Source organism: Crinia signifera, chromosome 6 (assembly GCF_055691185.1).
Source record: "Crinia signifera chromosome 6, ASM5569118v1, whole genome shotgun sequence".
NCBI lineage: Eukaryota > Metazoa > Chordata > Amphibia > Anura > Myobatrachidae > Crinia > Crinia signifera.
In genome coordinates, this window is record NC_139222.1 from 169567451 (window position 1) to 169629397 (window position 61947).

At 45.1% G+C, this 61947-nt stretch overlaps 1 protein-coding gene across 3 annotated transcripts; it reads right to left on the reverse strand.

Moving 5' to 3' along the window:
• Positions 1-962: 962 nt before the first annotated feature.
• Positions 963-52111, reverse strand: RAB37 (RAB37, member RAS oncogene family). 3 transcript variants are annotated; one of them, XM_083148075.1, is made up of 10 exons: positions 51716-52111; positions 45921-46031; positions 17660-17770; positions 16227-16268; positions 8270-8336; positions 8142-8194; positions 6439-6504; positions 4585-4641; positions 4424-4500; positions 963-1638 (listed from the first exon to the last, which is right to left on the reverse strand). In XM_083148075.1, exons 1-10 carry the CDS (start codon positions 51773-51775, stop codon positions 1536-1538), a joined length of 747 nt encoding a protein of 248 aa, XP_083004201.1. In that variant the 5' UTR covers positions 51776-52111; the 3' UTR covers positions 963-1535. The 3 variants fall into 3 exon arrangements, with proteins under 3 accessions (XP_083004201.1, XP_083004204.1, XP_083004202.1); XM_083148078.1 differs by lacking the exon at positions 17660-17770 and having other exon boundaries at positions 51716-52094; XM_083148076.1 differs by lacking the exons at positions 45921-46031; positions 51716-52111 and adding an exon at positions 37147-37343.
• Positions 52112-61947: the final 9836 nt, after the last annotated feature.

Here is a 61947-nt window from a genome sequence, read left to right on the forward strand (position 1 = left end):
CAATTGCTGTGAAGCAGGAATGTTACTCTGAATGTGGAAGGAAATGCTGTAACCTACAACAGCTAATTTTCATGTGAATGTAATAACTGCTGTTAGAGAAATAAAGGTGCCCAGTTAACTGTATTTTGCGAAGACTATCCAACAATTCAGAGAGTGCATGATGCTTCAGCGTTCCTCCATAAGGCTAGCTCTGGAAGGACGAGAATGGCATCAGCCAGTTGCCCGACACTTCAAGACCTTCAAACATACTTCATCATCTCTTCGCTAATAAATTATAGATCAAGAACGCATCAAAATTAGGGGTAGTGATAAAGCCAAAGCTCTCACAAAGAGAAACTAGATGAATCTATCGCTTGCACACAATAGCACTATTGGGTCTAAATGAACACTTAAGCTTCAATGGCTTTTTATAATGAATATAAAACCAGAATCGCGGTTCCTAAATGTCATGAGACATCCCTGGAACCTTTGGTGGATGTTTGGTTTTGGTATAGACCAGGCGACCCTTCCGCATTGAGGTGGTGACAAACATGAGTGTTTTGAAGAAGGAAGCACCATGGACCAGGACCAATTGGTCCTGCTGTCTGCACACCTATTATCCATTGGTTTTTGACCTGTGCAGAGTATGTATAACCGATTGTGTCTAGGTTCCTTCCTCATAGTGGTTTCATACCACAAATCAGGTTGCTGTATCTACTTCTTCTGGAAATTGCTTTGGCTTAATAAGCGGTTTTATTTAAATCATTAAATAAAGGAAAACTCTTTAGTGTGTGTGAGAGATCAGTCACCAACTATATTCACTGGGTTTTAATGCAGTCTTCTTGCTGCCCAGTGTTAGTAGGATCACAGCATCTTTGCGAGACCAGTCTTCATGTTCTGCATGTAGGTCTAATAATATTAGCCTTGTTTGTATTAACTAGCCACGTGTCTTCCTATGTCTAAGTAGCAAATGGACACAAATATAATGTCAAATTATTTTATATTCTTTCAACTTGAATATATTACATTTAAGGTAACAAACAAGTATACGCTGTATCCTCATGTCTACAGAATTCTGTAATTAGTGTCTCACACCAAAGCTACTGTATGTGAGCCGTGTCTCCCTGGGAGTTGATACAAGACATTAATTACAGTAAAACCATTACAATTCGTTATAGCTAAAAATGTAAACAAATCTCCGATTTGCAAAGTACGGTACAATATAAAACAGCAAAAGGATTGCAGAAAAATGGCAGTGTGGAATACCGTATATTAATAGGTATATAAAAGGCTCTTGTGGAGGTTTTGTTCATATAAATGTCTTTTTGGCAGAGTTTACTGATAGTCAGGGCATAACTTTCTATCTACATGAATCTCACTTGAGAGCAGATGAAATAATAAATTAAAAAAAGGCTTCATTGGCCGGGATAAAACCATCTAAGAGGGCTAAGGACATTCTCCAATCCTGAGTTTGGCGGTTTCATGGCTCAGATTGTTTCCACAAATCTACAGTCTTTTCTGGATCCAGAGAACAAGGATTACATCCCACTACATGATCAAAGGAATCCACAGCAGCTGCTTTTCTTCTTCTGGGATGCAATGTACTGATGGATCTGAAATTTAGGTTCATCCTGATGACTGGACCTCTGCTTCAGCTCCCTTTGTAGGAGGATACACATTACACACAACCCAAAATGGTGGCAAAAGAGATTATGCACCTATACAAGTATTCAACAATATAAATCATTTCCTGGTACTATACTTCACAATAAAACAAGTGGGATCTTGCATTTGTAAGGATTACTAGCTTGTGCATTTATACATCTACTAGTTAAAAGGCCTGTACTTTCACTTGGAGCTTTGACAGTTTTTAATACTTTCTGTTATGCCATCTTTTAGCACACAGAGAATTAATTTGGTTCCTCGAGTGGCCTCTAGTGGTCACTGGCAACACAGGGGGAGGGGTGAGAGAGAGAGACTGGAATTCTTGATAAATACTTTGTCAAATCTCATCAGCTCTACAAAATTCATGGATTAATAAATTAAGAAATTAGAGGAATAAGAGACATTTACTGACTGTAAAGTTCAGAATCTATTCATATGTATACTGGTGGTTGTCCATTCACATAACAAAAAGATATAGGTATTGAAAGAAATAGGCGAGAGATACAAACTACAAGCAGATAATTACCAAGCAGTTTCTGTACTAAAATAAAGCAGGGTTGCCGACTTTAAGATTCTCCTCTCCGGGAGAAGCCCGGAGAGGAGAGTTTCAGCAGCCGCTCAGGGGGCGGGGCTTACAAGTGACATCACTAAGCCCCGCCCCCATGCTGGTAAAGCAGCGAATTCATGTATCTCCGTGGAGGGGGCGGGGCTAAAATGACGCGATTTTGCCATTTTAGCTCCGCCCCCTCCTCTGAGACCCGAGGATTGCGGCATTTTAATGCCGCGATCCGGGGGTCAGCGGGGGGTCCCCCCTGAATCCGGGAGGGTTGCCCACCCTTCCGGGGGCCGGGAGGGGGTACCCGATTTTCGGGAGACTCCCGGAAATTCCGGGAGGGTCGGCAACCCTGAAATAAAGTCTACTTTCACTTACTAATTTAAGTGAAAAAGTCATAACAAAATTCTAGATAGGTCATATTGTATTTAATATAAAGGAAAGCTGTATTGAATTGCTTTAGTATATTTAAAAAAAAGGAAAGCTTTCATTCTGCCAGAGAGCTGTGTCTTGGATCGTATTCTGTGAGGAAGCTTGTACATGGGAGGTGTAAAGGGAAAACAGTATCTACATACCCTCCAACATGGCCCATTCCATTAGGAACAAAATGCTCTGTTTCTGGACATCCTTACCAGTGGCAGTAGCAGAGGTGTGGCTGCAGCACAGTCCAATATTCAAAAAGGGGAGCCACACCTAATGCCACTCCAAACATCACTGTCCTGGTCTCAGTGGCAGTTGATGTGACTCCCTCTTTGAATTTTGGACTGTGCTGGAGTCCAACCTCTGCAACTGCCACGGAAGTCCAGGAACAGAGCATTTTGTACCTAATGGAATGGGTCGTGTTGGAGGGTATGTATCTATTGTGCACCTTCTTGAGGTAAACTTGAGGAGGTAAGAGATAAATGAAGCACTCTATAGTACTTTATTCTGGGCCAGATTAAGGGAGAGGTGACAGGCAGTGCCAGGTTTCCCACAGGTTCCTTGAAGCACGTGCCTAGGGGTGGCACGACAGCTTCCTTCCCTGTATGATGCAGGGAGATGCACAGCTGGAGCAGGTCAATGCATGGGATCTAAAGGCAGTGTAGGGTTCCAATTCTCACCAAAGGAGGAAAAAGTTTATTTTATTCTAGAATACGGGGAGAGGAAGGAACATTATACTCTATAGCAGTGGTAGCCAACTCCAGTCCTCAAGAGCTATCAACAGTTCACGATTTCCAGCTCACCTTGCAGGTACACAGGTGCACTCATTACTGACTGACACATTTTAAAAGAGTCACAGGTGGAGCTAAATACTTCACTTGTGATTCTGGCCGGGATCTACTAAAGGGAAAATGCGGTAAAACTGAGGTTTTACCGCATTTTCCCATGTACCATCACCCGTCCGCCCCGTCCCCGCCTGGCAGGGTATCGCCACCTATAGAAGCCTATGGGCTTCTATCGCCGCCCGCGCGACCCCCCCCCCCCCCCCGTCCTCCATCGATCTCCTCCTCCCCCAGCAGGTGTCAGAGCAGGGAGGACATCCGGCTGCAGGGGGGAGGAGGAGACGCAGGGGGACACTGACAGCCGCCGGGATTCGCCTATGGCGACAGCGGCGGTTGTCCCGGGGGGGCCCCCATGCACACACACACCACTTTTTAGCCAGTTTCACAGTATAACGAAGAGAAATACCTGAAAACACTGACTGTGAGCAGTCCACATCTGCTGCTCTAGAGCGGATTTCGTACAGGTAATGTAGAATGTGAGTGTGTACCTTTGTTGCCATTAGCCCCAGCAGCCTTAATCCAGCCCCTATCTCTGGCACAATGAGATCTGTCAAAGTCATGTGAATAATAACAAAAACATGCATATATTGATAGCGAAAACAGACTTTCCTGCTTCATATTAACGGCTATTAGCAGTGAAAAGATTGATACCAGCTGTGAGTGAGCTGCATCACGCTTCCTTCTTTTGAATAATAGCATGGAATAAGGACTGTATTGTTACCATCGATTATTATCAAATTTGGGAGCTATTATAGACTCTTCCATTAGGAGAAGAGTATTTTTAGGAATCTTTTATTTTTATGCCGGCCAGTGAGTGAGTGAGTGAGTGAGTGAATATATATATATATCAATTGGGTATTTATTTAATATTATTAAATATAATTTGTATCAATTCCAGCATCGCTGCTTTCACATTTTCTTGTAATACATTTACACCAGTCACATTATACTCTAATGTACTCACTTCGCTACAGCCATAAATGCCAGTTCCACATTTACACCTGTCTTTGCACTAGTCTCCATGAAGGGGATTCCATACTCCTGGAGAGGATACCAAATATTATTAAAAGCCAATATCCTGGGGAGAGCCGGTTAAGCTATACAGTTTTGTAGTGATTTTCTGACCTTAGCCAATGACTCCCCATCTTCAGTTCTGACAACACGTCCGCTTGTCACGTCACTCTGCAAATCAGAAAGTACATAAGTCTTTAGAATTAAAGATCGGAGAGCAACATAAAGATTGCTGATGCTAGACAATTACACAGCTATTTATAGACACTTGGTGACAATTTGTAATATAAACATTCAACATTGGTCAACAAAACAAAAGCATCCTAACATAATAACAAAATCATACAAACACAACAATTAATATGGGCCGCATAAAGGTTAATGTTTGAACTAAATTACAATGCACACTTCTTTACATCATATTTTATAGTTCTAAAGGGCCCCACACACAGGGCCCTAACAGCACCTTAAATGCGCGGCCCTGCGGTTCTGAATTTGCCTATGATTAAAGAACAGCCCTGTCAGATATTTTCTGTCGCTCAGAAGGTCCTGCACATCTCCCGTATGTGTGGCAGGGTCTTCTGAACGGGCCATGCAATACTGCCATGCCTTCTGAGAACCTCCACCTGTGGCACCACCGACCCCCTCCTCCCCCTCTGCGGCTTCTTATTTTTATTCCCCTGAAGTCGCCTAAACACTTTCTGTGACAGATTTAAAATCTCTTGTGCTGAATCTCCCATTATGAATCTCTGGCACAAATCTCTCCGTGTGTAGAGCCCTTGAGAAGGCACAGTATCCTGCTAATGAAACGATTTTAGTAGTGTATTTTAAAAATTGTATTTGAGTAATGGGGCTACCCATGCTTTATCGGGATACGGTCATTAGGTCTACAACAACTAGGTCGACAAGCATTGGGTCAACACCACCAGGTCGACATGCAGCAAGGTCGACAAAGGTCTAGATCGACATGACATTAGGTCGACATTCAAAATGTCGACAGACAAAAGGTCGACATGGGGTTTTCCCAGTTTTTTGAGCACACAGGCGGTATTTCATGCCCTACCATTCACTAGGGTGGGCGGGAGAATAAAATAGTGTGCCGAGCGTAGCAAGGCACGTACCCAAAGCATTGCGAGCAAAGCGAGCGGATGCGGTGCACTTCCAACTGTCCATATCGACATTCGGGTAAAAAAAAAAAAAAAACAATGAAAAACCCCATGTCGACCATTTGACTGTCGACCTTGCCCATGTCGACCAAGACCCATGTGGACCTAGACCCATGTCGACCAAACGATCCGCACCCACTTTATCTTACCTTTATAATTATCATACATAGCATTCCATAGAGTTTAAGCCGCATTGGCCTCCATATGTCTGAGATGTATTGGGGCAATGTCCCCCCGACAGTCAGGTTGGGGGATCGGGAATACTAAAAAGTTTCACAATTTCAGATTCCCACCATTTTTGGTAGGGATTGGGGAATAAGGCATTTTTAAGATGGTTAATGTACTCGATCCTCCAACGGATCAGCAATCATCGCTGGTCACGGATAGACATTTGCAGAAGGGTCAGATTAATGCTGCATAGAAATATGGAGGCCAGTAGTGCAGTGCACCATGCTAGCGCTTTTATGTTTCTGTAGGAAGCTAAAATGTGGCCACTTTTGGAGGTATGAAGGGTCACTTGTAACTTGTACCCTTACAGAATATATTGCTTGTGACTTTACTTTCTAGTTCTGGTCACTTCTGAAAAGAAAACATACAGGGTGGCAAGAGTTGTACATATATTGTTACCTAGTATGTTCATTATTCAAAATGTTTGGTTGACTCAAATGTGGTTTTACAACAGATAACCACATAACAGCTATACATATGAAGCATTATGCAGCTATAGATATTAAGCATTATGCAGAGAGTAAGTGGTTATGACATTTCAGAGAATTGCAGCATAGCAGGAAGTTGCACGGACCTTGTTACCGAGCAACATGATGACCACATCCTTGTTTGAAAATTCATGAACCTCTGTAAGCCAGGCCTATATAACACAGTGAGAGTCACAAAGAAACAAAAACAAGTCACATAAGGAAGAGCAATAGAAATCACAATAAGTGGGATATAGTACAGTTCTAAAACTTTGTGGAACATTATATATTGGGAAATAGATAGTTAATAGTTAATGTAATGAACATGCAGCAAATACGCTTCACTGTTTTACTTAACTAGACTTATGTCTGTTTAAATACCATGGACTATCATTTCAGCCAATATTTAAAATAAGATCTAAATATAGTAAGACATTCAAGCACAGAGAAATTACATATTTTACAACCTAACTTTAAATGTACACTAAGGGTTTATTGTAAAAACAATTAGTGATCTATAATGTAAATGGCAAATTCAATTAGCCGTGGCAAGTTACCATGTCTAATTGATCCTGGAAAATGTAACGGTCCATGGTAGCCAGCATGATCAGGAATTTTGTTTCACAAACTAGAAGGCAATAGAAACGAAATCCCTGCTAACTGCTCCTTTTGCCAGCAATTAAAGAGATTTTGAGTGACATGCGAGTCGGGTCATGTGGCCTTGCCATGTACAGTAGGTCAGAATCTGATTCTCTAATGAGAAGAGATAGATTCCACATGGTGAATAGGCCATGAGAAATATAGAGAGAAATAATGGAGAAAATAACACAGATGATCAAAAAAACGAATTATGTTTTAAGATTTACTGTTTCAAATGGATGTATTTTTGTTATGATCTTAAAATCGATAAAACGTATCAAATCTAAAAAAGTCTTTCTTGGATGCTCAGTTCTTCTCATCTGTGCAAATGTACACTTGGTAAAAGTGAAGGCTCTACAGATTAGACTGGGTAACAATGAAGCCTCTGAAGATTAAATCTGGTTTCAGGGAAAGCTATTCATTCAAAATGCGACAATGAAAATTTGACATGGTATCAGATAAGGCTGTACACAATAGTCTTGGCACTATGTAAGGCATAATAAAATCAGACTTCAGAAGCTGCACTGCATAATTTTAATGGGCAGCAGATATGGTTCTGAATACTCATCTTTTTACAAAATAAGTCTCTCTACGTACACTTCAAATCTGTTCCTAATCAATTTCAGTATAAATTTACTGTAGGCGGTTATCAACAACCTATTGTTCCCCACTTACAGCTGGAATGCAAGCAAAAGTAAACAAGATAGAATAAACCTAATTGTTTTACAAAAGCCCTGATGCAGATTCTACTCCAGGGAAGTACAGACTGAGGAAGTTGGTAGATAGATAAGACTACCATATATAGCTATCACATGTAAAAATACATTCAAGGCACATATCACTAAACATAAACCTTATCTCAATTGAACACGCATGGGCGGTGTAGTTTCATTATTTTGAGGAGTGTGTTCCTTTAGCTTGTTTTGGATACCAATATGATTTTATAGGCTTGACATTGATGTAATCTAGCCTTCTAAGGTGGAAAACAACAAGAAAGTCTCCTCTGGGTATACCAGCAAATGACACTGCTCTGATTTGGCTGTTTAATATGATGTCATATGAATGATACAAACTTGAAGCATAGGGTGTACAGACTACAGAGTTAAGTAAGAAAGGGAGAGTGTAGAAATAGGTTTAGAGAAACATAATTCAGCAGAATTCTGTTACATACACGGATGTTGTCAAATGAGGTCTTGCTTGTGATGTCATACAACAGGAGCAGAGCTAGGGATAGGAAAGAAAAGTTACCAGCGCCAGTCATTTTCTGTATAATTTTTAAAGATCAAGAAAGTCACTCACCCTGCGCATCCCTGTAATAAGCATGTGTGACACTCCGAAAGCGCTCCTGACCAGCCGTGTCCCAGATCTGCAGAACGTTATAAACGACACATAAGACTGCTACTTATCTTGCATGCTACTTTGTGCATATAAAGCAGTATGATTAGTGTGTCAGACAGGATGCGCTCACTAGGGGCGGTATGTATTGATATACTGTACATCGCCGCCCTTCGCCTGCCAGCCGCCGCAATAGAGGCAATAGAAGCCCGTAAGCTTCTATAGGGTATCGCCACCCAGAGGGAAACGGGGTGGACGGGTAATGGTACATAGGAAAATGCGGTAAAACCCCCGTTTTACCGCATTTTCCCTTTAGTACATCCCGCCCTTTGTTGGCAGTCATAAAGGTCAACCAAATAGGTCGACAGTCAATAGCACATGAAATAGGTTGACACAAGCATTAGGTCAATGTGGAAAAGGGTTTATTATTATTTTTTTAAGGTGTTTTTTTTCATTCTTTACCAAGTGGGCATAGAGGGAGAATATAATAGTGTGCTGAGCGAAGCAAGAATTGCAAGGGGACGCAGTACACTTATACTTGGTGTTCATTCTAGCACCGGCTATCTGAAAACCCATGCAGTTCCTCTTCCCTTGCATGGGGTGTCGCTGTCTGCTGTAGTGCTTCTAGCACAGTGTGGTCTGTATATCAGCACTGATATGCAATCTAGACTTGTGCTAGAAACATCACAGCAGACAGCAACACCCCAGGCAGGGAAGAGGAACTGCATGGGATTTCACAGATAGCGGGTGCTAGAATGAACACCATATACGTGTCCATGTCAACGTAAGTCGACATAGACATGTAAGTCCAACTTCCGACTCAGGACCTATCTGCACAGGACTCGATGGTACATTAAATGCATCTGATTTGGGACGATATCCATCGTGACATTGGCTCAAATCCTGGTAGTGTATTTGCCCCCCCAAATCTTAAGACTCCAAGGATTTTGCATTATTTTGACCTTTTGGGGTGACATATCACCCGAAAAGTGGCAAATCGTATGCGTTTTCCATCTGGTCCGAAGCACTTCCTGAGAGTGTCGGTTCAGAGCCCCTAGATTGCTAGTGATGCACTATTGATTTATCAGAATTGGATTGAAAACGGAAGTGTTTATTGTGCATGCGATATATCCCATGTGCTGCATCGCAAAGTTTGACTGGCATTTTCAGCCCCTCCTGGCCCCCTAATCCAGCCCATCAGATATATCTTATGGGACAATTGTATACCATAAGATATATCCGATGCGATTTTTGGCTAAATATATCTTATCCAAAAATAGCACCAAAGTACAAAATCGTACACTCCTGGGAAGGTCCTGGGGAAGTTCAAGGGAAATCTCATCATACTTCAGGGTCAGACATATTGTTGTAATGTATGGGGCCCTTTACTCTGCACCTTTACATTTGTCCCACCTGCAGTGCAGCACGGTTTTGTCCATTTTTTATAAAAGCTGCTTTGCGATCAGGTCTGAATTAGGCTCAATATCACCCATACTCAACCCTTAGCTCTAGTGACAAACACATACACAGAGTGAATCCTCAGACTTCCAATTAAAAGAGAACATACGCCACAGGCAGGTTTCAAGTCCCAGAATAAATGTTGCCTCAGTGGCCAAAGCACTGCCCATTTTGCCATTAACAGGTGATTAGAATTTGTACAATTATTTAATACTTAATATCTTCTTTGGCAGGGTTAAAGAAATTGGTGAGAAGATATACAGATTCATTATTTATATTTTGTAACAAAAATTGCTTTCACTTTCAAGGAGTAATTTGGTCTGTGACGTGGCCTCTAATGGTCACTGACAGTACTTCAGTAGTCTTTTAAATATATATATAGATGTGTTTTGGTTCTCTCTGTTGGTGTTATGCATGTGGCACTATGGGGCGGGGGGGCATTCTGTGTGCACATGGCACCATGCGTGTAATTATGTGTGTAAATGGCACTGCGCAGGGCATTGTGTGTAAATATCATTACAATGCATAGAGGGGGGGGGGGGGGTGGAGGTGAGTGCAGTACGATTTTGCACAGGAATACCGCTGAGAACCCGGAGTTTGTCAGGGGTTTAACTACGATAAGTGGATTAATGATTAAAATGCTGCTAGAATCACACCCTGTCTGGTTCTTGACACCACGCAGAGCATGTTTATGATAATGGTTATCTTTGCTGCTAAATTGCAAGTGGCACCACTACTAACGTGAAGGGATACACAGCCAAAATAATATGATGTGCTCTCCTTGCAGTGTAGTATGATGGGCACCATAACTGGTATTATATGTAGCCCATCACAGCAGTTGGTATAATATAGCATGTGGTTATTTTATTCTTGTCAGGTGCCAGACTTTGGTGGGTTTTTTTTGTTGTTTTTTGTTAGGAGCATTTTATTTTTTCCAGGACCATGGTGTTTTACTATTTTTTTCTATAAGCAAGACAAGAGGAACTGGTGAAGAAAAAAAGATAATAAAATCATATTCCAGTACATGAATAATAAATATCATGCTCTCGTTAGTGAATTATTACATCATGCTCCATTTCTTAATAATTACCTCAAGCTCTGTTCAACAGCTACTGTAGGTGTTTCCACCATAAGTAGTAGTAATAATCAGTAATCAGTTATAGCCACCAAGCCTCCGTTCGCAGCCTTGCGTGGGGATCTGAAATCATATGATGGTTGCCGACCATCGAATGATTTTGGTAGCGCTCGCTAATCTAAGTCACTCTCTGGTGACTCAGATTAACGGAGCGGGCAGATGACATCCGGTGACCCCAGGAAGGTAGGGGATGTCCAGCGGTTTTGTGGGTACACCCTGGAAACGCAGGGCATTTACATGCGCCCCCTGGCTGATTCCTGCACACCCCCCACCCTGCACCCCTTGGAGCACCTAGGTTACTATACAAGCCTCCGAGGCCACATGCGGTGAAGACCTGCAAATGCGGGGCGAATCATCCCCCAGATTCTTGAATGAGAACGTAGATCATGTCAGGGGATGCATCAATGATTGACACAATTCCTATACCTCTAAACTGGCCACCCATCAGAAAGACCTGTTCACAATCATGATTTGATGATCTGCTATATGGACTACTAAAGGCCCTCCCTAATGCACCCGCAATGTGCCACTGATGGGTCTGATCTGATTTAATATGCAGCCCATCAGCCCTCCATACTCCGATCCGATGCACACGAGAGTGCGCATCGTGTTGGAGGGGATGTCAAACACATCCGATGTGGGCCGAGAAATCCATCTGAATCGGGCAAAATCGGCCCAAATCAGACAAGTGTATGGACTCCTTAAGATCACACACATTATTAACTGCTAGCACATACAATGAGCTCTAATTAAATGTATACTATAGTACTTAATAATCTCCACATAGTTGGTTTAGGATGGGCTGATATCTAATCATCACCATACAAGCAGCCCTAGATGTGCCAAGGAAGAGGCTGATCTGTATGACTGCCTACGGGAGTCCCCGATGGTTTAGGGTTTTTGGAGGCAGATTGCAGGGGATGCTGAGACCCACTTGGTTAATTCTGTGCCTCTCACCACTCCTGAGTGGGCCATACTGCGCAACTTCCCAAGGGGACAGAGGCTCACACCAAGTTGTAGAAAACCATGACTTACAATAAGTGCAGCAGCAAAGAAGACCATTCTACAAGAACGGATACACCCAATAACTTTCAATTATACAAGGAGAAACTCACCTTAATTTTCTGCAAGGATTGGCTCGAGACCATGTTAGATCAGGAGAGAAGGGCTTTGTCCATTTTCGATACATGAGAAAGCCTCATCGCAACTTTGCCAACATCAACACAATCCCGGATTTATAAAAGCATGTGTTTGACCCAGTGGTATGAAACCCATTTCCTGCTCCCTCCCTCTATTGTGTTACCCAACAGATGACTGCCAGACATCTCCCCTCCCTTCTTTTTGTCTTTCATTATATTTTTCCTATACCAATACTGAAATATTATGTATTTGTTTACAATATTCACAAATATTAAATAAATCAGCATTTTATAACGGAGTGCTGTGGAAATGCTGTAATTCATATTTCATAGTATCTCACTTACTATTGCATGTACTATTTACTAGGTTTGATTTACAAGTGATCATTGCACGTATGTGGTCAGAGCTGATTGGTTGGTACTTTATCTTTCCAAACTTTGATACATTTCCTCCTTACTGCTTTCAGTTCTAACTGGCAAGATGAAAAAAACGTTAGCATGAGTTATGATCTATATCATAGGTCACAAACAGGTGTCTCATTTTCTGCACTAATAAGTGCGGTGTCAGTTTGTAGCATCACGGGACACAGTATTACAGGGCTGTTTGGATTTATGAGCTTCGATGTGAAGTTTAACCTTTAGTAAACTGTATGGTGCATATACGGAAACATTTATACATATGCAGAGGTAGGGCCCAATCCAATCACAGGATTTCGAGATCCGCAAATCTGATGTTGGGCATTGCTGAGCACCCGCTCAGACGCTGCCTGGCTGCTCTTAGGCCCTGAGTCACCCTATGCATCCCGTCGCCTAACATCTCCATCCACACCTGGGCTGCCCTTCTTCTCCCGCAACTCGCTGCCCTTTAAGCGCTAGACGCACCTTTCTTGGCAACTGCAGTGCCCCGAACCAGGCAGCAGGAAGTAAAACTGCCGGCGGCCGGTCTGGGGAGGTGGAGGGAGTCAGTCCCGGGTATCCTAGGATTGAGCATTTTTTTCAATCCCGGGATTGAAAGAAATGTCTCGGGATTGGCATCCCTTTGCAGAGGTGTACAAATAATTACACTGTAACAAGGAATCATAGCTTTTATATCTAGTTTACAAACTTAGACTGTAAAATAGGTTTGCATGCGTTATCCAAGATTCCAGGGCCTGTAAAATTTGGTAGTGAAATTTTGTTTTTTCAAGGTGGCAACGTTGTTCTTTTGGCCGGGTAACAGCCCAGAGGAGAATCCAACAGAGAATCTGGGCAATTGTTAGGAACTTATCAGGGATTTTGTTACGCCCACCAGAGGCTTTTCGCAGACCTTGTTTTCACACAAAAAAAATTTCAGATGAAAAAACCTGGGGCTCACTGGATAGTGCTTAAAAAAAAAAGGTCACCTACATCAACAAAAACCACCCTAAAACGTCAAATGTGATATACATACATACATACCTTCTCCAAACCCCCTGGCACTCCGGTACCTCACGTCAGAGGGATCCTGCTCCGGTACCCTCCAGGGTGGTTGGCAAACCACAATATAGCAACGACAAAACAGGCAGCACTCAGAAACTCAAGTCAAGTAAGACATTTTGCTTCACTCGACTTAGAGACTGAGTGCTGCCTGTTTTCCCATTGAGAAAAATAACAAATACACACACACACACACTTCTGTTCAGAAGTTAGAGTGCTTTTTAAATATAGAAGTGCATTTTGTTAATTGCCAATAAATAAAGTGAAAAGAAAAATTTAAATCAAATCAATATTTGATGCAACTACTCTGCACAGAGGAAACTGTGGCATATTTATTCTGGCAGCACAAACGATGTAATGGTTAGCATTACTGCCTCACAGCACTGAGGTCATGGGTTCAATCCCCACCATGGCTCTAACTGTGCGGAGTTTGTATATTCTCCCCGTGCTTGCTTCCTCCAGGTACTTCGGTTTTATTCCCACAACCCAAAAATAAACTGGTAGGTTTAATGGCTTATAACAGAATTAAAAATAGAACAAATGTGTGAGCATGTGGTAGGGAATATAGATTGTAAGCTGCACTGGGACAGGGGTAGGGACAGATATGAATGTTCAAGTATTCGCTGTAAACCGCTGCGGAATATGTGTGATATATAAATAACAATTATATATTGAAAATATATTGAAATACAGCTAAAGGAACCCAATGCAAATATCGCATGCTCAGCTTACAGATAAGTTGTGGCTGCAATGTTCACAAGTCGCAGCATATTGGGGCATACACTATGCATAAGTCCCCACTATGCATTCACTTTGCATCATGAGCCAGCTGCAGAACGCTTCTATACACAGCAATGCTGTAATGAGACACATCTGTATTTAAGCATTAATGTGAGCATCAACTTATTCACACTCACGTGATTACACCTCCGTTTATGTGGGACTTCCACAGACTAAATTTTCCACATGAGCTGCGATTGTGGATAAAATACAATATTACCTAACATACTTTAATTTATTAGGCTGCGTATTATTCCAAATTGTAGAAGACTGACCCTTATAAACGAAATCTAATTACAGAAGAAGTCATTATAGAATAAAAAAAAAACAAAAAAAAAAAAACTGATCCATATTAACCCGATCGCTGGTAATCCCAAGAATTTTCTGCGCTATGCCCTACTGCCCAGACTGGTAAACCCGGAAAATTCTCAGGATTACCGCTGGTTAGAGCCGCTGCCCGGCTTTGGCTTCTCGGAGGCGCATCCCCTTTCCCACCCGTCTCCCTCCCCCAGCTGTGTGACAGTCTATGACTGTGCGGCGACATCACACCGGTTGCCGGGGGCAGGGCCGGGATGTTGAGGGGTAAGGCCGGGCAGTGGCTGATACACAATTCAGTGGCGCTGCCCAGGGGACCTGGGGACACAGTGGTGGGGTTTTTTTTAGGGAGCGCTCCCCAGGAAAAAAAAAAAAAAAAAACTCACCCAGTGGTGAGCGCTCCCTAAACAAAAACCCACCACTGAAGGGGTTAATGGAAAAGGACTGGTGCACGAACATATGCCCGCACGGTTTGTGTTTTCTAGTTTTGTGTAAGTTCATGCTGTCTGTCTGGTAGCAGCCAGGTTTAGTTTGATTCATCTTTTATATTTTCTTTGACATTTGATTTGTCATGCCACTTCCCCACGAGGTTGTGCAGGTTATCCACTTAGCCTAGAAAAAGCCCCACCCTAAAAAAAACTAAATTTTTCGAGTTTTTTAAAGCCCTATCCCAGCGTTTCTCAAACTGTGGGTCCTGACCCCAAAGTGGGTCCCGACCTTCTCAGCATGGGGTCGCGACTCCATGTTGCTGACCATCAGGCGGATTACTTTTTTAGACTTAGTGATTTAAGGAGTCTGAAAAATCAGTTGAATGGTCTGTTATTTTCGACTCCTCCCATCATTTTGTGCCTCCATAATGCTGCTAGGTATGCGCTGTCTGCTGACTACACGTGTGACGTGATGACCTTCTGCAGTAACTTGCCGGGGTCCTGTCATTTTTATTGACTGATGGGGTCCCAGAGCAAAATAGTTTGAGGAACCCTGCCCTATCCAATTCTTCCACATTTTTTTTTATTTTCATAAAAAGTCCAAAGAATCTGGGATAAGGGGCCTTATTCTAGTTCACTCTTTCTGACAAATTCCTTCTTAGATGGACAAAACCATGTGCACTGCAGGGGGGCAGATGTAACATGTGCAGAGAGAATTAGATTTGGGTGGGGTTTTACTTCAAAGTGAGATCTATATTGCAGTGTAAAAATAAAGCAGCCAGTATTTACCCTGCACAGAAACAAAATAACTCACCCAAATCGAATTCTCTCTGCACATTTTACATCTGCCCCCCTGCAGTGCACATGGTTTTGTCCATCTAAGAAGGATTTTGTCAGAAAGAGTGAACTAGAATAAAGCCCAAGGTCCCAGCCTGGTTTTTTTTTTTTTTTTTAGAACACGGCAACCTAAGAGCTGGCTATCGAGGATTTTGAATCATGTACCAGAGGTGCTGAAAACAAAATCCCCAATAACTGCTGGCATCAGGACGAATTCCATAGCCTTAGGGAGAGTTAATTGGTGCAGTAACTTACAGTCTATGTCCCTAGTTGAAGAATGGCCCATGGCACCACAAAGTCTAATTACGGCTTTGATAATTGTGTTCTTGTTCATACAAATAATTTACAACCGCGAGCAGCTCAAAGACCCTTACCTGCAAGTTCACCTTTAATCCATCCACAGTAATTACTTTATTCTGCAGAGAAGACAGATATAGAGAGTCAGGATTCATTTGCGCATGATTCCTACCACACAGACACACACACACACACGCGCGCTCAGTGTCCAAACACACTGAGCGATTATGCCCAGCATGTACGCTGACCGATGGTGGGGAAAATTGCTGGGCTGAAAAACACTCAGTGCATACACATTTTAGTGATTTTCCCGGGGGTTGTACGACTTTCCAGAGCAGGATGCTATGGAACGCCATCCACCCCATTGTTCGCTTGCTGGTAATACCAGCAGATGATTGGTCGGGCCAGCGATGATGTGGGAGCTTGCATAAGCGCTGACCCCTTATCTCTGTCCCGTACACACTGGGCGGCTTTTGAGATGAAAGCAGCTCAAACGAGTAAACTGTGTGTATGGGCCTTGACACTGCACAGTAATTACAGGAAGAAAATAGATCCTTCCTATATGGTCCTGGGATCAAAGATGACCACACTGTCACTGTCCAGGCAATAATATAAAAACAATAACAGCTGGTCATGTCTGAGTTTCAGACACAGTATGGGTAAATCCCTGCTGTTTGCCAGTTTACAAGATCATAGGAAGCAGCGGAATCAATTGACATTCAGAGAATAATAAGGCAAAAAAATAACCATATCAAGTTTCCCCACTAATCATTGTGAATAAAAGGGGTTTTTTTTTGGCTTAAAGAAATACAGTAAAAAGGGTCAACAGAACTTGAAACAAATTACATTTGTTTAATATGGTGACATCACAAATTATGAAAAGCTGCCAGACATCAGCAACAGAGATAGAAAAGCAAAGAAAGTTACATTTTGGAGTTTCACAATAAATTTCGATCTCAGACAGCATGTATCAGAAAACATTTCAGAATGCAGAATAAAATGTGTCAAGAAGCAAAGGTCATTTACATCGGAAGTATGTCCAAGTGATTCCAAGGTTTAACAAAACCCAAAGAAACGACAGAAGCCAGAGACAGGGAATTCTCAGTCAAGAAACAAAAGAGCTTAATTTCATACATCCACTGTGCATTCCCCCCAAACTCTAGCAAAAATTCTAAGTCGACAATGACTAGGTCAACCACTACTGGCCGACAGTGAGTAGGTTGACACCCAAGAATGGTCGACATACCCTAGTTCATACTTTACCATCCAAGTGGGCATATACAGTAGTTAGATTATAATAGTGTGCTGAGGAGTGCAGTGTGGTGTCTATGTGGAGAACATGTCTACACCTTTACCTTACGTCCACCTTTTGCTATTGTCGACCTAGGCATTGTCGACCATCTAGATCATAACCATAAAAGGTTTCTAAGGTAGAATGAGCTATACAAGGGAAGCAGACAGGAAATATTGCAAAGAGTCCAGACTAAAACACCTGTGAGGGAACTCTCACCCGGAAATCAATGCCCACAGTTGCCAGGAAGGTGCCTGAGAGAAACGCCCCATCTTTAAACTGGATGAGAAAACAGGTCTTTCCAACACCAGAATCTCCCAGCAGCATAACCTGCGAGACAATAAACACCTGTTACCTCAACATGTGTCATGGATATATATACCATGCCACTATGGTCATTTTGTTGGCCTGTGAGCACAAAGGGCTACCAAATACACAAAAAGTAAATACTAAATCATTATTAAGGTTACTTTACACGTTCTATTCTATTCCAAGGAAGTAGGCAAATTGTTCATCTTAAAGATGTTATTAATCAGGCTGAATTATTCAAACAAGCATTTTTTGGGTGTCAGAACTGCTGTTGTGCTAGAGGAGGCCCAACAACCCGGTACTTTCCAGGTGTTGTGAAACTATAAGCCAGATTACCGGCAGTATATGCTGGGACTTGTATTTTCACAATGCATGACGAGCCACAACATATCCATGTCTCTGCTAGAATGGGGAAGAGTACATGCTTTCCTTATATGTACAGTGCAGTGCTGTCATTGTTTCGGTCTTTGTCATTTGAAAGTTGATGGCTGTTTTTGCAAACGAACCAGTAAATAAGCACCTCATTAGTCTACATTGAAGTTTACTTACCTGTTTAGCTAATTACATATGAGTGCCATGTACAATAACGCTTTGCTTCTGTTAACGTTATTTACCATAGGTTCCCTTTTCATAGCATCAGTAACCTAACTCATGAACTAGAGAACAGTTACAGCTGGGTAAGTGATTTAGTAAATGTATCCTTAGAACATGCACACAATGAATATTAATTCTAATGTTGGGTACACTCTAGGCGATTCCCGGCACTACCGATATTGTTGATAAAGTAGTCTGTGCCGTGGGGGACGATACAGTGCATACACACTAACCGATATCGGTCAGTGACATCACCGCCCCTGCATCACTGACTAGATAGTCAGGATTGAGCTGCATGTACAGATGGCAGAGGGGGGTCCTTAACGATGTGTGGGAATGCGCATCATTAGTGACCCTACCGTACAGTCATACACACCACATTATTTACACTATATATAGTTAACTATATCGTCCAAAGCCTTAACGACAGATGATCCAGTGTGTACTCAGCATAATAAATTTTGGCTGGATTTAAATATGTTGATGGCAGTGTTAAAGATACAGATAAGATAAAGACCCCTCCTTTCCCCTATAAATGGAGCTTAATCTTGATTATCTAGTCAACAACCTCATGTACAAAGTGTGAGGGGTGACATCACTGACCGATAGTTACAGATATCGGTCAGTGTAAAAGCACTATATCGTAACTCCTGCAGCACTGCCGATATAGTTAACAATATTGGCAGTGCCGGGGGGGTTTTCCCATTGTGTACCCAGCATAAGGGCGGGATGCCGCATATGTACTAACATATGCGGCTAGCATCAAGTTGCGGTGACGGAGACCCCCGCGATACCTGTGATGTGGTCTGCGGGGGTCTCCATCACATCCCGGCGGCTGGCAGTGTCTCCTCCTCCCCCCTGCAGCCGGATATCCTGCCGGCTGTGACACCTGCTGGGGGAGGAATAAATCAGGAGGATGGGAGGGGGGGGGGCGCAGACGGCGGTGGCGATAGAAGCCCATAGGGTATCGCCACCCTGAGGGTGGCGATACCCTGCCATGCGGAAACGGGGCGGACGGGTATTGGTACATAGGAAAATGCGGTAAAACCCCCGTTTTACCGCATTTTCCCTTTAGTACATCCCGCCCTAAGTGTGGAGTTTAAATTTTCTTTAGTTCTAATCTGAAACTGAAGAAAACCCAATACTGCCTAGAAATGTATAGCATACTAGTGTCAGTGTATATTTATTGCACCACTATATTTTTTTCTGAATACACCTTTGGAATTTTCTATTTGAATGTGTTAACAAACCCCTATACAGTATGTCTACTTAAATTAATGTCAGCATGTTTGTTAATCCTTTCTCTACTAACTGTATGCCAATAATTTCTTTAGGAACACCGATCTGAACAGGATATTGCAAATCCTGATTGTCCAGGTGACGTGTTAAATCCAGGCGAGTTACTTTATCTGCATATAATATATATCATTACTAAAGCCTCTATCAGCGACAATTTCACATCTAAATTAGTTCTAACTTTTCATTAAACTGTGGCCACGTATCAAGTGTTATCTACTGTAGCAATTAATATAGTTTCTGACTTTTCTACTGAGTCATATATAACACACACACAGTAAACTGCAAATCACATCCCCATATGTATACAAACACACACCTGAGAACTAAACTCCTCCCGGATGCAAAACATTTACCTGAAACGTTACACCTCACACCTGCCACGTACCCACACAATCAGTCTGCTCCTCAAACACAAATGAGATGACACAGTTCACTGGTTACTGAAATAAGTGCAATTCTGTAGCTTACAGGAATACTGTACCTGAGTTTGTGAACAGGTAACACTCCGCTACCCATATAACACTGCCACCATCTGGTTGTTTGGATTATAATCTACAATTTTAATGAAAAACTATTCTGGACATGCAATTTGTGTTACATTTGTATATATTCTGTAAATATTTTAAAATGCACATTACCAAATGGCTGTGGTAGGACTAGATTACAGTCAAAATGTGGACAGGTTCTGAATGTCGCCATGGATTTCAGGTCAACAACAAATATGTTAACATGACATGGTTAAAATGTTGACACATTTAAGGCCCCCATACACTAGTCCGACTTGTCCTTAGGACAAGTAGGAGCAGTTTGCCCATTGAGCTCCCTGGGAGGGCTCACTAACGATTTGGCAGTTGAATACCATTTTTACATGCAATAAATCGTATGCAATTTAGTGCATGTAAAAAAAACCTAGGGAGCTGGCAGCGGTGGGGGGCAAGCAGCGGAGTCCGGGCAGCGGGGGTCGGAGCTGCGGCTGAGAGCTTGTGGCGCCATTTGTCGGGAGGCGGGGCAGGAATCTTTTAAAATGTGTCAATAAATGCACCTGTGCATCTGCCGGGTGACCTGGAAAACCTGAACTGTGTGGGGTCCTAAGGACAGAGTGCCAGATTTATTAAGCTCAGCCAATCAGCTCCTAACTGTGAGGTTACAGGCTTGGTTTTAAAAATGACAGGTAGGAGCTGATTGGCCAGTGATAAAAAAAACAGACACTTTTATCACTTCACCGAGCTTAATCAATATACCCCAGAGTTTGAGAACCCCTGGTCTAGTGTATGGCCTGCATTAGGCACAATTTATTTAATTTACATTTTTTTTCCAAATATATCAAATAATCCTAGGGGTGCCGTGGAACAATGCTGATACTCTTGGGTGCCGTGATTCAAGAAAGAGTGGGAACCACTGCTATAAGCTTTGTATGTCAGGCCCAAACAAGTAAGCAAAAGGAGGTTGGACAGCACAGCCTCATATGCAGGAGGCAAGATAAAAACTCCCACACGGAGATAAAAAGGTAAAATTTACTGGCATAATTTAAGCCTACAAAAGGAGCATAACCTATTAGCTGCGGTGAATCACCGCCAATAATATGTTCGTCTGGGGCTACTCTATTAGCCGGATACCAGTATACTTTTCTCCGATAGCCATGGTTATCTCAGACGCACAAAGCATTATCCCCAATATGCAGCCTCCAGGACCTGCTCCCATGTGTTTTGCCTGATCGTGGGTCTGTTTTTGGGCCATAAAAACTGCAAATCTGATAAAGCAATAATCATCATTGTTTTTTAATTGGAATATCCAGCCATTTTTAACATATTTGTGGAGAACAGATTATACCCCAAAGTAACAAACTATAAAAATGCAGCAAGCTCTCAATGGAGCATACATTTGTATGTTTGGTTGCTGATGCATTCTGCCAATCAGAGGACACACAAATAAAAGATACCAATACGTTCCTTTAAATGTTTTTGTAAAATGACGAGCATCCACATGCATTGGTAGATAAAATGCATGCAAATTAAATGGAAATCCCAAACCTGTGAATGCTATTGTGTCATGGAGGAAATTCAATATGTAAACACAGGAGTGATTGGTACAATAGCGGATATTCTAGTATGTGGAGAGGATATACCGAACATAAACAGGATATCTTACTGATAGGAATACAAACTAGGTTGGAGGAGGGATTTCCTTTAATTTTTTATCACAGATAATCTGTCCCCCCCCCCCCCCCGCCCCCCCCTAATTTGGTCACAGGATAGGTTATGTGTTACAGCATTAAATGTTAGCATGGCAATCAATATGGCAGCCACCACATGATTACACAATGTATTTTACTAATAGTTCATATCAGGTAAAGTTAAAGTGCTACCGCCACTCTTCATGACACACACCGGAAGCGAAATCTAAATGGGTGTACACACAGGGTACTAGCTGAGAGATTGGACGGGACTCTCTAATCTAAATATGTGGTAAAAACCCGGTTATCTGGGTCTTTACTGCATTTTGATATGCAGCAAAACTCGCACGGCGGGTTTTCGCTGCGGGGGGGGGGGGGGTAAATTGCCAGTAAAAGCTGGCGATACCCCATAGAGGCCTATGGGCTTCTTAACGCACCCACGCCGCCTCGCGCCGGCACTCCGCCCCCCCCCCCCCCCTCACCTGTGTCCGGCCAGCACAATGCTGTGCTGCCAGGACACAGGAGGGGGGGGGGGGGGTGTGCCGGCGCAGAACCTGTGACCTCCTTCTCCCTGCACTAAAAATCCTCTTCCGGGTGCAAGGAGGAGGAAGAGAACCTGCCCCGTCCATAGCAGCACAGTGTAAGCTGGGTAAGGGAGGGAGGGGGGAGCTGTCCGGGTCCCATTGCACATCGCTGGCTCGCCGCAAAGGACAGCTCTTAACGCAGGAGCTGTCCTTTGCCATAATTATTGCATATGTTAGAGCATATGCGAGAATTATGTCTGCGGTAACCGGCAATGTGCGGCGGACGCGGATGTTAGAGCATCCCGCCTATTGTGACTAAGCGATTTAGCTTTGTCGAAATCACGAAGTAGTCGCCGAAGATAGCCCAGCGGCAATACCCAGTAGCAGCCGCCCGCTTGTACATTCAAATAGACACTGTGGGCGGGATGTTGTAACATCCGCGCCCATTATCGCCGGCTACCGCATTATTAATAACGGCATATGCTGTAACATATGCCGTTATTAACGCAAAGGACAGCTCTTGCGATAAGAGCTGTCCCTTGCGATGCGGTGCCGGCACTGGACTTCCGGGTCTGTGACCCGGGAGTCCATCTGCGCATGCGCAGACCCCGGCGCCGGCCGCAGGGCACGCTGGGAGGGATCCGTGACGGATCCCTCAAACAGCGCTGCGGTAAGAAGCCCATAGGCTTCTGCAGGGAATCGTCAGCTTTTGCTGGCGATTCCCTCCGCAGCGCTGGCACTGCGGAGGGGGCATATAGCATATAGAAATGCGGTAAAAACCCCGAAAACGGGGTTTTTACCGCATTTCTGCTTTACAGAATCTCCCCCTGTAGGTCTAGTCAAAATGTTCTTGCCTACAGTGTCTATTTGGCTGGGCGATAGCGATGCACATCGATATCACTCGCTGTGTATGCACGGGCAATTCAGGCAACCTTTGACGATGTAGTCAAAATCGCTTTGAAGAATCGCCCGGTGTGTACAACCATTAAGGCTTTAGCAGGCTTACTATCTGAATGAAACAAAATAGCAGTCATATTGTTGCGGTAGAATTGGCCCCTCCACTATGATTATATAATGCATACATTGCACGTCTGCACAGTAAGCCACCCAATCTGTAACTCACACATAGAAACCTGCAGCAGGTGAAAGCAAATTAATTATGATGGACATATTTTACAGCCATCCCATTTATTTCATGCATACTATTCCGCTCCGTAGAAGACCGATCTCTCATACAAGTTAATATAAAAAAAAGTCGACTAAAAATACACCCTTGGAACAAGACTGGCAAGTGGCAAGTGACTGGAAGTGCGAGATCAGACGTCAGCCGCAAGAGTCACACTAACGGCTGTCAGCTGCCTCACAGCTTATCAGCACAGTATCCAGGGATCATGGACGTGCAACAATACTGTAACCACACTGCTCTCCAAATTCAAGTTTATTAACCAAGTTATTATAAATAGTGAACCAGCTTTTAAATATTTACCTGTACAAACGTGACACCTTGGCTGATCATACTGTGGAGCTTACCTGCACTAATAAGAAAAATCTACTTTCATTGTTCTCACTATTTTTGAAAGACGCAATTATCTGAGTTCAACAGACTTAATCTACAGTAGATTTCCTCATAAAAGTGACAGTATCTACATCATCTGCCACCCACAAGATCGCTGCATCTCTATATCACTAGTAAATGGTTTTCAGCAATAAAAAACGGCAGTTTAATGATAACGGTTTTCAGTTTAAATCAGATAAAAGTTTATATGTTATGAAATCTAATTCTATTGAATAAGGTTATTCAGTATAGTAATAGCTGTAACCCAGCTCTGACCTCACCTGACCCGGAAAGGAATTATTACATAAAACAGATTTGCAGGATTACCAACATTGTGCTTATTCATACACTGAATCATCACTAGAGCCACAAGTTGCTGGACCACTTTAAACATTCTAAACAATACAACTGAAAGGCATTCTATAATATGGACCAGATGGTAGAGATATCCCAGATACCCAACAGGATCTCACCAGACATCCTAGCCATAGTAAAGCTGGCCATACTTCAGAATGATTCTAGACCTGAATGCACGATGACGGATCGTACGATCGATTTTGTGCACATCGTGAGGTATTTTGGTGCGATTTGCAGTCCTGTTGGTCATGTGGGCGCTCCACTGATCACATGTGCTGCACATATGATCAGTCGGGATGGCTTGTGGTTGCAAGCAGATTGCATGTGATTTATAGCACATGTGATCGTTAGTTTGATCATACGACCTGCTTTAGAGATGCATTACTGGGTTAGGCAAATTACTGGGCCTAAACTAATTCCCCCTTAATACCCCAGGTTTTAAAAAGGTAATCCATGATTGAGCACAGTTGGTTCCATCAAGATACTAGGTTCTAATTAAGTCACATGTGCTCAAGTATGGCTCTGGAGTTTTCAGAAGAAATTCAATTAAGGGCAAGGACATCTACCCATCTGGCCAGATCAGTGTGGCAGCAGATGCACCTTGCGGCATTCTGATCTTGCACAATCTTTTTGTGGTTACTTGGGAATTCAACTAGGTGGGCAAAGGGAGCAAGAAGCAGTGCCCAAGTTTAAATGCCATGCAAAAGCAATTCACACCATTCGTTCAAACCTGAATCCCCCCCATAGTGTGCCTTGAGAACCATGGTTCCATCCATCCTTTTTTACAACTTATGGTTCACTTAGATTTTAATAACTGCTCAATCTTTGCTATGCATGTTTTTAATGAACTCGCTTAGCTTCTTCCTAGCTCACTTAGGGGTATTCAAGTACCTGCGGTAACATACAGCAGGCAATTGTATCCCCGGTGGCTTACCAATTAGCCCCACGGCTTATCAGGGATTTTGTTTCACAACTTGACATCTGTTAAAAATATTCTTGCTTATGGTTTGTATAACCATAACACACAAATGTGAAAGAATAGAATAGACAAAACAAATAATTCAACCAATACAAAAGAATCAGATTAAACTTTATTGGCCATGTATACTCGCGTGTACTAGAATTTTTTTTGTGGTTGCGGTGCAGCTTCAAACAAGGGTACACGAGGGAAGGCATGACATTTAATACATTACATCTGTTGCACAAACATACAATGGTCAGTTCACAGTAAACAGACAAATCAAGTATTGGGAACCGCGGTAGTTTGTAATACATAGTTCAATTGGTGAATTTTGCGGTTTGGGACGACTTGAAGCATCTACCTTATTGGAGAATGAAGAATTAGTTATGTCCAGGGTAAAGCTCGTCTTCCATGATCTTCCCAGCATGTTTCTTGACCTTTGCTGAGTATAATTCTGGTACAGGGGGGAGGTCAGCTCAATGATTTTCTCTGCTGTCCTCACCACCCTTTGCAGTCTTTGTTTTTCAGACTAATTTGCCCCTCCGTACCAGATTGTGATAGAGGACGGACTCCACAACGGCATGTAGAAGACATGCGTCAGCTCTTCTGGGATGTCAAATTTCTTGAGTTGTCTCAGAAAGAAAAGCCGCTGCTGGGGCTTCTTGACAGTAGTGGTTATGTTGGGACCCCATTTGAGGTCATGAGATATTCTTGTCCCTAGGAATTTGAAGGTCCCGACCCATGACACCGCGCTGTTGGGAATAACTAGTAGGACCAAGGTGTTCGGATTTTTTCTAAAGTCTACCACCATCTCAACTGTTTTGGAGGGGTTTAGGTCGAGGTTGTTCTTGGGCACCATTTTGCCTTTCCACTACCCATCTGTATGCGAACTCGTCCCCTTCCTTAATTAGACTGATGACTGGTGTCATCTGCAAATTTTATGATTTTTACTAACTGCTCAGTCGAGGAGCAGTCGTTGGTGGAGAAAGAGAAAAGCAGGGGAGAAAGGACACATCCCTGGGGGGCACCAGTGTCATTGTGCGTACGGTAGACATGAAAGTACCGGCTTTCGCCACCTGTTCCCTAGCAGTAAGAAAGTTCACAATCCAGGTTTGGGCTGCAGGATTCAGGGGGCGATTGTGTTAAATGCCAAGCTGAACTCGATGAATAGGACCCTCGCGTAGGTGCCAGGGCGATCTAGGTGCTGCAGCCCTAGGTTGACTGCATCCTCAACGCTTCCGTTTGCACGGTAGGAGTTGGTCACTTTTCTCAGGTACTTCAATTTAAGGCCGGGGTGTATCAACGCTTACCGCTGCGCTGACATCCCGTTTTCACTTCCGCATTGTCTTGTTTTATGTATCAATAAAGTTTCCGGGTTTTGTTGTTAAAAAAACTCCGCCGGCTTGTAGCATTGCGAAGTTTCCGGTGCGGCAGCTGCTATCATAGAGTTCTATGCAAGCTGACATGCTGTGTTATGTATTAACACTCGCAGCGCTCAGCTGTTAGAAATTATTCGCCTTATATTACTGGCAAACTACAGTGTTGGGACAGGTCAAATATTAAACTATAAGGTAATTCCAGTTGTGTTTGTTTTATTTTAGGGGCTGTTTACTTGAGGTAAACTTAGGTTGTGTTGTGGGATGTATTTTTCTTTGTTGTATGGGAGGGAATATTGGATCTTTTTTGGAAGGAGTGAGGCACAAATCATCAGGGCAATGCAAGAGGCAGTGAGGTGTGAGGCACATTGGAGTGAGGTGTGAGGCACATTGGAGTGAGGTGTGTGCCAGATAGGATAAGGATTAGGGTAAAGTAGAGTGAGGAGTGTGGCATATTAGGGCGATGGCATATGGAAATTATGGCATGTGATTTGTTAGGGTGGGCTGAGGCTTGCTAGGGTGAGGATAAAGGTTGAGGTGAGAGGCATGTTATTGTAATTTGGAAGGCAAAATAGGGCGAGTTAATAGACTCATTAGGGTGAGGTGTGAGTCATATAAGGCAGAGGTCAAAGGTAAAGTAGGCGAGGGTTACGGGTGAGGTGTTAGGCACGGTAGGGCGGGGGCGATAGGCTGATTGGTGCGAGTAGAAATGTTAAATAGGGTGAGTACGGAGGCATAGTCGGGCGAGGTGTAATCCAAATTAGGAATGACAGAATGAAAAGTCATTGCGCATGCGCAACAATACAAGAAAAAAAAAAAAAAAAGATGAAGAGATTCTGACAGAGCACGGAGTTACTGGGGCCATAAATAAAAATGAAATAAATAATACAGAACACGGAAATCTCCGCAAAACGGCAGCGAAGATGGCGCGAAAAAATGGAACGCACTTCACTACAGAAATGTGAGTAATGATACATCCCAGCCTAAGTCTTTCAAATGCTTTCATGGTCCTGATGTCAGAGCAATTGGCTTGTAGTCATTTAGGTTCTCCACAGATGACTTCTTGGGCACCAGAACAATAATTGAACGTTTAAAAGCAGGCTGGGTCCCTGCACATTTCCAGTGAGACAAAAGGTAACTAATCAATAAAATTACCTCAAGACTTCACAAGTGAAAGGTTGGCAGTGCCATATTTTCTTAAATATTACCAAGCTGCTCAGTTCAGCTACTTCACCCAATGGTATCTTCCCCATAGAAGAAATCACTGTTTGGACATGGAAATCTGTATGTTGATATAAGAATTCAATTATGAAGGTCTATATAATAATATGCAAATGCTTATCGTAGCCTGTCCCTTGTGCCCAAGCATGCAACAAGTGCTGCGCCGCCCACTTTTAGGGACCACGGATAGTGTAACTGCATCAGTGGTTCAGGGAGAGACTGCCCATGGGCTGAGCAGTGTTCACTTCTGAAATTCTCCTAAGCATGCCCCCTGTTGCTGTGGATCTTTTTTTTGCAAATGCTTAAGGCCATTTCCCAGTCACCCCCCAGGAACATGTGTGTGCGTGTTTGTGTGTCGCACGCTCTATTGCAAGCGACTATTTCGTCTTTACATACATTCAGTGGCATGCATAGGAGTTTCCAGGACTTTTTGTACATGTGCAGGGCTGCCGAGAGGGGGTGCAGGTACTAATTACCTGGGCCTGCTGGAGGGGCCCTGGTCCGCCCCCCCCCCCCTTTTCCCCTCCATCCCTCCCGGGCAGCTGCAGCAGCACACACCTACAGCATGTACAGCAGGCTCAGCATGAGTGTCTCACTGACAGCATTAGAGTTCATGCTGAGCCTGCTGTCAGCACATGCTGTAGGTGGGTGCTGCTACTGTTTGGGGGGGTGGGGGGTGGGAAATAAAATTCCCCCCTCAATTTTACAGTGTTTTTCAACCCACCTTAAACATTTTGGGGACGTGGCCTAATCGCAGGAGGCCTTTCTGTATTCTTTTTTAGAATTCGTAAAATGACAAAAGCAATTTTATATTATACCCCCTTCTGTGAGACCTGGAAAACTCGCATTTGTTGGACTGGACGTGAAAAATACTGGTCCAATAAAATATCTTAGAGCACAGGTTTGCAAACTCAGTCCTCAGGACCCCACACAGTGCATGTTTTGCAGGTCTCCTCACAGAATTGCAAGTGAAATAATTAGCTCCACCTGTGGATCTTTTAAAATGTGTCAGTGAATAATGAGTTCACCTGTGCACCTGCCGGGTGACCTGGAAAATGTGAACTGTGGGGGGTCCTAAGGACCGGTTTTGAGAACCACTGTCTTAGAGCATTATTATTTCACTTATGTACAATTTAATATTGTTGTATGGACTTTGGAACAAAATTCCAATAAAAAGAGAAAAGACCATAAACATCTGCAAAAGCATGTAACATGTTTATTGAGATAGTTTGGAAAACACTGCAATATAGTTTAAACCTTTCTTGAATCACGGCGCCCTAGAGTATCACCGTTTTTGGTTCCTTTTTTTATTTTATTAACCCTTTGCGTGCCAAGCGAATGTCAAAACTGGTGTAAAAATTGCCAACAAACTATTTTATTGAGTATAATGACCTGCAATGTCATCTCTCACAGATGCTGGCATTTTAGCAGATATTCCGGGCATCTCTAACAGATGTTGGCACTCATAGGGTTAAAGCAACATGTACTTAAGTGTAGTTTCCAGTTTGAACAATAAGAATACAATTTCAATAAATATGAATGGAACTTTCCCCAAATCACATGTTACAATTTAAGATAGAAAAATCTGTTAAATATGTGGTTCAAGCAGTAATCATAATAACTCTACCAGAGATTAAAGGAGCCTGAGCCGCAACACCCCTGGAAGTCTAGAGATGGATACACATTATTATCTGTCCAATATTTCTGGCTGGAGCAATAAACAGGTCATGTGTGGGAGCACATAATTAACCATTTGCTCCAGAAAGCCTGAAAACGGGCAAAAATAAGAATTTGAATAAAGCTGGCCATACATACACATTTATTGTCCAGTGTGGCTAGTTAAAATAAATTCTGGTCATTTATCGGAGCAAACGGCAAGTGACCATTTGCTTCAAAATGCTGGAAACTCTCAAAAATGGTCATTCAGATATTAGTAGACAATAACCATCGGACAATAAGAGTCAGATGTATCAAGGGAGTGGGTCCGGGCAGCAGGACTGTCAAAGACTGTCCGGCCGCTGATTGGATGAGAGAGCACTCTCATCCAATTTGCGGCTGGCAGTCTTTTCAATGTTTTTTTTTTTATTACTATTATTCTCCTGGCCCCCCCCCCCCCCCCCCCCTGCAACTCCCTGGCACTCTTTACATGCAATAAATTGCACAAAATGTCAAATTAATGCCAAATTATAAGTGAGCCCTCCTGGGGAGCTCAAGGGAAATTAGGTCCAACTTGTCCTCAGGACAAGTCAACCTAATGTGTGGGGGCTTTAAATCTTTAGGTGTATGGCCAGCTTAAGCTGATTAAATGAAATGGATTTCATCAAACTTGTCTGAAAATCCATTTAATCGGCTTTGCAAAGTTTGTGAGCAAACGGTTAACTGTCATTTGCTCTTATACATTACGCAATTTTGCTGTGAGCAGAAAGATTGGACAGATCATCTAAAGTTGCATACACACTAGATATGCTAAACAATATGCACAATAACAACAACATTTTTGTGTATACATCATCTAGTGCACATGCACTATATCTCAACGTGCAGGCCCTTAGCGATGTTGTCTGTACATGCAGCTCAGTCTGAGGATATAGCTCAGGACAGCTATACTCCTGGAAGTGGCCGCTCACTATATAGTTCGTAAAATTGCTCAGTGTGTACGCACAATGGGCCTAATTCAGACTGGATTGCAAAGCAATACCTAGCAGTGTATATTGTAAGACAGTGGCAGGGAAAGTCATAGACGGCAGGTACTTTTCCCCTAGAATCCTGTCTTATGGCATATAGACTGCAGGCTATTTCAATCTGTGTGGTAAGCTCCGGCTTACAAAGGGTGTTCTGTCCTGGGCTGGTAATCAGGAGAACACCTGATTCTTTAAAAAGGAGTCAGCCCTCTCCTTAGTGCTCTCTCTCTCTCCCTGGGTGTTGGAGGCAGTAAGCTGCTGCTAGAGAGAGACAAGGCTGTAAGTACTGCATTACTTGGTCTATATCTGCTGTGTGTGTCCAGTGTCACATAGTGTGGCCCTGGTATAGAGAGGGACGTTTATTCTGTTTAGTTAGAGCTCAGACGAGCAGGTTTTTGTTTTCTGTTTTGCCTGAAGTGTAAAGGCTGTTGTTAGTTTCTTGCTCTGAGTGCTGCAATAAAACTCAGGCAAGCCCTGTTTTGGACCCAAGCCGTGATGTCACTGTCTAAGTCTGTGCCTAATCCTCACCTGTGCCTACCCGTTTGATGCTAAAACCCCACATATGGTGGAGAATGCGAGCAAGCATCTCACTTAAAGAGACATACATCGAACTATAGGACTTTTGCTACAGCAAGCTGGAAGTTGTTGCTAAAGGCAACCAGCCACAAGTGAGTGTCTGGAGTGCACTGATACTTGCATGTCCTGGCTAAAGGCTGCTGTAACACTGCAACAGGAGACTGTTAAAATGGAGGACCTTTTAAAACACTTGGTGCAGGCAAACGCATGTCAGCAAAAGGTACATGAGGAGGCCATGCGTGCCCAGGCTGAAACCAATGTTTTGCTGCTTGAATCCAACAGACTAGCCTTAAAGGAACAGCAGCAAATTAATCTGCAATTACAAGAGCAAATACAGAATGTGGCTAAGAGTGTGGCGCAGAGTGTGCAAACACCCCAACCCTTGCTTCCAACCACACGGGCTGCAGTACAGAAATCTCTGCAAAAGATGACTCTCACGGATGATGTAGAGGCCTTTCTTGCGGTGTTTGAACGTGTAGCAGAGCGTGAACAGTTACCCGTGGATCAATGGGCAGGTGTGGTAGCACCTTTTCTAACTGGAGAACCACAAAAGGCGTATTTTGATCTGAGTGAGCAGGATGCTAACGACTACGCGAAACTCAAGGGAGAGATCCTTGCTCGCTTAGGCGTAAACATGAGTGTGCGTGCCCGGAAGGTGCATAACTGGACTTTTTCTGAACAGTTACCTGCGCGGTCCCAAATGTATGACCTGGTCCACCTGGTAAGGAAATGGCTACAGCCAGAGGAGTCTACACCAGCGCAGATCGTGGAGAGAGTCGTGCTGGACCAGTATCGTTGTTCCTTACCTCCAAAGGTTCAGCGCTGGGTCGGTCAGGGCGACCCTAATGATGCCGAGGGGCTTGTCAACTTGGTTGAGAGGTACAGAGCTACTGAAAATCTACTCCAAGAAGTGCCTCCTGGACATTCCACCCTCAAGAACAGCAAAGCGGCCGGATCATCTGGTAAGACTGTTCCGTTTACTAGAGGGGTGAATAATGTTGTAAAGGGAGGTGGCCTAGATGGGGAACAAACAGTGGAGAGGCGTTCCCAAGGGACAGTAGGGTCCAAACCTGGGTCGCAAAAAGACTGGGGCCGCATACAGTGTTGGCGTTGTCATGGACCTGGGCATATTGCTGCCAATTGCCCCCTTACTTCTGAGCCAATGGAGTGTGATACAACCTGGCGAAGCTCTTTATATGCACGTTCTGTTTTCTCTGCTGAGACTGTGTCAGAAACTGGACAGCAAATATGTCATGTAAAGGTGGATGGTTATCCCGGGAGGGCTCTACTGGACTCTGGGAGTTTAGTTACACTCATCCATGCCAGCTTGGTAGACCCTCGGACACTCACAGGACGTTACATAGGGGTCTTGTGCATACATGGGGACACCAAGGAGTATCCCACAGCTTTAGTCCAGCTAAAGAGTACTTGTGGAACTGTGTCCCATGAAGTGGGCGTGGTAGAGACCCTGATGCATAGTGTGATCCTGGGAAGAGACTTCCCATTGTTCTGGGACTTGTGGAAAAAGAATGTACACTGCACTAGAAATGATGTTCATAATGAGAATGTGTGCCCTGTGATTAGTCCTGAGCCTTTTGATCAGGATACTGAGGTTCAAACGGTAGGGGTTACCACTATTGAATCTGACCGTTTTCCCCTAGCTGTTCTTGCAGGTGAAGCTGAGGAGCAGGAAGAAGCGTGTGACATGCCTGAGCTAGAGATGTCACGTGATAATTTTGGGACTGCTCAACTTAGAGATCCCACCTTATTAAGAGCTAGGGAAAATCCTAAAGTCATAAATGGTGAGCCCCAATACCCCAATGCTGACAAAGAGTTCCCAAAGATGGCCATTAACCAGGATCTACTGTATCGGGTAGATAAAAAAGTGGGAAGTGTAAATTATAAAGTGTATCAACCAGGTAAACAGAAGCCAGAACAGTTGTACCATGTGAACTTAATTAAACCCTGGAAAGACAGAGAGACTCTGACAGCTGTAAGTGCCCCCTCTAGTGATAGCCCAGAGGTGCGGGTGTCAGAGACCCTGTCCAAATCCCAGAAGCAGGAAACTAAAGAGTTAGTACAAAGGAATTATGATGTGTTCTCAGAACTTCCAGGGCGCACCACAGCCATAAAACATGACATTGTCACCGAACCTGGAGTTCGGGTACGCTTAAAACCCTATAGAGTACCAGAAGCGCGTAGACAGGCCATATCTGGGGAGGTCCAGAAAAAACGTTACCTGGGGTGTGTTATCGGGAGAGGTATAATAAAGCCACAAATAAATAAAGTGGGGGCTATCCAAGACTGGCCTCGTCCTTCGACAATAAAACAAGTCAGGGCTTTTTTGGGAATTCTGGGGTATTACCGTAGGTTCATTCCCCAGTTTGCAACCATAGCAGCGCCCCTAACCGATCTTACCAAAGGAGGTAGGGCAGTTATGGTCAGCTGGAACCCAGAGGCTGAAAGGGCATTCCAAGAATTAAAAGTGGCCCTTTGTAATCAACCAGTCCTGATCACTCCAGATTTTAAAAAAGAGTTTATCGTACAGACTGATGCTTCTGATGTGGGACTAGGTGCTGTCCTCTCCCAAGAAGTTGGTGGAGAGGAACACCCGGTAACATATTTGAGCAGGAAGCTCACACCTACGGAGAGAAACTACAGTATAGTCGAGCGGGAGTGCTTAGCAATCAAGTGGGCCCTTGAATCCCTAAAGTACTATCTCTTAGGACGCTCCTTTAGATTAATCACTGACCACTCCCCACTTACATGGATGTACCAAGCCAAAGAGAGAAATGCAAGGGTCATGAGATGGTTTCTCAATTTGCAAAATTTCAAATTTACAGTGGAACACAGAGCAGGAAGGCTTCAGGGTAATGCCGATGCCCTATCCCGAACATACTGCCAGTTGGCAGACAGTGTCCGACCCCACAGGTTCGAACAGAGGGGGAGGGTATGTAAGACAGTGGCAGGGAAAGTCATAGACGGCAGGTACTTTTCCCCTAGAATCCTGTCTTATGGCATATAGACTGCAGGCTATTTCAATCTGTGTGGTAAGCTCCGGCTTACAAAGGGTGTTCTGTCCTGGGCTGGTAATCAGGAGAACACCTGATTCTTTAAAAAGGAGTCAGCCCTCTCCTTAGTGCTCTCTCTCTCTCCCTGGGTGTTGGAGGCAGTAAGCTGCTGCTAGAGAGAGACAAGGCTGTAAGTACTGCATTACTTGGTCTATATCTGCTGTGTGTGTCCAGTGTCACATAGTGTGGCCCTGGTATAGAGAGGGACGTTTATTCTGTTTAGTTAGAGCTCAGACGAGCAGGTTTTTGTTTTCTGTTTTGCCTGAAGTGTAAAGGCTGTTGTTAGTTTCTTGCTCTGAGTGCTGCAATAAAACTCAGGCAAGCCCTGTTTTGGACCCAAGCCGTGATGTCACTGTCTAAGTCTGTGCCTAATCCTCACCTGTGCCTACCCGTTTGATGCTAAAACCCCACAATATCTAACATAAATATAAAGTAATTGGTGAATCCCTTAATAACATTCTAGTCTTAAATTGTCCATACACTAGTGTGATTCACATGCAATTTGGCCACTTTTGAAGCGATTGCGGCAATTAATTGCATTAAAAGCGTCCAAATCACATGTGATTGACAGGTATGATGCAATGCACACCATACCTCGCATCGGAGCCTGCGAGTCGCACCAGCTGCAGGAGCAATCCGTTGGATTGCAGCCAAGCTAGGCAGGCTTGGCTGAGATCACATACATTGGGCGAGATGCTGCAAACAAAAAATGCCGTAAAAACCCAGTTTTTGGGGGTTTTACCACATTTTCATAAGCAGCAAAGTTACGCCAGTTCTAGATGGTGTAACCCCATGGAAGCCTATGGGCTTCCCTTCGCGTCCCCTGCCGCCCCCCCCCCTCACCTGTGTCCGGGCAGCCTCCTGCTGTGCTGCCCGGACCAGTGATCTCTTCCGAGTGCAGGGAGGAGGAAGCGGAGCCGGGTCCGGAGCCAGGGAGGGAGGTGGGACCCGCTGCACATCGCCGGCCACAACACAAAGGACATCTCTTATCGCAAGAGCTGTCCTTTGCCTTAATAATCGCATATGTTAGTGCATATGCGATTATTAACTATGCGAATGCCAGCGATATGCAGCCGCATTTATTAGAGAATCCCGCCCAATATATCTTATGCAGCTATTCAGTCATTGTGGTCATCCGCTGCAACGGATTGCATAAAAAGTGGCACAGCGCATGTCATTTACCTGTAATGTCGATGTGAGGTGCGTTCCTCTGCGCCTCGTATCGCAGATCCTACAGGCTGCCATGTATATTTTGTCGCAGCCCGTAGCCCTGGGCTCTTGGATTGGTTCTGGTTATAAAAATATGGGTAAAAAAGAGTAGGGGTCCCCCATATTTTGTATAACCAATACCAGGCTCCAGCAGCCAGCAGGGTAATGCCACAGCTGGGGGGGATAAGGTCACCAGCTGTCACATCACCACTGTGGCCAATCACTAAGGGACGTCAGACAGGTGCACATGTTCTACACCAGCGGTCACTAAGGGACATCAGACAGGTGCACATGTTCTACACCAGCGGTCACTAAGGGACGTCAGACAGGTGCACATGTTCTACATAGCGGTCACTAAGGGACGTCAGACAGGTGCACACGTTCGACACCAGCGGTCACTAAGGGACGTCAGACAGGTGCACATGTTCGACACCAGCGGTCACTAATGGAAGTCATATAGGTGCACATGTCCGACACCAGCGGTCACTAAGGCAGGCATGTCCAAACGGTGGCCCTCCAGCTGTTGTGAAACTACACATCCCAGCATGCCTTGCCATAGTTTTAGCATTACATAATAGCAAACCTGTTGCTAAGCATGATAGGATTGTAGTTGCACAACAGCTGGAGGGCCGTTGTTTGGACATGCCTGCACTAAGGGACGTCAGACAGGTGCACATGTTAGACACCATAGGTCACTAAGGGACGTCAGACAGGTGCACATGTTAGACACCAGCGGTCACTAAGGGACGTCAGACAGGTGCACATGTTAGACACCAGCGGTCACTAAGGGACGTCAGACAGGTGCACATGTTAGACACCAGCGGTCACTAAGGGACGTCAGACAGGTGCACATGTTCTACATAGCGGTCACTAAGGGACGTCAGACAGGTGCACATGTTCTACATAGCGGTCACTAAGGGACGTCAGACAGGTGCACATGTTCGACACCAGCGGTCACTAAGGGACGTCAGACAGGTGCACATGTTCGACACCAGCGGTCACTAAGGGACGTCAGACAGGTGCACATTTTCTACATAGTGGTCACTAAGGGACGTCAGACAGGTGCACATGTTCGACACCAGCGGTTACTAAGGGATGTCAGACAGGTGCACATGTTCCACATAGCGGTCACTAAGGGATGTCAGACAGGTGCACATGTTCCACATAGCGGTCACTAAGGGATGTCAGACAGGTGCACATGTTCCACATAGCGGTCACTAAGGGATGTCAGACAGGTAAACATGTTCGACACCAGCGGTCAGTAAGGGATGCATGTCAAACAGGCGCACATGTTTATTACACACCTGCGTTGAGTAAGGGATGTCAGACAGGTGCACATTTTGCAGTGACACAACTTGGATGAACACTATCTGAAATAGGAAGCCATGATAAAGATAATAGGCAAGGATGTAACGGGCACATACTACACAGCAGCGGGTGTCCGGGCAGCACGGCACGGCAGGTCACGTGCCGGGACAGGACTCGGAGCAGATGCACACCGGCGCCCGGACCTGCAGCGTGTAACCCATTCTCTGCTGCCTGATTGCCCCCGGGGAGGATAATACTCGTACATCGGGCGCTAAGTGGCGGGACACCAGGAGCGATGCAACAGCTGAGAGCGGAGTTACGCCGGCTGCTGGACTTTGTATAACGCGGACACTGGCTGTCACCCACTTAATACACCGTCACCATTACAGGCAGTGCCGGGCGGTTCAGGACCGGGGCGCCCATCCCCACACTGCAAAGTACGCTAGGGCTGCTGTCATTAGCGCACACATACAACACGTATGCATACAACACCTTGCAAGTCAAGTCGTAAATAGATCCCGGCGTCCCAGTGATTCTGCATCTGCGGGTGTTGCTATCTGATGCCTGAAGCTCTCCATTCATGGCCACGGACATCTCTCACCGGTTCTCCGAGCCAGCCAGACCCGAACCAGGAACTGGGCGGAAACTATTCCTAGAGGTGCCTAATTGGATGGGCGAGACATACAGTAACCACGCCCACAGCACCTATCTGTGCGAGACTCAGCCCCGCCCTCCTGACGGACACTCCACGCTAGTGGGCTATAGGACCTGGCTCCGCCCCGAACCCTCCTCTTCCCCAGCCTAAACCCTAAGCAGCCCCCTCGCAGCCGAGCCTAATTAACTGGTACCTGTCAGTTCCCAGAGTGCCCAATCCTCTACCCTCATTAGAGGATCCTCAGCCTCCCTCAAGCTACCCTCACTGCAAGTTCCAAACATCATCTGCCACCATCCAAGTGATATGTCCCATACTTTTATGTGTAGGAATAGTCTGCTTGCCTCACCCGTTTACCAACATAAATAATTTGAGCTAATTAATTTATTAACCAATTAAAGCTTAGAACAAATGAATTTAGCACAGTGTAACTGGAAAATAAGATTATACAAAGACTATGGTGTGTATTTGTGGGGTCAATTTATTACGCTGGGAATTCTATCGAGGTTGGGATGTTCAGATTCTACTTATTTATTTAACGGGGTGAGTCAGACCAGACGTGCTTTGGTCCAAATTCGCTTTCCAGCCCGATGGGTGGGGTTTGCACCTGCGCAAATATGCGCGTGTGCAAATCCCCGGAGCGAGCGCCTTTGATGGGTGGTGGCTGGGGTCTGTCCAGCGTTTCCTGGGCATGCCTACAAAAACGCTGGGCGTGTCCATGCCACATGACATTAGCGTCTGCCCCCATTTTGGCCATCTCCGTCCAGGATAAAAGTAACAGTATAGATTTACATTTATCAATGAAGGGAGTAAAAGTCATTTGATGGTGAGCAACCATCGAATGAATTATTTCCTACGTGCGTCCGCATTCAAGCAGATGTGTAAGCGTACAAATCTGCTTGCATGGTAGTGCCAGGATTCGCTTGGCAAGGGAGGGGAGGGGGCATGCGTTCGATGGGGCTGTGTTTACCTGCTCTCTAGGCACTGAATATAAGCTGCCTAGTGAGTCTGATTCAGGCCCTTAGTACCTGCTTTTTTTTTAAAGACTTTTGTATTAAATAATTTTATCAATAAAATACAAATACAAATACAATACAAATAAAGAAAGCTTTACATTAACATCATTGTCTGTCAGTTATTAACATTGTGACATAACTTCAACAAGAGGTCTGCCACAAACAGGAAAATAATATAATGTAAGTATAAGGGGTACTTGTTTCCTAGCACGGCGCCTATCGCATGGCATCGTGTACCTTATTTAGTGGTGTGCGATGCGATGCTTGTAAAATTAAATATCGCATAGCATCGCATGCCAGCAAATGGGATGCGATGCAATTTTTAATTGTACAAGCACCTATGCCATGAGATGTGATGGGTGCTTACAATGAGATGTAACCCCCAGTATCCACGCCATCCCGAAGCGTGCCAAGCGCAGCGAGCCCCGCGTGGGGTGGCGGAGGTACACGTCCTCCGAACTTTTTATACCTCCACTATCCACGTCGGCGTGATTTTAGATAGTGTGGCGAGCGCAGCAAGCCACCGAGCCCGAAGCGTGGCGAGCGCAGTGGGCCCCGCGAGGGGACACGGAATACGAGCCCGAAGCGTGGCGAGCGCAGCGTGCCCTGCGGGGTGACGCGGAATACATGTAAAGTAATCCGTGGCCGCTCGCCACGCTTCGGGCTCATATTCCGCATTCGCTCGCCACACTTCGGGCTCGGTGGCTCGCTGCGCTCGCCACACTATCTAAAATGAACTCCACGCCGACGTGGATAGTGGGAGTATGAAAAGGTCGAAGGACGCCGTTCGCCACGCTTCAGGATGGGGTGGATACTGGGGGTTACATCTCATTGTAAGCACCTTCATGGCATGGGTGCTTGTACAATTAAAAATCGAATTGCATCGCATCGCATGGAAATCGTGGGCGCCGTTCTAGGAAACAAGTACTGAATAAGGAGTTTGTGGCTAAAAGGACATATAATTGTCGTAGTTAAAATAGCAGTATCGATATACAGGATATTATGACCACGTCATATGATTAGCAACATATGTAATCAGGACAGACAATAGCAATATATTTCTCACAAAAACATCATGGTAACATAAAACTTCTCTTCGGCATTATTAAAGGCAAAAAAGGGGAGTGAAAAAGGTCAGGAAGGGAGGGGAGAGGGAAGGGAAAGACAAGACAGTGCATTGACAGCTCTTAAAATTAAATCTAGCATATTTTGTGAAATGATCCAAGCAAACTATATGCAATAGTATGTGGTCCATTTTGTGGCTTCAAGTAAGTATGGTGGAGTTAAATTGGGTTAGCGGTGAGCATAGGCGAATCTAGAAATATAGTAATGGATGGTCCCAGATGAAAATAATTAACACAGAATGGACCTGAGTGGGGCGAAGCCGCGCGCAAAATGGGCGTGGTCTCATTTGGGGGTGTGGCTTAACAGGGCAAGTCACTCCCCCTGAGCGATAGATATATATATAGATATATGTAAATAAACGGGAGGGGGGGGGGACAGGCTGCCTGCCTTACATCTAGGCTGGCAGCACTGCAAGTGATTCAGATGGTGTGAGTGTGCACTAATCCACACTTACATTTTGAAGCCTTAAATCCCGCCGCTGCTACCTTGCTAGCACGCTACTGCTGCAGGAGGACCACCCCTTATATTCACCTATGGGGGTGAGGGCAAATTGGCGTATCAAAAACCAAGTTGTGTTCTCAGAAATCTTCTGTATGGTCATTTGAATTGCAGTATCTAAAATCAAAATATAGATCTCCCATTTAGCATAGAAGCGAGCCACCCCTTTCTCAGGCCCTTAGTACCTTCTAAAAGATAATAGATTAGTTGCTATGGGTAACATCTCATCTACAATATAACTCCCATTTTAGCAAATTTTCCCCTCTAATTGTGTACTAGTGAAACGCATGAGCATGTGTTGTACCCATACTGTACACATTGTAACCATTCATAATTCTTTAAGTCAGAGCTCCAGCCCGTCACATCATCGTGACCACTGGCAACTAGGGATGGCCATCAACGCTATTGCCATTGATGGTTACCAACTATGAGAGCTACTGCATGGTTGTAACATAGAAACATAGAATTTGACGGCAGATAAGAACCACTTGGCCCATCTAGTCTGCCCCTTTTTTAAACATGTTACCTCAAATCATATTTACCGCAAAACATGTTACCTCAAACCATATTTATACCAACAACTCCGTAATAAACTGTCTACCTGGTATGATACCAACTACCAGGAATCCTGCACGGTTTCACAGCAAGCTCTGTGCTATCCTGTCTGTCTGGTTTGTAAAGGTGGCCATACACAAGGGCATATTATCATTATCTGATGCATGAGATTTCTCTTGAACTTCCCGGCAATTTCCCGGGAGTCTTGCATGTCAGATTCTGTACTTGAGTGCTTATTTTGCATCAGATATATTACATGCAATTTATCCACCCATGTCTGTACTACAGGGTGCTAGGGGGGCTGGCCTAAATAGTACTGCAAAATAAAACGGTAATTCAGCAAAAAATACAACTGGAAAATACTAATTTTTCAGGCGTATTTGGCTGAAGCCTGCTCGGGTCCCTGAACTTTGCTTGCTGGGTAATCCCCATGGGGCGGGTTTTTTGCCGGAAGCAGGAGAGGGCCACGGCGGGGATTTCCAGCCAAACCACACCATTCGCTTGTCTAGAGAGATCAAGGGTGACCTCCGGGTGTGGTCCTCCTTTTTGGAGGACTTCAACCGGGAGTTGTTATGGCCATCGCAGCCTGTGTCCAGCACACGGTTGCAGCTGCACACGGACTTGGCCGGCTCTGCCGGTTTTGGCGCCTTTTTTTCAGGGTGAGTGGTGTGTTGGGTCCCTCAGGACCCTCAGGGTAAGTTGGAGGAAGATTGCTTGCTGGCTTTTGTGTGGGATCACTACTGCCGGGGTAGGTCCAAGGCGGCTATGGGTGCCTCATTAGCAGGTATTGCTTTCCACGCGCGATTGCAGGGGCTTCAGGATCCCAATAGATCTTTAGTGCTAAGTAGGCTCTATGTGGATAGGCTAAGGAGCGCCCCATTCATGCCTGATTCACGCAGGCCCATCGATCTGCGTTTGCTGGGGGCTTTGATATGGGCGCTGTCAGCCATTGCTGACTCCCCTTGCGAGTCTAGACTTTTTGGTTTAGCCTTTTCTGTAGTTGTTCTTTGGCACGTTCAGGATTACCGAGCTGGTGGCGGCCAGCAAGGTGTCTTTGAACACAGGCATGCTGTTCGCTGATGTAGTATTGGCGGAAGGTGCCCTCATGTGCAAGATACCTCGGTCCAAGACAGACCAACTAGGCCGCGGGAAGTGGGTCACTCTGTGGGCTCATGAAGAGCCGGCGTTGTGCCCCGTGGCTTTGTCTACCAGCTATGCTGCTGCTAGGCCTCAGGACGGACCCCAATGGTTGTTGCATAGTGACGGGACTCCACTTACTAAGTTCCAGTTTGTAAGGAGCAGTGGAAGTGGATAGTGGGGGTATGAAAAGGTCAGACGACGCGCACCTCTGCCCCTCGCGAGCTCGCTGCGCTTGCCACGCTTCGGGTTGACGTTGACCGTGGCGTTGCGTTAACAATGGGGGGGGGGGGGAATTACATAATAATTAACCATCAGGGTGGGTATAGAATTAAAAATCGGGTCTGGGGGCATTTAACATTGGGTCCAATGTAAAATCGTGTCTCAGGGACCATTTTTACATTGGGTCCAATGTAAAAATCGGGTCGGTCAAGTTGCATCACATTGCATGCCATTATAATGGCATGCGATGCGACCGATTTTTTAATTGTACGGGAAACGTCTTTAAAGCCCGAAAATCGTGTCGGTCGGGTCTGATCGGGTCCCATTGCATACCTTAAGTTATGGGGCGCCGTGCTAGGAAACAAGTACCGGACTTGCTTGCATTTTTTACCTCCGTGGGTCCTTATTCATTTAAATTTGGCCCACCTCCCCCTTCTGGGACACACGAGCAAGGTTTTTTTTTATCAAGTTTTGGACTTCACTTGGGTCCATTGTACTAACTTACTAATGCCATACTAATCATTGCAATGTGCAACTTACTGATGTTAGGATCTTTTTCTTTCAGCTTCCCCTTCAATAACCCCGGGACAGATGTGGGTAGTGGGACATTTGTTTGTGTTTTTAGCTGAACGGCACCCTGTAGCTAGGTAAGCTTTCAAATTGTACGGTGGATGTTTAGTGTTAAGTGGTCCGGTTTGCTGCCCCTATTATTTCGACAGGAGAGGGCTTGGGGTTGCCCCACCAGAGTGGTTATTCACCTGGGAGGGAATGATTTGTGCCAGATGAAGGGCATTGCAGTCTTTTTGGTGATCAAGGTGGCCCTCCTTGAGGTTCTGCGCCGTTGGCCGTCAGTCCATAGAGTTTGGTCGGATATTGTTCCCCGTGCAGTTTGACAGTCGTGATGTCTCTGTGGCTGACAAGGCTACAAAAAAGGTTAACTTTGCTGTGTCGAAGTTTGTGTTAGCTAAAGTGGGCTCAGCAGTTCGTCACCCTTTGCTAGTGCGGGTTAGCGCCCAGTACTTTGCCAGCGATGGGGTCCACCTATCTAACGGGTTTAGCGGTATTATTGGGGGATATTTTTTCATGTTTAGCTTAGATTAGCGGACACTTAGGTCGGTCTTCATTGGGTTTAATGCGGCGGCTCTTAGAGCCCATCAAGTTTGTCTCTTAGAGCCTGGCGGTGGAGGTAGGGTCACTTGTGGCATGAGAGGGTGTTGGGAGGCACTGCCCCTGGAATAGACGGCGAGTGTGTCCTGCCTTTGGGGGGGGGACAATTTGGGCACTTCACATCATCGGGGTGTCCGCACCGGCCAGATAAGGGGTGGTGAGACTTCCCAGCATTAGGTTGTGCCTTAGTCAGATGGGAGGTCTCAGTCGTCACCATGTTAATATCGGTCAGTTGGGGCGTTTAAGTCGCCGCCATTTTGATGTGACTAGAGCTGGACATTATTGCCTGCCCTTTACGAAGAGGGGTCACACCACGTAATAAATATACATATGACCTTTAAATCTAAATGCTTTGGTATCCGTGTCTGTGTCAGCGTGAGTTATTTTTTGAGTTAAGCTAGCTTAAAGTGTGTGTTAAGGTTCAAACCGAATAAATGTATAGACGCCTTAGATTAAGCGAGGGCTGCCTAAGCCAGAGCGTACTTAAGAGGCTTACATTTGTGGGTTTGCAGGAAGGAGATAATGACTGCTAGTTGTTTAAAGTTGGTTTCAGTTTTGTGGTTAGCCTATGGGTGAACTTAGGCATACCTCCCAACATGACCCTCTTCAGGAGGGACACATTGCACTGTTTCTGGACTTCCCTCATAATGTATAATTGCCATTACCTGTTTCACACAGGTTAATTGACTAGAAAGGTGCTTCAATACAGGTAATGGCAATCATTAATTAAGGGAGAAATCCAGAAACAGAGCAATGTGTCCCTCCTGGAGAGGGTCATGTTGGGAGGTATGACTTAGGGGTGTGAGCTTAGGAGAGGGGTATATAGGCAGGTCCTTACAGGAAGTACTTCCTCTTGCAGAAGTTTCTTTCAGCCCCACCCATTCTCCCTTGCCTTAAGACATTTCAATTTATAGTCAATTATTTGGTACATTTGGCATTCTCAGAACTCAGGCGGTAGGGAGTCACCGTCCAGTGGTCACTTGTGGCATGAGAGGGCGTTGGGAGGCACTGCCCCTGGAATAGACGGCGGGTGTGTCCTGCCTTTGCGGGGGGACAATGGGACATCTCAGTCGTCACCATGTTAATATCGGTCAGTTGGGCGTTTAAGTTGCTGTCATTTTGATGTGACTAGAGTGGACATTACGTGGCGCCTTATTGCCAGCCCTGGGTCATACCATGGCCGAACTGGGACCAGAAATTCGCCTGGGCATTTTGAGCACACAGGCCCACCCATAGTAGGTGGGACCTTTGCGCGGTGAAGCCGCACAGCAAAAGGGGTGTGGTCTCATGGGAAGGAGGCATGGCATCAGAAAAAGGAGGCATTACACATTATGGGACACACCGTAATGCCCATTACACATTATGGAACACACCGTAATGCCCATTACAGAATATGACACAATTTGGACCCAACAGGCTGTTCCCCTTGTATAATAACAGGATACAACAGGCTGCTCCCCCCATATAATGAGAGAACACCAAAGGCTACTCCACCTATATAATAACAGAAAACCACAGGCTGCACCCCTGCACAATAACAGAACACCACAGGCTACCCCCCCTGCACAATAACTGGACACCACTGACTGCTCCCCTGCACAATAACTGGACACCACAGGCTGCTCCCCCTGCACAATAACAGAACACCACAGGCTCCTCCCCCTGCACAATAACTGGACACCACAAGCTGCTCAACCTGCACAATAAATGGACACCACAGGCTGCTCCCCCTGCACAATAACTGGACACCACAGGCTGCTCCCCCTGCACAATAACTGGACACCACAGGCTGCTCCCCCTGGATAATAACAGGACTGAGGAGTCAGGACACCACAGGCTTCTCTTAGAGAAGTTCTCTGGGTGAAGCCTGTGGTTTCCTGACTACTCAGTCCTGTTTTCCCCATGTACATATGCTACTTGAGGCTGTGTGAAGCTCATTTCGCCGCTGTTGCCGCTGGATGGACACACACCAGCTAGCAACAGGAAGTAGGGTGCCATGTGATCGTCACAGGCAGGCTGCGCTGCTTCCTGCCTTCTCCTCTGGCCCCTCATCCCGCCCACAGCACCGCCCTCTGTAGCGGCCTCCTGCACTGTTTAGACAGGTCCTCGGTGCAGGAGGCCGGCGGCCATATTCTTAAAGCTGCGGCCAGCCATTCAAGGGAGGAGATGGCTAATATTCATGCAGCGGCCAGCGGGACTCAAACTCGTCCCACCTGGCCATCGGCCCTTCTGGCATTTGCCAGAAGTGCCAGATCGCCAGTCCGGCCCTGGGTCATACCACCTAATAAATATACATATTAAATCTAAATGCTTTGGTGTCCGTGTCTTTATTGTGTCAGTGTGAGTTATTTTTAGTTACGCTAGCTTAAAGTGTGTGTTAAGGTTCAAGCCGAATAAATGTATAGACCCCTTATGAAAAATTCCTACCTGACCCTCTCCATGAGGGAGAAAATGCTCTGTTCCTGGACTTCCCTGGTAATGTATGATTGCCATCACCTGTGAGGGGCTAGGTAGGTGATAAGAAAGGTGTTTCACCACAGGTGATGGCAATCATACATTACCAGGGAAGTCCAGGAACAGAACATTTTCTCCCTCATGGAGAGGGTCAGGTAGGCAACCATGCATAAGTAACATCTAATAGAAAATAAAATATGTGCCGCTGATGAAGGGATTCGGGTGTGCTGCATTGTATGCATCGGCAGTCGCTGTTCAAATTACCCCTGTGGACAAGGCAAATTATAATTTTATGGGAATGGCCCCCACAATGTAGTTGTCCCAGGGCTCCCATAAGCCTTAATCATTTAATACTAACTGAACAATGAAGACTAACTCAGAACCAGTATACCAGGATCTGTGATATTGTATGTCAGTTCTTTGCTAATCATTTGTCTTACCGTGAAACCAATGCCAACTGTAGACGTAAAAGATCCTGGGATAAATTTGCCCTGGTCAAATTGTACAAGCAGCGAAGTCTTCCCCACAGAGCTGTCTCCTACCAGAATAGTCTAAATGAAGGTAAAGAAAAAACATTGAAACACATTATTTAAAATATTGGCCTTTATTCAGATCTGACCGCAGTACACATTTGTTTGGAAAATGGGCAAAACCATGTGCACTGCAGGTGGGGCAGATATAACGTGCAGTGTGAGTTAAGGTGCCCATACACGTTGCGATTATCGCATTCGTTTTGTACTTTTAAAGTACAAAATGCATCTCATGTGCAATAATCACACCGTGTACCTTCGGGGATGCGGTGTTCGTCCCCGCAGGATACAATATTGTAAAGGACAAAAAGTATCTGCAGGCAGTACTTTTTGTGCTTCATTGCATTGCATCGCATCAGTACAGGAGTACATGCCAGAGGCAGAACTCTGGGAGGCAATGGAGTCATCTGCCACCGGGCTCCTGCTCCCAAGGGGGCACCTCCCCTTCCCCTGCAAGTTTAAATCAGTTATTTAAAAGCTAATGATATTTCTTTTTGAGTTTGTTTTTGAGTTCTGAAATACATATCTATCTATTTTTATATCTATCTATCTAAATTTCTGTACAGAAATATATATTTTATATAAGGTTATATAGGGTTGTGTGTATTTGGGGGGGCACCAATATATATCTTGCCTCCGGGCAACTGGAACAAACTTACGCCACTGGTACATGCGATACGGGATGCGGTCATTTGGTCTACTGCATTATGGTAGAAAGTCATTAGGTCGAATCCATTAGGTCGACATGCTAAAAGGTCGACATGACTCTAGGTCGACATGGGAAAAGGTCGACATGATTCTAGGTCGAAAGGTCATTAGTTCGACAGGTCATTAGTTCGACAAGGTCATTAGTTCGACATTGTCTATGTCGACATTCACAAGGTCGACATGGGGTTTTTCACTGTTTTTTGAGCCAACATGTGCCGACAGGCGGTATTTCATGCCCTACCATCCACTAGGGCGTGGTGGGAGAATAAAATAGTGTGCCGAGCGTAGCGAGGCACCGTGCCCGACGCATAGCGAGCGCAGCGAGCGATGCGAGGGGATGCAGTGCACTTTAAACTGTGTCCATGTCGACTGTGTTGACATTCAGGTAAAAAAACTGTGAAAAACCCCATGTCGACCTTGTGAATGTCGACATAGACAATGTCGAACTAATGACCTTGTCGAACTAATGACCTGTCGAACTAATGACCTTTCGACCTAGAATCATGTCGACCTTTTCCCATGTCGACCTAGAGTCATGTCGACCTTTTAGCATGTCGACCTAATGGATTCGACCTAATGACTTTCTACCATAATGCAATAGACCAAATGATCCCAACCCTGCGATACAATGCGATGTCCATTAGTAGCTATCAACTTTAAAAAAAAATTGGATCGCATCGCATCCCCCTACAAGTGCCAGAATCGTACAGCACATTTTAAAGTACAAAACGTACAGCCCCATATCTGAACGTGTATGGGCACCTTTATTTTGTTTCTGTGCAGGGTAAATACTGGCTGCATTATTTTTACACTGCAATTTAGATTTCAGTATCAACAGACCCCACCCAAATTTAACTAGCTCTGCACTTGTTACATCTGCCCCACCTGCAGTGCACATGGTTTTGCCAATATTCCAGACAAATTTGTACTGAAATCAGATCTGAATAAGGGCCATTACGTATAACTGAATATAATTGCAAATAAAAAATTATTTAATAAATAAATAAAACCTGTTACCAGTGGCTCCATTACAATTAGAGGAACCTTAGTGGTAACATAGAAGACACCTAAAACACAGAATAATTAGCATATCGTAACTTATCCATGGCCAGATGTACTAAGGCTTGAAAAACGGTAAAGAGGAGAGTGATAAACCATAAACCAACAAGCTCATTTTATTTTATGGTGTCCAGATGGCTAACAGACAATGTCTATATCCACACAGGGCCGGCTCTACCATTAGGCAGCTTCAGGCATCTGCCTAGGGTGCCAGGATGTGTGTGTGTGTGTGGGGTGGGGGGGGGGGCACCACCAAGTCGGCAAATCAAAAATTCAAGGATGTCTATGAGGATCCTTGTACATAATGCAGGTGGCGACTGTGGAACTTTTAAGATCTCACACCGCCATACTTTTCCCTTTCCCTTCTGAGGGCCTCCAGGGAAAGCAGGGGACTTGCCCATCTTCCTGGGGCGGCTGGGGGGACCATGTGATTTTTTTTTTGGGGGGGGGGGGGAGTTGGTTGAAGTTTTGCCTAGGGTGCTGAGTAGCCTTAGACAGGCCCTGTATTCACAGACAATAGGGCTACATAATATGGTCTAGGGTGGCCAATCCTGGGATTGGGATCGGTAGGATCACAGGATTTGGCCCCTAAAACGCTGGGATTTCAATCCCGGGATTTTGGGATTAGACTGTGCATGTGCAGTCTAATGCTGGGCAGCGTCTGAACACTAGCGGCTCTGCACAGCGTGACGACGTCAGTGGTCACGCTCTGCAGGCGGGCACCCCACCTCCCCTGCAAGTTTGAATCAGTTAATTGAAAGCCATTAATATCACTTATGTGGCTGACTCCCCCCTCCTGACATCATTTTTGCAAGTGTCACACCCTGTATTAGAACCTATGACCTTACTGATTGAGCTATTTGGGGGGCACCAATATTCAACTTGCCTCCGGGCAAACTTACGCCACTGCCATTGTCATATCACTACATACCTGTGTCATCCATATATGTTTTGGACTTTATTTGCCTGTAGTGTTACAGAGAGTAATAATGAAATAGGCATGGTGTGGCTGAAAGACTGTTTATATGGAGTACCAATTGATGATGGTTGACATGCCTGATTGTCGGTGTTATATACACTAATTGGGCAGTGCTATACACACCCCTGTGACAGTGCACACCCTAATAAAATGAGCTGTGCCCGCCTATGATCACCAATCACATATTTTGGCAAGTATGTTTTTATTATCACTCTCTACTTTATTAGTTTTCCATTATGGCTACTAGTGAGCATCATTAAGTGCTGCCAAACATGGGTTCATATGATCTATATTGGATGCATTTCATGTTATTCAGAAATGTTCTAAGTGGAAAGATAATCTAATTATTCAAAATATTTTCATACTCATTAATTCTTGTGTTATTTGTTTTGTTTCCCCCCAGGAGTGACTCATTGCAGTGGCTTGGTGATAATGCCTCCGCTTTCACTGAAGATATATTTTTGGTCATCTGGGATATTGCACAGTGTGTATTTGCTATATTGTTTGACCTGGAGTTCAAGGGATATCATATCATTCATACATCATATAGGCCATTATTCTGATTCATTCAGTCCCCGGTATGTTTGCACCGGGGACCGATGTTTTTGTCCTGCTCATGCGCATAATCGCTTATGGTTATGTGCAGGGCTTCTGTGCGGGCACCTTCGCCGACTAACATAGTCCGTGTGGCACTCACACAGTGGGGGGCGGGATTGATAGGCAGGCAGTGGATGTTCAAAAACTCTGGGTGTTCCCAGGAAACCGCTGGGTGTCCTCATGCAAACGCAGGTGGTTCCCTGCATGCCGGGGGAGGAAGGCGGACGTCAGAGGAAGTGAGATGCTCGCCCAATCTTCAGACTAGGATGCGGCAAGGCTAATCCAGCAGACACTGACTTAGATTTGCGAGCATTGTAGAAATCATTCGATGGTCAGTGACCATTGAATGATATCGGGCCCGCATACTAATGTGAATGGATGTTTATGCAAAACATCCATTCGCAGTGCTGCGGTCATATTCGCTGTTCGGCGGGGGGGGGGGTATTACGTGGCTCGCTTAGCAACAAAATACCACTGTTTAGCGAGTCAACCAGAATGACCCTCCCCCCCCCATAGTGTGTACCCAGCCAGTAGCGCACGCAGGGGGGGGGGGGTTCTGAGTACCCAGAAACCCCCCTAGGAGTCTAAGGGCCCTAGGCTGAAAGCTAAGGGTCCCCTCTTTCCTTGGGTACAAGAATTTTAAAAATCGGCCCTTGGGAACCAGAGATATCTGACTTCAAAGCAGTGGTCCCCATCCAAGACTGTTAATTGCTCTTCCCAGTCAGATATTTCAGGTTCTGTCTGACTTAGAGTTTTTTTGAGAGTATATTCCAAAAGATGAGACTCTCTCCCTTTGATAGACACTAGTAGCTTGTCTCTACTGTTCCCAGAACCAGAGATATCAGCCTTCCAGCAGCTGGTTACTGCTCCAGCTCCACACACCTGGTATGTAGTTTTATATACTCATTGGCAGATTGCTCTGCCTCCTGAACTCTGATCCCCTAGTCCCCAGTACCATTTGGTAGGTGGAATTCTCTAGTTTTTAATTCCATTAAAATCTAAGAAATCTATTTATGGAAACTGGAGATATCTGCGGTCAAGCAAGTGTCCCCCCACCAGAAAATTATGAATAATAAGCCCACTCCACTATACACCCCTCCTCTGCATATTAAACATCCTCTACCACCCTGGAAGTTATGTATCAGGGCCCCTTCATTCAGCCCAATGCCCCCTTCTACCACCCCATCTCCCACCATCTGTGCAGTAAAGGGGTAATTAGTGGAAATTACTGATCCAGGCCCTATATGCTGAGCGGTTGATATAATACCCCCTACCACCCGCGGGACATCAAAGCTTCCCCCACCCCTACCGCTGGAGGATCGGTAGGGGCCTCAATACATTGCTATGCCCAGAGGTCTACACTGATGTTAATGCCCCTGTATGTATATATATATATATATGTATGTATATATATATATATATATATATATATTTTTATTATTATTATTTATATACATTTGGTCTATCTATAATACTTTAACTGACCCGGCATATACTGGGTCACCTAAGTGTCCATCTCCGTGCTTTGCTCCGCCCCTCTGGAAACCCCCTTCTGAAAATCCTGCGTTTGCCACTGCCAGCTTATCCATCATTTTGTTGTAATTCACAAACACTATTTTGTCTACTCCATAAAAGGTGCGTACACACTGGGCAATATTTTAAATGATATGTATGATAGCAACCAGTCAGAACGACATTTTGTGCATATTGCCCAGTGTATACGCAATGTGCATTCAGGGCTGACAGGAGACATTGCTAGTAAGGACCATGCTGCAGAATGCTTGTCGTGGATGGCATTAGCAAGTGTGTGTGCGCACACACTGGGTTGCCGTCGCGTGTTATGTAGCTTCATACACACATTGCTAAGTGTGTACCCAGGTTAAGATTTTAGGTGTGGTTCACAAATTGGTAATTACACAATTTAAGACTACTTTAGAACAGGTGCACATTGACAGAGTCACATATGTGCAAAAATATAGACAATTGCACGAATACACAACTAACAGGAAAGTTATACTGCCTGACTGGGGCACTCTTGCCTGCACAAGCACATGCTGTACAATGTAGCATATACAGTATATATATATATATATATATATATATATATATATATATATATATATATATATATATATATATATATATATATATATATAAATAAATTTAAAAAAAAAAAACGTTATCAAGTGTTCCACAGACCAGAAAGGAGAAAAAAGATGATCATATAATTGTTGCTGCTTACTAATTATAACATGATGTTAAATAAAATGCCATATCATAAAAAAGATGAATTCACATTATCTCACGCAACATTCAGAAAATTCCCTTTTCTCATATACACAAATGCTTATGTCATACACACCTTGTGCTGCAGGTCCTCATTGTAACTGGGGAACTGTGTTTCCGCTGACTGCTTCTCCATTGTGTTGCTGTCTGCTCTAGTTCACCTATCTTGTAATTACAGTAGAACGGGAGTTTACACTGTTCTCTCAAGGCCCATTATAAATAGACACAGGTCACGTGCATTTATGTACTACACTTGTATCTCCAGCAAAGTCTCTGTCTTTTTGTTAGACGTAGGAGGTAGATGTCATAGGAATGGCTGCTATCATCATCTGACTGTTATATAAACTCAGCTTTGCCAGGAAAGGGGGAGGCAATAGAGATTGCAATACAGAATCTTCATGCATCCAAAATTGATGGTTTTCTTATGCAATACACTGTATTTGTAGGATATTTGACTGTTCTTGACTGTTCTGATAGTTCACTATACATTTCTTTATTTTGTTAATGTCACATTACCTTCCCTTTTTCAAAACATGCCCTCCTTTGCTTCTTAGATTTATACAAGTAGATACGGATTGTCATCTCGATGCCACTTAACTCCTGTTATGCCTAGTGTGCATACAGCCAGTTACAGTCATTCTCAAGTGGTTTCTATTGGTTCACAGCACACATAAAATTTCACTAAATGTTCTATAGAATTCTTGGTACTTCCGAGGTGTTCCTGACTGTAAGAAGCAAAATTTGTATTACTAGTTAAAAGCCCGCCAAAATGACGGCTTCTGCAATGTATGGTCATTTTGAACTGTGACAGTTTTTACTTTCACTTTGCACTGTGACATGATTTAGCCAACACACTCTCCACCTCACTTCAGTCCCTAGCTGCTCCCACCTCCAATCTTTGGGCCTTATTCTGGCTCATTCTTTTGGATACGTGTACGCACGCATCCGATCGATTGAACCACACACACGGTGAGCCAAGTCACGCCTACTAGGCCACCAGTTCTGTTCGGATGGACCAACACAGGGAGTGGCGAACGAATGCACGTACGCTCCCGTGTGCGTACGGCTTTTACAGTGTCCGGACCGACTTCCATCATAACCGCCAGCGTGCAGACGGCCGGACAACCAGCCGAACACCCTCTGATAATTTTTTTAACGCCACAACACGATTCCGCATGGAACTCAAGCTCTAACCCATTCCCCAAAAACCCAAAGTGTATGTTGCTTATTGCCTTCAATTAACTAATAGTCTACCTCAATTGCAATTAAAATGAACCCTTACTACATGTCTGAGAGCCGCGGCTGTGTGGATTTAGGGGTAGATGTATGAAGCAGTGATAAGGGAGGTGAAGTGATCCAGAGGAGAAGTGGCCCAATAATACAGCTGCTCTGTATTATTTTATATTATGCAAATTAGAAATGTTACTTCAGTGCTGAATGGTCGCCATGGGCCACTTCTTCTCTGACTCACTTTTCCTCAGTTATTACTGCTTCATACATCTGCCCCTAAGTGGTAAATCCATCACCATCAGCTGCCTGCAAATTCCACAAGCATCCCCAGCCTCCTCCAGATACATATAGTATCACCTCTGCTTCCGGTTTGGTTCCATAGCTTGTCGCGCAAATCCTGGAACTGTGGCATCTGGCTGGGCAAACAGAAGAATTAGGCTGACAGGGTGGGCTGGCCACACAGTGATAGGATGGGAATGGCCCACCGGAGATTCACCCGGCGTCCCGGCAGGCCAATCCGCCGATGGTCTGCGGCACCAGTGTTATGCCGCTGGGCAGCGCATCGCGGCACACCAGACCGCCGCTGATGGCACACTAGTGTGCCGCGGCACATCGGTTGGTAACCACTAGTTTATAGTGAAATACTGAAAACATGGGTAGAAAGCCTTCTATGGATGGTGTAAGTGAGTGTCAGCATTCACCAATGTCCTGTATTGGCAACAAAATGTCATTGATAAGTGAAGGTATTGTCAGGCACATATTCTGTAACAAATGTTTTATATGTAAATCCATGAGAAGACAGATGTGTGTAATGTGCTGAGAGTAGGGTTGCCACTTCAGGCATCGTCGAATCCTGGAGATTGCCCCCTCCCCCATGAAAAGGTGGGTGTGACCTCATAAAATGGGCGTGATCCTGTCAGAAAAGTGGGCGTTGTCTCTGTAACACATTGCTTGATTTTATATATATATATATATATATATATATATATATATATATATATATATATATATATATATATATATATATATAGACGTAGTGATGACAGGCACTCTCTCAATAACAACTGGTCCAAAATAAATAAATGACGCTACAACAGTAGGTATTGTCAATACCTACTGTTGTAGCGTCATTTATTTATTTTGGACCAGTTGTTATTGAGAGAGTGCCTGTCATCACTACGTCTATACTTATCCCTGAAGGGAAACAGTGCACCTTTCCAAGCTGCTTTTCTCTACCTTGAGTGCCGGGCATTGCAAGCCTTTATATATATATATATATATATATATATATAAAAGGATTTGTAATCGGCACTCCAGGGAGAGTATGCAATAACTGCCTTTGTGCCTTGATATGTGCTCCCGCACAAAGTACAGCATAGACAGAGAATATATATGAGTGCCGGCTATTCTCTATCTATGCTAAATATATATATATATATATATAATCAGAACAGCCCCTACCTGAGACGCTGGCGGCCAGCTCGCAGTCACTGCAGGCCAGGGTCTCCTCCTCTTCCTCCCCCTCAGGTCATCATCCTTCCTGAGCCTCCCGCTTCAGGGAGAGCTCATCCATCTCCCCAAACAGCCTCCAGCAGCAGGATGGGTGGTGGGGCTGCCAGCAGAGGGCAAGCACGCCAGCCAGGGGAGCCAGCAGAAGCTGCTGGCGGCTACAATAATGGGGTGCCTATACGGTGGCAGATGGTACAGCCAGGGAGCCTCAGCGCTGCTATGAAAACTTCCAGCGCCTTTGCTTGTGTGCTGCCAGATGACCCCCCCCCCCCGCCCCCACCCCAGGCCGCAACCCGGAACTTGCCGCCAGCAACCAGCAGGCCGGACAGTGGCAGCGCTATACAGAGGGAGGCTGCGGAGGCTTTTCCAGTCATCCGGATTCCGGGAGAATCCCAGAATCCGGGAGACTGGAAAAGCCTCCTGGAGGGTTGTCACCAAATCAGGGAGAATCTTTGGAATCAGGGAGAGGTGGCAACCCTAGCTGAGATCATAATGGTTGTGTGTGCATGGAAGTATGTTAGTTGAAACATGTCGACCTTTTTATAATTGTGTGTAGTATTGGCCTAAGATGGCAAAAGAACTTGTGTGTTAAGGTTTGAGTATGCCCATATTAGAAGATGGTCATTTAAAAATAAATATGAATAGTGGTGCATAATGCATTTCTGTGTTAAAGCAGTGAAATATACAAGCAATAGGAAGGCACGCAGAGTAGTGTGAAAGGTTAAACTTGTAAAGTATGCTTCCTGTGTTGTTGGCATGTAGGTAAATAATTGATAAATGAGAGAAAGCTGTGTGCTGCTGGGGCGTGTATTGCGTGCAGCTGAACTTTTTTAGCCATTGTGCATGTTGATTGCCCATGCGAATGCGGGCCTGATCATGCGGTTGGTGATTGGCTGGTCAACGAAGCTTGAGACTTGCCTTTTTCTTAAGAGTGTTTGGTACTTGTGTATTATCACGGCGCCCACGATGTTCATCGTACTGCATCTCATTGGCGTTGATAGTGGGGGTGCATTTAACATTGTAAGCACCCTGATGGGTGCTTGTACAATTAAAAATCGCATCACATCGCATTGCATGCCATTTGCTGGCATGCGATGCTATGCGATATTAAATTGTACATTCCGGGTCATTTAACGCGAATATCGCATCGCATACCATCTCATGCAATATAGCGGCATGTGATGCATGCGATGCGATGCAATTTTAAATTGTACAAGCACCTGATGGGTGCTTAAAATGTTGAATGCACCCCCATTGTCAATGCCACCCGCACTATCAACGCCAACCCGAAGCGTGGCGAGCGCAGCGGCGGTATGCATCGTCTGCCCTTTTCATATCCCCACTATCCACATCGGCGTGGAGTTGTTTTTAGATAGTGTGCACTGAGCCCGAAGCGTGGTGGGGACGCGGAATACATGTAAAGTAATCGGCGTCCGCTCGCCACGTTTCGGGCTCGGTGGCTCACTGCACTCGCCAAACTATCTAGAATCAACTCCACACCGACGTGGATAGTGGGGGTATGAAAAGGTTGGAGGACTCGTACCGCCGCCGCTCGCCACGCTTCGGGTTGGCGTTGATAGTGGGGGTCGCGTTGACAATGGGATGTGAACGGTATGCATGCGCAGTGAGCTGAAAAACGCGATCCGTCCAAATTCTTATCCGTCGGACTCAATTAGAATAAGGGCCTTTGTCTTCATGGCTCTCTCTCTCCATATCCAGCAAGTTTGAAAAAGTTCAGTGTCCCTCCAAAAATTGCTTTCAGTAATCTGGTCTGTCAAGTGGCCTCTTGTGGTCAGTGGCGGTACTTCACCACTATCCACCGCTGCCCCACTTCCCCGGCTGCAGGCTTGGGTGCATGCACCAAGGGAACAGTCTGTTTGCCGTGGCCGCACACATGCACAGAAATTACCCTGTGCATACGTCCACCATTGGTCCCCGTGCAAATGTTCTGGTCTGTGCGAACGGACCAGAATAACACCCCCTTCTCTGTCTAGGTCACAACCTCTAGGGTGAGATGCTGTCATTAATGCTGAAGTCTCTTTTCCATGACTTGATCAGAAGCTGTATCAGTAAATATTGTTAAGACCATGTCAACTGAGTTCTCCTGTGGTAGTCTATACTTCAATGTTTCTCAGCATAGTTATTTGGAGTTTGAGCATCTGTGTACTTATCCAAATAGCCTAATTGCTGACTATTTGGGGGAAATTTACTAAGATGGGAGTTCTGTTTCACATGGGATGTTGCTAGGGGCAACCAAGCAGCATCTACTTATTTATTTAATAGTCAGGATCTGATTGGTTACCTATAGCAACATCCCATGTGAAATGGAACTCCCATCTTAGTAAATTTCCCCATTAAGGTGCCCACACACTAGAAGGATTTTTTTTGCCGATCGGCCAATTTCCAACCAATCAGACAATTTTTACCGTAAATTCGGTCGCAAATTGGCCGATCTCGTTTGGTTGTGGCTCTTTTGCTAAATCTTCTGTTCTTACATGCTGCATGAAAGTTCAGAAGATTTAGCAAAAGATCCATAGAAACTCACATTTGATATTTAGATAAATCTTTGGTAAAGATGTGTGCTTGCTTGAAATCTTTTGTCCAGTAAGGACAAAGATTTGAAGGCTAATTTATGCGCACATCTTAAGATCGCAGATCTTTCTAGTCTGTGGGTACCTTTAGCGTCTGCCTGTGTCCTTTCTGCTTTTCTCTTGGCAGCTTCTTTGTTCATGATAAATGCACCCAGCATACAATGCCCTTGACCAGAGGTAAACAGACCAGAGGTAAACAGATCTCCCTTTTGGGGAGAGCTGAGGTAAACAGATCTCCCTTTTGGGGAGAGCTGAGGTCCCCCGAAGGTGACCCCGAGCCCCAAGGCGGATTGAAACCTACTGAGGGTTCCTCCAAACTTCGGTGTGGATTACCCACCAACCTAAGCCTTCCGGGGGTTGAGGGAAGAGGGTCTCTAAGCTTCGGCGAAGAGGACCCACCGATCCCTATTTTCCCCTCTTCGGCCTCATGGCTGAGAGGGGATAGGGGAGTAACGAGGCCCTTCTCCTTTGGGAGAGGGTCCATAAGTACGTACGCCCCCTATGCATGATTTAGGTCACTGCACTGCGTGAAGGGAGCACACTCGGGCTTCCTGAGTTTCTTCAAACCCATTTTGTTTCTGTGTAGGGAAAATACTGGCTGCTTTATTTTTACACTGCAATATAGATCTCACTTTGAAGTAAAACCCCACCCAATTCTAATTCTCACTGCACATTTTACATCTGCCCTCCCCCTTCTGCAGTGCACATGTTTTTTTCCATTTGAGAAGGAATTTGCCTTTGCGAGTGAACCAGAATAAGAGCCAAACAAACGATATAGTGCATACACACTGTGCCATCTTGCAAAAGATATTGTCAGTGGCCACAGATCTTCATGCATGGGACTGAGCATCAGGTCAGACGGGATGTCTACATGTGCGATTTGGGCCGATTTGGGCCAATTTCACAGCCTGATTCATCCGAATCAGGAGAAATTGTGCCCAAATCGCATAATGTATGGTGGCCTTACGTTTAGAAGATTTAGCGGGAGGGCACATCCAATCAAGAACGGCCAAAACATCATTCTAGTGTGTGGGCACCTTTACTAAAATCGTCACTGATCAGCTCCTGTTGTCATAAGGTGCCCACACACTAGAACGATTTATTTGCCAATTGGCCGATTTCCAACCGAAAAATTATCGGTCGATATCGATTGGATGCATGCTCTCCTGGATCTTTTGCTAAATGCGATCCTAAGCGAAATCTTTGGTGAAATCTTTTGTCCAGGCTGGCAAGCTGTTGCCAATGTTTTAAAAATGGAGGTGATTGCTTAGTAGTTTATCTCTGTCCCACACATCACTAACTATACCCTGCTTTGTCCTGCACTGCCACCGCCAATATAGTGCAGTGTTTAGGGGGCTTTAAGGTGCATACACAAAGGGGCGCTACCCACTCAGCACAGCATGAAAACCAGGTAGGCGCCGGACCTAAGAGGCGCTACCCCCTCCACTGACACTAGTGCTGCTGAGTGTCACCCTCCTGTAGGGATGGCCATCGACCATCGATGATTTGAAATCATTGATGGTTCATGGCTGATGTTGAATACTTTTGCCATCGATGGGGGAGAACCAGATGGTTTCCCTCCATCGATGGAACAGCAAAACGTTGCTTTTTTTTTTTCAAAGTGCTGGGACACGGAGCATAGCTCCGCCCCTGACACCCGCGAAGCCCCGCCCCCCATGTTATGACTGGCCCACAGGCCTATCAATCAAACACAATGGCTAAATATGTAAAAATATCGATGGTCAGCCAATGCATAGTTTATCACTATCGATGGCCAGTTGCAGAATTGCCATCGATAACAATCATCAATGGCAAATGCAACGATGGCCATCCCTACCCTCCTGCCTGCACACTCACTGTTTCTCACTCGGCGGCTCTTCAGTCAGTCACTGCACAGTGAAGACTACAGAGCGCTGAGCCTAGGACACAGAGGGGGTGTGCCAGTCAAATGATTTCTCCAGTGCTCACAGTTCAGAGACACCTATATGGTGTTTTTAAACTGTGGGCGCTCTATGCGAAGACAGGGTGAGCAGCTGACATCCGCTGACATCACGCTCGTCACGGACTCATTAGCATGAGAACGCCCATGAAATGCTGGGCATTCCCATATGCTAATGGTACTGCTCGGAGCCCCCGCCCTTTTCCAAATCCCGCTCGCTGTGTAGCGTGCGTGCACCCGGCATCTGCACGCACCCTGCGTCTGCACATGCGCAGAAAAGCATCTGCACATGCGCAGAAATGTGAACACAGAAATGTGAAGACGCACACCATCAGTTTCCCTTACACACGGGGGACAGAAGTGATTAGAATAAGATCCTATGTGTATGGGGAACTACTCTGGACATTGTGGTTTATTCTATTTCACTCGCAAAGGCACAATCACTCTCTAATGGACAAAACCATATACACAGCAGGTGGTGCTAATGTAACGTGTGCAGAGAGAGTTAAGGCCCCCATACACTAGGGCGACTTGTCCTTAGGACAAGTCGCCCCCGACTTCCCCCTGAGCTTCCCCGGCTGCTCCCCGGGGGAGCTTGATTAGATTGGCACTTGATGTGCCATTTTTTACATGTGATAAATCGTCTCGATTTATCACATGTAAAAAACCCGGGGAGCAGGGGGGGGGTGGCTAAGAGGTGGGAGCTGGTGGGAGCAGGGGGGCTGGGGACGCTGCGGGGGACACGTCTGTGTCCCCCGCTGCTGGGGACGCTGCGGGGGACAGCGTCTGTGCGGCTAGAAGGTAGAGGGAGCAGGGGGGGCTGGAGACGCTGCGGGGGACACAGGCTGCATAGAGCCGGGCAGGGGGAGCCGGCCGGGAGCTGTCAGTAATGAATTAAAAAAAAAAGCCCATACAATGAATGGGCAGCCTGTGATTGGCTGCTGAGCGCTCTCTCAGCCAATTGCTGACTGGCTGAGAGAGCGCTCAGCCAATCACAGGCCGCCCATTCATTGTATGGGCTTTTTTTTTTTTAATTCATTACTGACAGCTCCCGGCCGGCTCCCCCTGCGCGGCTCTATGCCGCCTGTGTCCCCCGCAGCGTCTCCAGCCCCCCCTGCTCCCTCTACCTTCTAGCCGCACAGACGCTGTCCCCCGCAGCGTCCCCAGCAGCGGGGGACACGCAGCGTCCCCAGCCCCCCCCTGCTCCCTCCACCGCCGCGCCGCCCCACTAGGTCCCAAGTCGGGTGGTCGGACGTGCAGCAGGTCCGACCACCCGACGCAGATCCGATGCGCACGGGACCGCGCATCGGATCTGAGGGGACATCAAAACTAGCCGATTTTGGTCCGATTTCGGCCAGATCCGACTGATCTGGCTGAAATCTGACCAAAATCGGCTAGTGTATGGGGGCCTTTAGACTTGGGTGTTTGATTGTTTCTGTGCAGGGTAAATACTGTCTGCTTTATTACACTGCAATATAGATATCAGTTTGAAGTACACCCCCAACCAAATCTAATTCTCTCTGCAAATGTTACATCTGCCCCACCTGCAGTGCATATAGGTTTGTCCATTAGAGAGTGATTGTGTCTGTGCGAGAGAACTAGAAAAACCCCCATTATGTGTATGGGGAACTACTTTGTGTATTATATGTATGGGGCACTATTTTGGGCATTGTGTAAGTGCAACTACTCAGCAATTATGTTTAAGGGGCCGCTTCTGTGGTCATTATGTGTAAGCAGCATTACTGTGGGCATTATATGTAAAAGGAACTCTTACTGTTGGCACTACTGTGTAGCATAATGTGTATAAGGGGTACTACTGTCTGAAGTAACATAAATAATGTGCTGTACTGTGTGCCGTATTATGAATAAGGGACACTAGTGTGTGGTGTAATGTAAATAAGTAACACTACATGCAGTGTAATATGAATAAGATCATACCTCCCAACAGTCCCCAAAACCGCGGGAATGTCCCGGTTTTCGGGGACATTCTCGTGTCCCTCCCGCGGCCGGCAGTGTCCCGCGGCGAGGGGGGGGGGGCTGTTGGGAGTCCCCCTGTCGGCTGGTGAGCAGCGGGGAATAAACGCACAGTGGCCCTTATTCTGATCTAATCGCAGTACAAATTTCTTCTCAAAATGGGCAAAACCATGTGCCCTCCAGGTGGGGCAGATTTAACATGTGCAGAGAGAGTTAGATTTGGGTGAGTTATTTTGTTTCTGTGCAGGGTAAATACTGGCTGTATTATTTTTACACTGCAATTTAGATTTCAGTTTCAAAACACCCCACCCAAATGTAACTCTCTCTGCGCTTGTTACATCTGCCCCACTTGCAGTGCACATGGTTTTGCCCATTTTGAGAACAAATTTGTACTTTCGATCAGTTCTGAATAAGGGCCAGTGTCTATTCCCGCAGTCAGGGGTGACTTCAGCATGAGAGATTGTCTGAGCTGAAGTGGCTGAGCCATCTGTTGATATTTTGCTGAGGCAATTGAAATCTAATAGTGTGTACACACGGTTCGATATGGCTTCCGATGTTGACGATATCGTCAACATCGGAAGCCATATCGCATACATATCGCATACTGATTGTATGCATTGTAAGGGCTTCCTAGCCCGATGCGCGCTCCTGTTTAAGGAGAGATCGGAGGGGAGATAGAGTGGGCAGCACACTCTATCTAGCACAAATCGCAAGCATATCGCATGCATCGTATGTGCCTTGCGATATGCTTAAGATGCGATGTGCTATACGATTTCCAGGGCCCTGTCAGTCATCCTGTTGTTAAGTCAAAATCGCTTAGTCAAAATCTTAAGCAAATCTTAAGGCACATAGGAAATCGCATAGTAAATCAAATAGGAAATCGCATAGCAAATTGTATGGTAAAAAGTCAAAATCGTAAGCATATCTTAAGGAGTAGAGGAAAAAAAAAAAAAAGGGAAAAGTAAAAATCGGACAAAACATCGAATCGTACATCGGATCGCACAGAACATCGAACCGTGTGTACACACTCTAAAACAATAAAAAATAAAATAAAAAAAGTGCGAA

Excerpts from the sequence above, each read along its gene's own strand:
- RAB37 (XM_083148075.1), bottom strand. The coding sequence starts at position 51,775 with ATGGAGAAGCAGTCAGCGGAAACACAGTTCCCCAGTTACAATGAGGAC. Across the intron at positions 16,269-17,659 it reads CTGTGGGCATTGATTTCCGG|AATAAAGTAATTACTGTGGA; the intron begins GTGAGAGTTCCC and ends TCTTCTCTGCAG. Across the intron at positions 8,195-8,269 it reads TTATTACAGGGATGCGCAGG|CTCTGCTCCTGTTGTATGAC; the intron begins GTGAGTGACTTT and ends TCCTATCCCTAG.